At 47.1% G+C, this 72,089-nt stretch overlaps 1 protein-coding gene across 3 annotated transcripts; it reads right to left on the bottom strand.

The window, feature by feature from the left end:
- Positions 1 to 37,358: 37,358 nt before the first annotated feature.
- Pcmtd2 (protein-L-isoaspartate (D-aspartate) O-methyltransferase domain containing 2) lies at positions 37,359 to 60,269 on the bottom strand. 3 transcript variants are annotated; one of them, XM_042672252.1, is made up of 6 exons: positions 60,052 to 60,269; positions 54,430 to 54,760; positions 50,816 to 50,918; positions 50,131 to 50,302; positions 43,216 to 43,339; positions 37,359 to 40,244 (listed from the first exon to the last, which is right to left on the bottom strand). In XM_042672252.1, the coding sequence occupies exons 2-6, from the start codon at positions 54,734 to 54,736 to the stop codon at positions 39,865 to 39,867; spliced, it is 1,086 nt and encodes a 361-aa protein (XP_042528186.1). In that variant the 5' UTR covers positions 54,737 to 54,760; positions 60,052 to 60,269; the 3' UTR covers positions 37,359 to 39,864. The 3 variants fall into 3 exon arrangements, with proteins under 3 accessions (XP_042528186.1, XP_042528185.1, XP_042528187.1); XM_042672251.1 differs by having other exon boundaries at positions 60,098 to 60,269; XM_042672253.1 differs by having other exon boundaries at positions 60,120 to 60,269.
- Between the last annotated feature and the right edge of the window lie 11,820 nt (positions 60,270 to 72,089).

The following is a 72,089-nucleotide window of genomic DNA, read 5'->3' as shown; positions in this document are numbered from 1 at the left end:
GACTCAAACACATACCCTAATATGTGCCATTACTTTAACATGTATGTTAAACCTAACAGATTCCCAATATACTGTAATACACTAAACATGCTCTGGACACGAACCTATATGGTAACAAGTACCCATTCGCATACTCTATAAACTGTACATGTACCCTGAATGTACCCTAACAAACTATAACTTAACATGTACCCTAAACGTAGCACATCCCCTAATAAATACTCTAAATTCTAATACATTGTCTAAACCATACAGGTAACCTTATGTGTATCCCAAATGTGTAACCTGACACAGGCCCAAGTCCTGACACATACATGTACCCTAAAATGTTCCCTAACATAACCCATCACACACCCTAACTCTGGCCCATACTCACACCCTAACATGTACCCTGACTGACATCCATACGCCAGCATGTACCCTAACTCTAACACCCTATGTACCTCAACCCTAAAATTTGTGGTAAACATTAACATGTACCCTAACAAGTACCCTAACGTGTACTCTAAGTGAGCCTTACATGCACCCTAACATGTACCCAAAATGCTCCTGTGCTCTGCTCTTCCACAAGCCCCGCCCATGAACCACTCACTTCCAAGCTCTTGCCTTTCCCTTCTCGTGCTCTGCCCCTCCACAAGCCCCCATTGATCTGCTCTTTTGCACACTTGCCCCATCCCTCTCAAGCTTTGACCCTCCACAAGCTCTGCCTCACTTCCAAGCTCTCGCCCCTCCCTTCTAGTGCTCTGCCAGTCCACAAGCACCGCCCTGGACCACTCACTTCTGGGATCTTGCCCACGTCTCTCGTGCTCTGCTCCGCCCACAAAACCTGAGGGTGCAGCGAGCACTGATTCTGGCCAGAGGGCGCTCTAGGTGTGCACACTGTGCTCTTCTTCTCCAGGCCAGGGGTGCAGTGATCACTGATTCCCAACGGATGGTGCTCTAGGTGTGTGTACTGTTCTCCTCAGGACCCCAGGTCCTCCCACAAGCCCCACCCCTGCACTGCTCACTTCTTGCTCTGCTCCACCCACAAAACCAGAGGATGCAGTGAGCACTGATTCCCACAAGAGGGTGCTCTAGGCTTGCATACTGTCCTCTCCTCAGCACCTAGGGTGCAGTGATAGCTGATTCCCACCGGAGGGCACGCTAGACAGGTGAGCACCTTGCTCCTCAGGACCAGGGGTGCAATGAGGGCTGTTTCCCACCAGAGGGTGCTCTAGGCATGCTCACTGTCCTCAGGACCCTTGGCCTCCCACAAGCCCCGCCCCTGGACCGCTCACTTCCTGCTCCTGCCCCACCCCTGCAGTGCTCCACTCCTCCTAGCCTGTAGCTGCAGCTACTTCTGCCCAGGACACTGTAAAACTTGAAGCCCTGATGAAGTGTCCCAAAGCCTCAGTGCCAAAGACAGACTAGCCTCTGTTTGATCCTGCTGCAAACTGTAGTGTCCGAACCCCAGAGCAGTCTTGTCCCAGTATTACAGGGAAAGGAGTCCACTGCTCAGACAGCCTCACGTAAAAAGATGACTTTATTGGGGAAGTGGAGAGCTAACCGGCCAGGGACACAGCACAGACTCAGGAGCTGAAACTGCGACCCTGAACAACCCACAAGCTAGGGTTTTTAAAGGCAACATCCACATGGTCCAGCCTGGCCATGCACAGGTGGCCAATGGGATTGTAACACCACATAAGGGTTGCATGTTTATGTCCGTGGCCGGTGGGTTACAGTCCGACTCCTAGGAACTGTTGGAACTAACCTATCATTCTGGCTTGAATTGGCGGGCAAATTTGGGGTCTCCACACAAAGCAAGTGGATATTCTTACTCTTGGGGTTTGTATATTCTAGAAACATGATGTCATATAGCCCTGCATCCTTGAAGCTGGGGGCTGTTACAAAGACAGCTACAGGAGCTTTATTACAGAGATAGCTACAGGAGGATACACAATGTGCATACTGAGGCATCGACTCCCTTGAAGCAGGAGGCAATCGATCACGGGGTGGGATGCACAACGTTGCACGGCAGGCACTGCTCTAATTGGGAAGGCTATGACATAGGGCGTAAGTCCGTGTGAAATATGTTTTAAGGTCTCCCTTCATGGTCTCTCTTTGTTTTTAGTAAAGGATCAATTTCTCGGCTTAATTTTCCTCACACAGTCTGGGACCTTAACAGTCTAGGAGACCCTTCGCCCCACACCAGCTCTCACTGAATTATCTCAGTGTCACTCAGGCCAGCAGTCACAGCCAGCAGTGATCTGCTGGGTGCCAGGAAGGAGATGGGGCCCCAGAGGAGTCACGAGGTCAATAGGGAAGTAGAGGCTGCCAGGAGAAGCAGGAACATTGTAATGGGTTGTGTTCCCAAAGTTCATATATGGATGCTCTCATCACCCGGTACCTGGGAATGTGACCTTATATGGAAATGGGCTTTTGGCAGGAGATCAACTCCAGTTCCTGTTGTTATTGTGCCCCTACAAGGGGGAAATTGGGTCCCAGAAATGCACCCAGGGATGATCTTCTGCAGAGATGTCACTCTGCTCTCACAGGGTCAGAAGCTGAGAGAAGACCTAGAACTCACAATGCCTTGTACCTCCTGAGGGAATGTGGCCCAGAAGACACTCATTCCATGCTGCTAAACTTCAGAGCTATGAACACAGATCTCTAAACCACCCAGTCTGCAGTGGTGTGTCAGAGCAACCCTAGGGAAATAACACACAAATGTTCTGCTCTTTCCATGATATATATAGATATACATGGGAAGGGGTCGTGGGTGCTGAACTCTGGGCCTGGGCACTGTCCTTCAGCTCTGCAGCTCAAGGCTAGCACTCAACCATGTGAGCCACAGCATCACTTCCAGCTTTTTCTGCTTATGTGGTGCTGAGGAATCGAACCCAGGGCCTCATGCATGCAAGGCAAGCACTATACCACTAAGCCACCTTCCCAGCCCTCAAACATCACTTTTAACATAAAACATCTTATCTAAACCATTAACAGTATAAAAAATAAACATAAAAAGAGCTGGATCACAAGAATCATGCATACTTTCCTCTATCAGTTCCAGTATTTAGTATTTAATGAGTATCATGACAAAACCACCAGAATTTAGATCCTCTGTATGTGCGAGATTGTTATATACTCTTATTACCATTTTGCTAAAAAAGAAATTTGTTTTCAGATCTTGATGAACAAAATAAAGCAGACGTAATTCATCTCTAGAAGTCTACCTTAGTATATAAAATATCTTTTATTTAGAATAGTAAAAATGGAAAAAGAGAAAATAAATCATGATGAAAAAACAGATGCAGAAAGTTCACTGGACTTTTCTGACCACTTCAACCAACTTGAACTGTTGAAAACACATGGACACCCCATTCCCACTGGTACTCAAAGTCTGGTTAGGCAATTCTGATGAAGATGAGGAACAAGATGAAAAAAGTGAAGAGTGGTATCAATTGCAAGAAAAAAAATGGAGAAGGATCCAAGCAAATTGCTTCTTTGGGCTGCCCAAAATAATCCAGTAAAAAATAAATTAAGAAGCCAAGGACCATTACATAGTAGGAGAGTCATCGGTTTTATAGCTAGAAGATCTTTTCCCCAACCCCCATTTGAACTGTATCTTTAGGCTTACACAATTTTTGAACCTCTAGTTTCTTGTCTTTGAAGCTGCCATCATAATATTTGCCTGCTTATTCAGGTTAATGAGAATCAAATGAAGCAACGTACAAAAAAAGCACATATTAATATTATTTAAGGTTAATTACAAACCTCATAAGCAGTTGTCTTATCATATATTTTTTGGGGGGTTCCGGTCATGGGACCTGAACTCTGGGCCTGGGCGCTGTGTCTCAGCTCTTCAGCTCAAGGCTAGCGCTCTACCATTTGAGCCACAGAGCCACTTCCGGCGTTTTTTCTTTTTGCTTATGTGGTGCTGGGGAATCGAACCCAGGACCTCATGCATGCAAGGCAAGCGCTCTACCACTGAGCCACCTTCCCAGCCCCTTATCATGTATTTTTAAATCCTTTATATTTCAAATCAGTTATAGCTAATCATTATCGTCTAGTTAAGTACCATTTAAGACAGGGAGGATGTTAACACTAAAAACCAGTCCTCACATATCCCTATAAAAGCATTTTACATTTTGTGGAACTTTTCAATGTGCACTGCAATGTACTAGAGGTTAATAGATCAGGGGCTGGGAAGGTGGCTCAGTGGTAAAGCGCTTGCCTTGCATGCCTGAGGCCCTGGGTTCGATTCCTCAGCACCACATAAGCAAAAAGAAAAAAGCTGGAAGTGGCGCTGTGGCTCAAGTAGTAGAGCGCTAGTCTTGAGCTGAAGAGCTGAGGGACAGCGCCCAGGCCCAGAGTTCAGGCCCCACAACTGGACCCCAAAAAAAAAAAAAAAAAAAAGATCAAACTGAAAACCACTTCCTAAAAACATGTTTATAAAGTTGTATTTAAAAGGAATTGAACCCTTAAATCCCTGAATTTTTCTTGTTCTTATTTTATTCTTCTGTTAAGAGAAGTTTCATTTTTTAACTTCTATATGCCATGTATATTGGTATAGTAATCCTTTCATAAAACATGAATCACTTTTTTGCAGATGAAAATTATTAAATATAGTTATAGTCTGCATTATTTCTCTCTGGTCAAAACTTTAGGAAATAGGCCCTAATTGAATCTTAAATAAAAATATGGTTTGATATTAGATAATCACATTCAAAAATAACTAACACATGTTCATTATGAAGTTACTTTCCTCTTCTCCAAATACAGAAATCATAAATTGTTTTTATTCTAAAGTCATCTGATAACAAATTTTGGGGGTTGGTTTGTTTTTACTTGAGTCTAAGGCCACAAGTCAGACTAGGAAAGTGGCTGAGTGGTAGAGCGCTTGCCTTGCATGCATGAGGCCCTGGGTTCGATTCCTCAGCATGACATAAGCAGAAAAAGCTGGAAATGGTGCTGTGACTCAAGTGGTAGAGCGCTAGCCTTGAGCTGAAGAGCTGAGGGACAGCACCCAGGCACCGAGTTCAGGCCCCATGACCAGAAAAAAAAAAGCCACAAGTTAGTTTAATTTTCTTTTTGCTTTGAGTTGAATTATATACGTGTGTGTGTGTGTGTGTGTGTGTGTATGTATCTTTCTTTCTCAGCTTACTACAGTGCGGAGACTACTTTCTGAAAAGGCCGCTCATGTGAATACTAGGGATGACAATGAGCATACCCCTCTTCATCAGGAAGCCTACAGTGGACACTTAGACATTATCCATGAGTTGGTGGCTCAAGCAGCAGATATTCATGCAATAACTGTGGATGGCTGTACGGCCCTGCACAGTGCTTGTAAGTGGAATAACACCAGAGTGGCTTCCTTCTTACTTCAGCATGATGCAGATATCAATGCCCAAACTAAAGGCCTCTTGACCCCCTTGCACCTTGCTGCTGGGAATACAGATAGCAGAGATACTCTGGAATTCCTTCTGATGAACCACTATATCAAACCAGGTCTGAGGAACAACTTGGAAGAAACTGCATTTAATATTGCCAGAAGGACAAGCATTTATCACTACCTCTTTGAAGCTGTACAAACTCTTCTCCAGTCTTAATGGTTCGGTTAATTTTCTTAAATTTCAAAAATACCAGTCCATCCTTTGTGTTAGATACAAAATATTTTCACAATACAAAGTAGATGTCAGTGTCTTAATGTAAAAATTCATGGGTTCTCATGGTATTCTTCCAAATGAATTGCCTGACTTTGATGTCCAAATGTACTCAAGAGTTGTTTGGAAACATCTTCAATGATTTCTGTAGAGTTTGTGATTTTTTAATTAGAATTAATTTTTTTTGGGGGGGGGTCCAGATGTGGGGCCTGAACTCTGGGCCTGGGTGCTATCCCTCAGCTCTTCAGCTCAAAGCTAGCACTCTACCACTTGAGCCACAGCGCCACTTCTGGCTTTTTTCTTTTTGCTTATGTGGTGTTGAGGAACCAAACCCAGGGCCTCAGGCATGCAAGGCAAGCGCTCTACCACTGAGCCACCTTCCCAGCCCCTAGAATTAATTTTAACTTGTCTGTTGAAATGAGTATTACAGAAACTAAAGATATTTCTGGTGTTGGTCTGAAAAAAGTATATTTTAATATTCTATATCTTGGGTCTTCATTGAATATTTAGTGTATTGACATATATATTTTTATTGTGAAAATACTGTACAGAGGAGTTACAATTACATGTGCAAGATAATGAGTACATTTCTTATCAAGCATTGTAGTCTCCTCCTTTGTTTCCCCTTCCAATCCCATCCTCCCCACAACTCCCCACCCAATCCTCCCCGCCCCCCAAAGTTTTTGTTGTTTTTTGTTTGTTTGTTTGTTTGTTTGGTCAGTCATGGGGCTTGAACTCTGGGCTTTGGCACTATCCCTCCACTCTTCGGCTTAAGGCGAGCACTCTACCGTTTGAGCTACAGCACCACTTCCTTGGCATATATTTTTATCAGACAAGATAACTCAGAATTTAAAACCTTTTAAATGTAGTGGTGTAGTTATCTATCTTATTTATGTTGCTTTCATTTTATAACAAAACTAAATATTATTAGTGACTTGAATGTTTACAAGTTTAAAATAATTATCTTTGGTTTTTAGAACATAAAAAGATTTCAGGAAAGCAGTTAGCTAGGTGTTTAACCCATGACTGTGATAGTGTTTTCCCCGCCCCCACCACACCCCCGCCCCCGGCCCCGCCCCCACCACACCCCTCCCCGCAGTGCTCCGCTCCTCCTCCTCCTGTGGGACAGCGCCCAGGCCCTGAGTTCAGGCCCCACGACCAGGCCCCACGACCAGACCAAAAAAAAAAAAAAAAATATATATATATATATATATATATATATATATATATATATATATATATATACTTTTCAATACTAATTCTATTTCAGGTCCTAGTTGTTACTATAATACATCCATGGTATTCATTTCATTTGTGTTTTATTTGAAGCAACCCTAAATCCGACTCTGATCATTTTTCCAGAATGGAGTCAGACAGAACCACTTCACCTGTGCGCTTTCTCAGCTTCAGGGTGCCGGGACTCATAGTCCATAGGACATGGCCTCTTCATGTCTTCTATGCCACAGGTCCAGAGGCCAGGAGGACAGTGCACATGCACCTAGTATGCCCTCTGGTGGTAATCAGGACCCACTGCACCCTGAGTCCTGATGAGGACAGTGCACACGCCTAGAGCGCCCTCTGGTGGGCATCAGTGCTCACCGCACCCTGGGTCCTGATGAGGACAGTGCACACGCCTAGAGCATCCTCTGGTGAGCATTAGTGCTCACCGCACCCCGGGCCCTGATGAGGACAGTGCACAGGCCCAGAGCGCCCTCTGGTGGGCATCAGTGCTCACCGCACCCTGGGTCCTGATGAGGACAGTGCACACGCCTAGAACACTCTCTGGTGAGCATTAGTGCTTACCACATCCCGGGTCCTGAGGAGCGCAACTTCTTGAAAAGACCTAGTGGCCTTTGCTTTCACAGCTATATGTTTATAGCACAAGTCATTAGCATCATATGTGTTTAATTACCTCATTAAGCTGCACACTACACTCCTTTTGAAAGAAATAACTTTATTTCTTTATTGTGCTTCATTCACTAGAGTTATGGTTTGGATAAGAAATTTCCTACACAGGCTCCTGTGTTGAATGCTTACTCTCCAGGCGTGGTGCATATTCAAGGGCTCTGGAAACTTAGGGAGATGGGGGCCTAGCTGAAATAGTTCATGGGCACTACTGGGCCTTGAACTCAGGGCTTAGGTGCAGTCCATCCCTGAGCTTTTTCACTCAAGCTGGCACATTAGCACTTGAGCAATGGCTCCACTTCCAGCTTTTGTTTCAGTTGTCAATGGAAGGTAAGTCTCAAGGCTTTTTCTGCCCTATCTGGATTTGAACTCTCAAAGCCTCCCGAGTAGCCACAGATGCCTTGCACAAGCCTCAGCTCTCAAAAGATTCTGTACCACAACATTGCTAGACAAGGGACCAGGCCTCTGTCACAGGACCTTTGGAGACAAACCACATCCAAACCACACCAGTAATCATTCATGGTTATAACTTAAGATTTAAATTATTACAGTTTTTAAATTATGTTTTTCCTCATTGTAGAATCTCCTAGAAGACTCAGCAGATTCAATGACAGGAAAAGAAATGAATTTGTCAGTCTCTGAAGGTTTAGAGTACATCCATTAACCTCTGATCTTCATGTAAACCAGAAGATATGCGGTTTCCTGCCTATAAAGAGAAATTTATCAGCATAGCAAAATTAAACATTTATAATGAAAGGCCATATGTATTTTTGGGTGGGTTGTGGGACTTGAACTCTGGGCCTGGGCACTGTCCCAGCTCAAGGCGAGGGCTCTACCACTTGAGCCATAAAGCCACTTCTAGTTTTCTTCCAGTTACTTGGAGATAAGAGTCACAAACATTTTCCTGCCCAGGCTGGCTTTGAACCGCAATCCTCAGATCTCAGCCTCCTGAGTAGCTAGGATGACAGGAGTGAGCTACCAGTGCCCAGTTGAGGGGATATATTATTGATTCACAATAGGACCAAACTTCCAGGATAATGGAGCAAACCTTCATCTACCTACCTGTCCATCTCATCAAAGGGAAAGAAAATAGTGACTTAGGAAACTAACCTGTAAGTTCTTATTAGCTAACATACAAATCATGGACAGCCTGGTGCTAATGGCTCATGCCTGTGATCCTAGCTACTCAGGAGGCTGAGATCTGAGGGTCATGGTTCAAAGGCAGCCTAGACAGAAAAGTCTGTGAGACTCTTATCTCCAATAAACTACTCAGAAAAAGCTGTAAGTAGCACTGTGGTTCAAGTGGTAGAGCATTAATCTTGAATACAAAGAGGCTCAGGGATAGCACCCAGGCCCTGAGTTCAAACCCAGGACTAATAGATAGATATATAGATAGACAGACAGACAGATAGATACATAGATACATAGATAGATACATAGATAGAAGGAAAGAAAGAAGGAAGGAAAGGACCAGGGATAGACATATTATGGGACTATAAGCCAACTCCAACCCTGTTTTTTGTAAATAATAATTGGAACATGGCCACTTACATTCATTCATTCACGTGCTGTGTGTGGCACCCTACATGTTGCAAGGGCAAAGCTGAGTAACAGCTACAAAGGCTATGCTCCAAAAACCCTAAGTACTTTCTCTCTAACTTGTACAGAGAAAGTTTGCTAACCCCTATTCTAAATCACAGGGGAATGAATAACCAAAAATTGGCTAAGAACAGGCACTAGATCCCAGTGCCCACACTCCCAAAAACCCAGTGTCCACATTCCTAATATTCCAGTGTCTACACTCCCTAGAGCCCAGTGTCCACACTCCCAAGATCCCCGTATCCACACCCTCCAGATCCCAGGGTTCACATTCCCCTGATCCCAGTGTCCACACTCCCCCATGTAACAGTGTCCAAACTCCCAGATCCCTGTGTACACTCTCTTCTGATCCCAGTGTCCCCACTCCCCAGATCCCATTGACCACATTCCCAAGGTCCCAGTGTCCACACTCCCCAGATCCTAATGACCACACTCCCAAGATCTAGTGACCACACTCCCAAGATCCCAATGTCCATATTCCCCAAATCCCAGTGTTCACACTCTCCCTATACCAGTTTACAAGCTCCCCAGATCCCAGTGTCCACACACCCCAAATCCAGTGTCCACCCTCCAAGATCCCAGTGTGCACATTACCCAGAGTTCAGTGTGAACATTCCTCTATCCCAGGATCCACACTTCTCATATACCAGTGTTCACATCCCAGTATGAAGACTCCATAGATTCCAGTGCCAACCGCCCAAATCCAGGGTCCACACTCCCCCGATCTCAGTGTCCACCCTCCCAAGATCCCAGTGTCCACACTCCCCATGTCTCATGTCCACAGTCCATGGACTCAATAGTCCATATCACCAGATCTTAGTTTCATCAGTAATCACAGTCCGGTGTCCACACTCCTAGATACCAGTGTACACACTCCCCAGAGTGCGGTGTGCAGACTCCCCAGATGCCAGTGGCCATATCCCACAGAAAACAGTGTCCACACTCCACAGATCCAATGTTCTCACTCCCCAGATCCCAGTGTGCACACTGCAGAGAGTCCAGTGTGCATACTCCTCTGATCCCAGAGTCCACAGTCCCCAGATTCCTGGGTAGACATTCCTCAGAACCAGTTTCCACACAACCCAATTCCCAGTGTCCACACCCCACAGAGGACAGTGTAACACTCAGCAGAATGCAATGTCCTTACACCCAAGATCCCAGTGTACAAACTCTCCAGAACCCAGTGTCCACAATTCAAAGAATCTGGTGTCTATACTCCCAACATCCTAGGATCCACATTGCCTAGATCCATGTGACCGCATTCCCAAGATCCCAGTGCCCACACTCCCCAGATCCTAGTGACCAAACTCCCAGATCCCAGGGTGCACACTACTCAGAGTTCAATGTGCCCACTCCTCATATCCCAGGGTCCATACTCCTCATATCTCAATGTCAACACTCCAAAGGTTATAGTGTCCAAACTCCCCAATTCTCAGTATCCAGACTCCATAGACTCCAGTGTGCACACTCCCCAGATCCCAGTGTCCACACTCCCCTATTCCTATTGATCACACTCCAGAGATCCCAGTGTCCACAGTCCCCATTTTCCAGTATCCAAATTTCCATGATCCTAGTGTCCACACTACGCAGATCCCAAAGTGCACACTCCTCTGATAGTAGTGTAAACACTCCCCCTGTACCAGTGTACAAATCCCCAAATTCAAATGTCCACACTCCCAGAACCCCATGTCCACACTCTCCAGATATCAGTGTCCACACTCCTCAGATCCCAGTGTGCACACTACTGACAGTCCAGTGTGTACACGTCTCTGATCCCAGGTTCCACACTCCCCATATCCCAGTGTAAACACTCCAAAGAGTACAGTGTCCAAACTCCAAACATCCCAGTATCCAGACTCCATTGATTCCACTGTCCACACTGCCCAGATCTGGAGTCAACACTCCCCAGAGTGCAGTGTGAAGAATCCCCAGGTGCCAATGTCCACACCCCACAGAGCACAGTGTCCACACCCCACAGGGCAGAGTGTTCACACTCCCCAGATCCAATATACACACTCCCCAGATTCCACTGTACACTGCCTAGATCAAGGTGTCCACACTCCCTTGATCCCAATGTCCATATTCCCCAGATCCCAATGTTCAAATTCACCCGATCCCAGTGTACACAGTCCCCCAATCGCAGTGTCCACACTCCCCATATCCCAGAATACACACACCCAAGATCCCAGTGTACAAACTCCCAGGTCCACGTGTCCACACTCCCCAGTTCTCAGTGTCCACAATACACAGAGTCCAGTGTCTACATTCCCAATATCCCAGGATCCACATTGCCCAGATCGCAGTGTCCACACTCCCAACAACCCAGTGTCCACATTCCTAATATTTTAGTGTCCACACTCCCTAGAACCCAGTGTCCACACTCGCAGATCCCCATATCCACACCCTCCAGATCCCAGTGTTCACATTCCCCTGATCCCAGTGTCCACATTCCCAGTGTCCACACTCCCCAGGTCCCACTGTCCACCCTCGCAGATCCATGTGTACACTTTCCTCTGATCCCAGTGTCCCCATTCCCTAGATCCCATTGACCACACTCCTAAGATCCCTGTGTCCACACTCCCCAGATCCTAGTGACCACACTCCCAAGATCCCAGTGTCCATATTCTCCAGATCCCAGTGTTCACATTTCCCGATCCCAGTGTCCACACTCCCAGTGTCCACACTCGCAGATCCCTGTGTACACTCTCCTCTGATACCACTGTCCCCACATCCAAAATCACATTGCCCACACTCCCAAGATCGCAGTGTCCACTCTCCCCAGATCCAAGTAACCATATTCCCAAGGTCTAGTGCCCACACTCCCCAGATCCCAATGTCCATACTCCCCAGATCCCAGTGTTCACCCTCTCCCTATACCAATGTGCAAACTCCCTAGATCCCAGTGTCCAAATACCCCAAATCCAGTGCCCATCCTCTAAGATCCCTGTGTGCACATTACACAGAGTTCAGTGTGTACACTCCTCTATCCCAGGATACACACTTCTCATATCCCAGTATTCAGACTCCATGGATTCCAGTGTCCACATTGCCCAGATCCAGGATCCACACTCCCCCGATCTCAGTGTCCACCCTCCCAAGATCCCAGTGTTCACACTCCCCATGTCTCAGTGTCCACAGTCCATGGACTCAATAGTCCATATCACCAGATCTTAGTGTCCTCAGTAATCACAGTCCGGTGTCCACACTCCCAGATACCAGTGTCCACAATCCCAGATACCAGTGTACTCACTCCCCAGAGTGCAGTGTGCAAACACCCAAGATGCCAGTGGCCATATCCCACCGAGCACAATGTCCACACTCCCCAGATCCAATGTTCACAATCCCCAGATCAAAGGGTGCACACTACAGAGAGTTCAGTGTGCACACTCCTCTGATCCCAGAGTCCACACTCCCCAGATTCCTGGATGAACATTCCTCCAACCCAGTTTCCACACAACCCAATTTCCAGTGTCCACACCCCACAGAACACAGTGTCCACACTCAGCAGAGTCCAATGTTCTTACTCCCAAGATTCTAGTGTCTACAATTCACAAGGTCCAGTGTCCACACTCCCCAGATACCAGTGTCCAAACTCTCCAGATCCCTGTGTCCACAATTCACAGAGTCTGGTGTCTACACTCCCAACATCCTAGGATCCACATTGCCTAGATCCAAGTGTCCACACTCCCCAGATCTCTGTGTCCACACTTTCCAGAGCACAGTATCCATACTCCTCGGAAAACAGTGTCCACACTACTCAGATCCCACTGTCCACACTCCCAGACCCACGTGTTCACACTATCCCGATCAGTGTCCAGTCTCCCCAGATCCCATTGTAAACCCATTCAGATCCCAGTGTCCATACTACCCAGAGTTCAGTGTGCATACTCCTGTAATCCCAGGTTCCACACTCTTCATATCCGTGTCAACACTCCAAAGAGTACAGTGTCCAAACTGCCCGCATCCCAGTATACAGAATCCATAGATTCCACTGTTCACACTGCCCGGATCCCAGTATCCACACTCCCAAGTATTCATATTCCCCCCATCTAGAGTTAATACTTCCCCTATCTCGGTGTCCACACTGCCCTGATCCCAGTATCCACACTCCCAGATCCCCAAGTCCACACTTTCAAGATCCCAGTATCCACACTCCCCAAATATCAGGGTCCACATTCCCTAGATCCCACTGCCCCTACTCCCGAGATCCCAGAGTCCATACTCCCTAGATCCCAGTGTCCACAATCCCAAGATCCTAGTGTTCACACTCCAAAGATCCCAGTGTCCACATTACCCAATTCCAAGTGTCCACACTCTCCAGATCCCAGTGTCCACACTCCCCAGATCCCAGTGTGCACAATAACCCTATTCCAGTTTCCAAACACCATAGATCCCAGTTGCCACACTCCCAGGTCCCCCTGTCCACCCTCTGCAAATCCCAGTGCCCACCCTCCCACATCCCAGTGTTCACATGACTCAGAGTCCAGTGTGCACCCTCCTCTGATCCCAGGATCCAAACTCCCCATCTCCCAGTGTCAACATTCCAGAGAATACAGTGTCCAAACTCCCCATCTCCCAGTATCAAGACTCCATAGATTCCAGTGTCCACACTGCCCAAATCCCAGTGTCCACCCTCCCAAGATCCCAGTGTCCACCCTTGCCATGCCACCTTCTGCGGAGTCTGCGTGAGAGATCGCATTAGACAAAGAGCTTCAAGGAAGCATGCCTGCAAGAAGGGGGTCTTGGTTCAAGGCTTCCCATACACTTGGCTGCACCTTTATAGCCTCTACCTTTATTCTTACTATATTCTTCTTGGCTGTACATTCGTTGCCTTTATTCTCATTTTGGCTATTTTTCTATTGATCCGCGAACAGAGCATGTTGTATTTTTCCAGTCCAATAGAGACGGCTTCTCTAAGTAATAAAGACTAAGGCCAAAGATTAAATGTGGGCAATGCCCCAATCAATCTATCATCTGATGTGACGCTGCCTCCAGAAACTCCTACAACTTCACAAGCGGTTTTGCAGCTCACGCATAGTAAATATAGAGACTTAAAATTTCCAGATATGTCCAACAGACAAAATCAATGAATTAAACTAAGTTAGAAAGAGTTATCCCAGTAGTCCAGAGAGTTCTAAAAAAGAAGGGACCTCTGATTATAAAAGAAAAAGAAAGATTCTCCCAACAGTTATGATTAAGTTTAGTCCAACTTACGTTATAGGGAATAGATGGTGTTTTCACAAAAAATATAAAGTTAGTAACATATTTCCTGAACCAACCAAGAACCATTTCCTTATACAGGAGCTTATAAAGATGAAAATAGTTGGATAAAAATAAAAAGAGTACAATGTAAGTACAGCCCTGTCTTAGGTTTGTTAATTATTAAACATAAAAAGGCTGAATAGATGACGTATTCTATTAAACAATATGCTAGACTTGTTTCACACCACTTAGCTTAAACAGTTGGTGGGATAGTCATCAATTTTCATGTAATTCATCAATGCTTTGCCTTTAAAAAAAATTGATTACATGCTTAAATAAACAAAGAATCTATGTCACAATCACATACTGTATAAAAATGTTAATTCTCCTCAATAAAGATACACTCAGATGCAGCTCTTTTGAGTCTGTGTCTGTTTGTCACTTCACCAACTCCTTGCCCTGTCCCATCAGTCCCAGTGCTCCAGCGGAGCTGATCCATCACACACCCTCCCCATGCTTCAGTGTCCACAGTGCATGGACTCAAGTGTCCACATTCCCCAGATATTATTGTCCTCACTAATCACAGCGTCTTCACTCCCTTGATACCATTATCCACACTACCCAGAGTTCAGTGTGCAGACTCCCCAGGTTCCGGTGTCCACACGCTACCGAGCACAGTGTCCATACTCCCCAGATCCAATGTTCACACTCCCCATATCCCAGTGACCACACTGCTCAGATACCAGTGTGCACACTACCCAGAGTCCAGTGTGCACACAACCCAATTCTTAGTGTGCATACTACCCACACTCCAGTGTGCACACTCCTCTAACCCCAGATTCCACACTCCCCATATTCCAATGTTAACACCCAAAAGAGTACAGTGTCTAAACTCCCCATATCACAATATCCAGACTCCATAGATTTCAGTGTCCACACTGCCCAGATCACAGTGTCCACACTCCCCAGATGCCAATGTCCCCACACCACAGATCCCAGTGTTCACATTCCCCCAAAACCAGGGTACACACTCCCCAGCTCCCATTGTTCATACTTCCCCTATCCCAGATTCCACACTCCCAGATTCCTGTGTCCACACTCTCCAGATCCCAGTGTCCACACTCCTCAGATCCCAGTTTCCAGCAACCCAGATCCCAGTGTGCACACTACCCAGAGTCCAGTCTGCACACTCCTCTGGTCCCAGGTTCCATACTCCCCGTATCCCCGTGTCAACACTCCAAAGAGTACAGTGTCCAAACTCCCCATATCCCAGTATCCAGACTCTATAGATTCCAGTGTCCACTCTGCCCAGATCCCCATGTCCACACGCTCAGATCACAGTGTGCACATTACCCAGAGACCAGTGTACACACTCCTCAATCCCGTGGTCCACACCCCCCCATATCACAGTGTTCACACTCACAAGAGTAGAGTGTCCAGACTCCTCATATCCCTGTATCCAGACCCTATAGATTCAGAGATCCCAGTGTCCACACTCCTAGATCCCAATGTGCACATTTCTCAGAGTCCAGGGTGCACATTCCTCAGAGTCCAATGTCCTCACTTCCAAGATCCCAGTGTCCACACTCCCCAGATCCTAGTGACCAAACTCCCAGATCCCAGGGTGCACACTACTCAGAGTCCAATGTGCACACTCCTCAGATCCCAGGTTCCATACTCCCCATATCTCAGTGTCAACAGTCCAAATGTTACAGTGTCCAAACTCCCCAATTCCCAGTATCCAGACTCCATAGACTCCAGTGTGCACACTCCCCTGATGCTAGTGTCCAAACTCTCCAGATCCCAGTGTCCACGATTCAGAGTCCAGTGTCTACACTCCCAATATCATAAGATCCGCATTGTCCAGATCTATGTGTCAACACTCCCAAGATCCCAGTGTCCACACTCTCCAGATCCCAGTGTCCACAGTCCATAGATCCCATTGTCCACACTCCAAATATCCCAGTATGCACACTCCCCTATCTCAGTGTCCACACTCCCAAGATTGCAGTATCCGCACTGCAAGATCCCTTAGTCCACACTCTCCAGATGTCAGTGTCCACACTCCCCAGATTCCAGTGTCTATACTCCCCAGAACCCAGTGTCCACACTCCCCAGATATCTGTGTCCACACTCTCCAGAGCCTAGTGTCCATACTCCCCAGAAAACAGTGTCCACATTGTCCATTGTCCAACCACCCAGTTCTTAGTGTCCATACTACCCAGAGTTCAGTGTGCACACTCCTGTAATACCATATTCCACACTCCCGATATCCCACTGTCAACACTCCATAGAGTAATACAGTGTCCAAACTCCTCACATCCCAGTATCTAGAATCCATAGATTCCAGTGTCCATACTGCCCAGATCCCAGTGTCCATATTTCCCACACCCCAGAATCCATAGATTCAATGTGTCCACACTCACCAGATCTCAATGTTCACACTCCCAAGATCCCACTGTTCATACTCCCCCCCTCCAGAGTTAATATCCCCCCTATTCCAGTGTCCACACTACCCAGATCAGAGTATGCACACTCCCCTTATCCCAGTGTCGACACTGCCCTGATACCAGTATCCACACTCCCAGATCCCCAAGTCCACACCTTCCAGATCTCAGTATCCATACTCCCAATATATCAATGTCCACATTCCCAAGATCCCAGTGTCCCTACTCCTGAGATCCCAGTGTCCACACTCCTTAGATCGCACAATCCCAAGATCCTAGTGTTCACAATCCCTAGATCCCAGTGTCCACACTCCCAGATCTCCGTGTTGTCACTCTCCAGATCCCAGTGTCCACACTCCACAGATCCCAGTGTACACAATCCCTTTATTCCAGTTTCCAAACTCCATAGAACCTAGTGTTCACAACCCCAGTTTCCCGTATCCACACTGTCCAGGTCCCAGTTACCACCCCCCAATATACCAGTGTTCACACATCCCAGAGTCCAGTGTGTATCCTCCTCTGATCCCAGGTTCCACACTCCCCATATCCCAGTGTCAACATTTCAAAGACTACAGTGTTCAAACTGCTCACATCCCAGTAACCAGACTCCATAGATTCCAGTGTCTACACTGCCAAAATCCCAGTGTCCACCCTCCCAAGATCCCAGTGATCACACTCCCCCACACTTCAGTGTCCACAGTGCATGGACGCAAGTGTCCACATTCCCCAGATCTTAGTGTCTTCACTAATCACAGTGTCTTTACTCCCCTGATACCATTATGCACATTACCCAGAGTTCTGTTTGCAGGCTCCCCTGATGCCAGTGTCCACACCCCACCGAGCACAGTGTCCATACTCCCCAGATGCAATGTTCACACTCCCCATATCCCAGTGTCCACACTGCTCAGATACCAATGTGCACACTACCCAGAGTCCAGTGTGCACACTCTTCTGAATCCAGGGTCCACACTATCCAGATCCCTGGGTGCACACTCCCCAGATCTCATTGTCCACACAACCCAACTCCCAGTGTGCATACTACACAGACTCCAGTGTGCACACTCCTTTGCTTCCAGGTTCCACAATCCCCATATCCCAATGTTAACACCCAAAAGAGTACAGCGTCCAAACTCCCCATATCCCAATATCCAGATTTCATAAATTCCAATGTCCACACTGCCCAGATCAGTGTCCACACTCCTCAGACACAAATGGCCCCACACCACAGATCCCAGTGTTCACATTCCCCTGATCCCAGGGTACACACCCCCAGTTCCCATTGTTCACACTCCCACTATCCCAGTGTCCATATTCCCAGATTCCTGTGTCCACACTTTCCATATCCCAATGTCCACACTCCTCACATCCCAGTGTCCACCAACACAGATCCTAGTGTGCACACTACCCAGAGTCCAATGTGCACACTCCTCTGATCCCAGGTTCCCCATCCCCATATCCCCATGTCAACACTACAAAGAGTACAGTGTCCAAACTCCCCATATCTCAGTATCCAGACTCCATAGATTCCAATGTGTACAATACCCATATCCCTGTGTCAACACTCCCCAGATCCCAGTGTGCACAATCCCTCTATCCAGTTTCCAACTCTATAGATCCCAATGTCCACACTCCCAGATCCCCATGTCCACACTCTCAAAATCACAGTGTCCAAATGCCCCGGATCCCATTGAGTACCCTCCCAGATCCCTGAATACACACTATCCAGTGTCCCCTGTGCACACTCCAATAATCCCAGGTTCCACACTCCCCATATCCAAGTGTCAACACTCCAAAGAAAACAGTGTGCAAACTCCCCACATCCCAGTATCCAGACTCCAAAGATTCCAGTGCCCAAACTGCCCAGATCCCAGTGTCCAATTCCCCAGATCCCAATGTCCATATTCCCCAGATCCCAGTGTTCATACTCCCCTAGAGTTCACACATCCCCTATACAGTGTCCAAACTCCCCAGGTACCAGTGTCGACTCTCCCCAGATTCCGATGTCCACTCTGCTCAGATTTCAGGATTCAACTCCCTCGATCCCAGTGAGCACATTCCCCCTATCCCAGTGTAACACTCCCCAGATGCCAATGTCCACTCTCCCCAGATGGCAGTGTCCACACTCCCTAGATCCCAATCTTCACATTCCCCTGATCCCAGTGTACACACTCCCAAGATCCCAGTGTACACACTCCACAGATTCTAATGTCCACACTCCCCAGATTCCAGTTTTTAAACTCTTCATATATCAGTGTACAAACTTCCCAGAATCAGTGTCCACACTTCCAGATCCATGTGTCCACACTCCCCAGATCCCAGTGTTCACAATACAGAGTCCAGTATCCACAATCCCAACATCCCAGGATCCACATTGCACAGATCCCAATGTCCACAATCCCAACAACTCAGTGTCCACATTCCTAATATTCCAGTGTCCACATTCCCTAGAACCCAGTGTCCACACTCCCAAGATCCCAGTGTTCAAACTCCCCAGATCCCAGTATCCACACACTCCAGATCCCAGTGTTCACATTCCCCTGATCCCAGTGTCCAAAATCCCAGTGTCCACACGCACCAGGTACCAGTGTCCAAGCTCTCCAGATCCCAGTGTCCATGATTCAGTCAGGTGTCTACACTCCCAACATCTTAAGATCCACATTGCCCAGATCCAAGAGTCCACACTCCCAAGATCCCAGTGTCCACACTCTCCAGATCCCAGTGTCCACAGATCCCAGTGTGCACACTACCCAGCTCCAAGTATCCATACAACCCAATTCCCAGTGTGCATACTACCCAGAATCCAGTGTGCACACTCCTCTGATCCCAGGTTCCACACTCCCCATATCCGAAAGTTAACACCCAAAAGAGTAAAGTGTCCAAATTCGCCAAATCCCAATATCCTTCCTCCATAAATTCCAGTGTCCACACTGGCCAGATCACAGTATCCACACTCCCCAGATGCCAATGTCCCCACTCTACAGATCCCAGTGCTCACATTCCCCAGATCCCAGGATACAAACTCCCAAGTTCCCATTGTTCACATTCCCCCTATGCCAGTGTCCACACTCCAAGATTCCTCTGTCCACACTCTCCAGATCACAGTGTCCAATCTCCCCAGATCTCATTGTCCACCAACCCAGATCCCAGTGTGCCCACTACCCAGAGTTCAGTATGCACACAACTCTGATCCCAGGTTCCACACTCCCCACATCCCCATGCCAACACTCCAAAGAGTACTGTGTCCAAACTCCCCATATCCCAGTATCCAGACACCATAGATTCTAGTGTCCACACTGCCCAGATCCCAGTGTCCATACTCCCTAGATCCCAGTGTGCACAGTCCCCAGACTCTAGTGTCCACACTCCACAGATTATACTCTCTCCACTCCACAAATCATGGTGTCCACACTCCCAGGATCCCAATGTTCGCACTCCCCTGATCCCAGTGTTCACAATCCCCAGATCCTAGTGTCCATACTTCCCATATCCAAGTGTCCAGAGTTCCCTGATCCCAGTGTCCACACTGCCAGATCCCAGTGTCCACACTACCCAGATCCCAGTGTCCACACTACCCCTAACCTAGTGTCCACACTGCCAGATCCCAGTGTCCACATTCCCCAGATCCCACTGTTCACACTGCCAGATCACAGAGTGCACATTACGCAGAAACCAGTGTGCACACTGCTCAAACCCCATCGTCCAAACTCCACATATCACAGTGTCTACACTCTAAAGAGAAGAGTGTCCAAACTCCTCATATCCCAGTAACCAGACTCCATAGATTCAGAGATCCCAGTGTCCACAATCCTAGATCCCAATGTGCACACTCCTCAGTCCAATATCCTCACTCCCGAGATCCCAGTGTCCACACTACCCAGATCCTAGTGTCAAAACTCCCAGATCCCAGGGTGCACACTACTCAGAGTCCAATGTGCACACTCTTCAGTTCCAGCATCCATACTCCTCATATCTCAGTGTCAACACTCCAAAGGTTACAGTGTCCAAACTCCCCACTTCCCAGTATCCAGACTCCATAGACTCCATTGTGCACACTCCCCATATCCCAGTGTCCCCACTCCCCAGGTCCCACTGACCACACTCCCAAGATCCCAGTGTCCAAACTCCCCAGCTCCTAGTAACCACACTCCCAAGATCTAGTTTCCACACTCCCCAGATTCAAATGTCCATACTCCCCAGATCCTAGTGTTCACACTCTCCCTACACCAGTTTACAAACTCCCCAGATCCCAGTGTCCACATACCCCAAATCCAGTATCCACCCTCCAAGATCCCAGTGTGCACATTACCCAGAGTTCAGTGTGTACACTCCTCTATCCCAGGATCCATACTTCTCCTATCCCAGTGTCCACATCCCAGTATCCAAACTCCATAGATTCCAGTGTCCACACTGCCCAGATCCAGGGTCTACACTACCCTGATCTCAGTGTCCACCCTCCCAAGATCCCAGTGTCTACACTCCCCATGTCTCAATGTCCACAGTCCATGGACTCAATAGTCCATATTACCAGATCTTAGTGTCCTCAGTAATCACAGTCTGGTGTCCACACTCCCAGATACCAGTGTACACACTTCCCAGAGTGCAGTGTGTAGACTCCCAGATGCCATTGGCCATATCGCACAGACGACAATGTCCACACTCCCCAAATCTAATGTTCACAATCACCAGATCCCAGTATGCACACTACCCAGAGTCCAGTGTGCAAACTCCTCTGATCCCACAGTCCACACTCACCAGATTTTTGGGTGCACATTCATCAGACCCAGTTTCCACACAACCCAATTCCCAGTGTTCACACCCCACAGAGCACAGTGTCCACACTCAGCAGAGTCCAATGTTCTTACTCCCAAGATCCCAGTGTCCACAATCCACAGGTCCAGTGTCCATACTCCCCAGATACCAGTATCCAAACTCTCCAGATCCCAGTGTCCACGAAGCACAGAGTCCGATGTCTATACGCCCAACAACCTAGGATCCACATTGCCCAGATCCCAGTGTCCACACTCCCGAGATCCCAGTATCCACACTGCTAAATCCGCAAGTCCACACTCTCCAGATCTCAGTATCCACACTCCTCAGATCCCAGTGTCCACACTTTCCAGATATCATTGTTCACACTCCCCAGAGTCCAATGTCCACATTCCCTAGATCCCAGTGTCCATACTCCCCAGATTCCAGTGTCTATACTCCCCAGAACCCAGCGTACAAAATCCTAAGATCCACATTGCCCAGATCCAAGTATCCACACTCCCAAGATCCCAGTGTCCACACTCTCCAGATCCCAATGTGCACACTCCCCTATCCCAGTGCCCACACTCCCAATATCCCAGTATCCACACTGCCAGATCCTCGAGTCCATACTATCCAGATGTCAGTCTCCACACTCCCCAGATCCCAGTGTCCATACTTCCCAGATACCATTGTTCACACTCCCCAGAATCAAGTGTCCACATTCCCTAAATCCCAGTGTCCACACTCTTCAGATTCTAGTGTCTATACTCCCCAGAACCCAGTGTCCACACTCCCCAGATCTCTGTGTCCACACTCTCCAGAGCACAGTGTCCATACTCCATAGAAAACTGTGTCCACACCACCCAGATGCCAGTGTCCAAACTCACCAACCCCAGTGTCCACACTCTCAAGATCATACTGTCCAACGCCCCAGATACCATTGTCCACCCACCCAGATCCCAGTGTCCATACTACCCAGAGTTCAGTGTGCACACTCCTGTAACCTCAGGTTCCATACTCCCCATATACCAGTGTCAACACTCCAATGATTAGTACAGTGTTCAAACTCCCCACATCCATAGATTCCAGTGTTCACACTGCCCAGGTAACAGTGTTCATAGTCCCCACACCCCAGAATTCATAGATTCCAGTGTCCACACTCCCCAGATCTCAATGTCAACCCTACCGAGATTCCAGTGTTCATACTCTCCCCATCCAGATTTAATACTCCCCCTATCCCAGTGTCCACACTCCACAGATCCTAGTGTGCACACTCCCCCTATCCCAGTGTCCACATTGCCTTTATATCAGTATCCACACTCCCAGATCCCCGAGTCCACACTTTTCAGATCCCAGTATCCACACTGACCAGATATCAGTGGCCAAATTCCCAAGATCCCAGTGTCCTGACTCCTGAGATCCCAGTGTCCATACTCCCAGATCCCCATGTCCACACTCTCTAAATCTCAGTGTCCAGACTCCCCGGATCCCATTGTGTACCCTCCCAGATCCCTGTATCCACACTATCCAGAGTCCAATGTGCACACTCCTATAATCCCAGGTTCCACAGTCCCCATATCCAAAGAATACAGTGTGCAAACTCCCCATATCCCAGTATCCAGACTCCAAAGATTCCAGTGCCCACACTGCCCAGATCCTAGTGTCCAATTCCCTAGATCCCAATGTCCACATTCCCCAGATCCCAATGTCCATATTCCCCAGATCCCAATGTCCATATTCCCCAGATCCCAGTGTTCATACTACCCCCTACGCAGAGTTCATACATCCCCTATACCAATGTCCAAATTCCCCAAGTAGCAGTGTCCACTCTCTCTAGATTCCAGTGTCCACACTCCTCAGCTTTCAGGATTCACACTCCCTCAATCCCAGTGAGCACATTCTCCCTATCCCAGTGTACACACTCCCAGATGCCAGTGTCCACACTCCCAAGAGTGCAGTGTGCAGATTCCCCAGATGTCAGTGGCCACAACACACAGAGCACAGTGTCCACATTCCCCAGATCCAATGTGCACAATAACCAGATCCCAGTGGCCACACTGCTCAGATACCAGTGTACACACTAACCAGAGTCCAGTGTGCACACTCCTCTGATCCTAGGGTCCATACTCCCTAGATCCCTGGTGCATTTTCCTCAGACCCACTGTCCACACAACCAAATTCCCAGTGTCCACACCACACAGAGCAGTGTCCACACTCCCCAGGGTCCAGTGTCCTCACTACCAAGATCCCAGTGCTCATAATCCACAGAGTCCATTGTCTACATTCCCCAGATACCAGTGTCCACACTTCCCCATTCCCATTGACCATACTCCCAAGATCCCAGTGTCCACAGTCCTTATTTTCCAGTGTCCAAATTTCCAAGATCCCAGTGTCCACACTCCCCAGATCCCAATGTCCACACACTCCAGATCCCAGTGTCCACACTCCTCAGATCCCAGTGTGCACACTACTGACAGAATTTACCACTTACCCGTTCTTATCTCCCATTTGTACAGCAAGTGAATTAGCAACTTGTGCAAATATGAGCATTCCAAAAATGATACACACTTCTGAGTCCTAAATTTTTTTAATATTTGCCCAACTACTAAAACATTATAGACATAATGGTCTGTGATGTTATTATATAGAGAGATAGATACACACACATATATTTTTATATATGCACTTAGCTAATAGTGTTTAACATTTTTGCACTTGAGTGCATGAGTAATATATCCTGTCATGTTCCTTGGAATATTCTTGTCTCAGTTTGGTATTAACATCATATTGAACTCATAAAATTGGAGGGAGTCTCTGTTCATCACATTTTGTGTGAGAGTTGTAATACTATTCTTTGTTTCTAACTTAAAGAAATGTGAAAGCTGCAATATAGGAGTCTTAGGTACCATTCCCTGGAACTAGATACTTAGAGAAAGCAATAATTGTCATGAAGTTCTTGAGGTTATGTCCTCAGAGAAATCTGTGTGCATGTATGTAGGAAGGTAGGAAGTCAGAAAAGGGAGACAGCCACTCCAGAATGTGATCTCTGGGGTGGGGGGGGGGGGAGAAAAAAAGAAAAAGTGTTCTCTCTGGCAAGGGCCCTCAGCTTAATTCCACATGTGACTTCATGTAGATCCTCAGATTCACGAGGGTCTCAGGCAATACAGCTGAGTCCACGACATCACTCCACTTGGCAAGACCTAGGTTTTTACATTTTCAGAATCTTGAGCAGACAGCATGGCATCTCATGCAGGGAGTTTGGGGGCATCCCTGACTGAGCTCCAGCTCTGTGGACTCTGTAATTAGCTGGCATGGCTGGCAGACAGTCCACTCACTGGACTTTGCAGTCACTTCTGGTCAGGCAGAGCAGTGGAGCCAGGCCCTCACACTGTGCTTAGCCACTGGAGGAAGCTGCAGCCTGGCCTCCACAGTCAGAGAGGACAAAGGTTGTGTCCAACAGCTCTGCAGGGTTGCTGTCTGTCTCTCGTGGTTGGTCAGTAATTAATCCTATTTAGAATTAGCTCACAAGTCCTGGCCTACATTTATTCCAATGAGAATTCAATTTTCAGACACTTTGCTATTCTATTTTGAACTGATTCATGTGGCTCCACTCAATGTCATATTGGTCCCTGCTACACCTTTGTTTGAGTGTATAAAAAGCTTACATAGCTGGAAACTGAGAGCTTACACCCGAATTCCTAATAGCTCCTGCAAGTAGAAGGTAGTAGGATAAGAATGACAAGTAGCTTTCATTATTGGAAGTTATGGGAGGGTTTATGGCTATTGTACTCAGCCACCCATTACCTCCAAGAAATGGGAACCTGAGCTGCAATAGGGTTGGAAATATGCCAGTGACGGTGATTATATCATCCTGGGGCCACCTGCCCCTCGATATCTTGTGGCTGAGGAGGGGGTCTCAGGATCATGAGGGGAGGAAGACCTCAGTTTGGGGTTCTTACAATGCATGGGACGACCAGTCCATTCTTTTTTTTTTTGGGTCTGGTCATGGGGCCTGAACTCTGGGCCTGGGCGCTGTCCCTCAGCCCTTCAGCTCAAGGCTAGCGCTCTACCACTTGAGCCACAGTGCCACTTCCGGCTTTTTTCTTTTTTTGCTTATGTGGTGCTGAGGAATCGAACCCAGGGCCTCATGCATGCAAGGCAAGCGCTCTACCACTGAGCCACCTTCCCAGCCCACGACCAGTCCATTCTTACCTGCTGTGTTTTTGGCACACATGGCATTACTGATGACACTCCCTTTCAGTCTCAGGAAAGGTAACCTATAGAGGTTACCATTGATTGGTATAAAAGACAAGTTTTATACAATTTTGTTTCTATTCTGACTGAAATAGCAGGTGGAATTCAGAGATAAACATTACATTAATGAATACATTGATTTAAATACAGACAGGCATGTTTTCTTAGGCCTTGTCTTGCCTCAAGATGCTGAAACGTAATTTTCTTTTTTTAGATTTTACAATACATTGCATTCGCCAGGAGCTGGTGACTCACACCAGTAATCCTAGCTACTCAGGAGGCTGAGATCTGAGGATCATGGTTCAAAGCCAGCCTGGGCAGAAAAGTCCGAGAGATTCTTTTCTCCAGTAAACCACCAGAAAATTGGAAGTGGCATTGTGGCTCAAGCGGTACAGCGCTTGCTTTGAGCTGAAGAGCTGAGGGACAGTGCCCAAGCCCAGAGTTCAAGCCCCACAACCAACAATAACAACACCAACACCAACAAAAACCCAATACATTGCACTCAGAGCCATGAGATCACAGTAGCCCTAACAACTCTAACCATTAACATCATCTTTGAACACTAACAACCCTAGTCCTTTACCCTATTTCTCAACAACCATAACCCTTTACCCAATTCCTCCCCTAGCACTGGGAGATGGATTAGGGTTGCTGAATGCATTAGGTTAACAGTCATTCTATGGATCTGAGTTGGTAAATGGCTTCAAGTTAGGCCTAAGATTGGTGAGTGGCTTAGAGGACATGTTAAGGGTACAGGTACCCTAAGCAAAACTTGACCCTACCATTAACATGAACATGAACCCAAACCCAAACCCAAACCAGTCCAACCCTAATAACAGTAGCCCTAATAACTCTTGTCCCTATTGTCACCACCCCAGACTCCTAGCAACCAAACTCCTTAACCTAAATCCCAACCCCAACCCACACCCTGATACTTACCAGACTTACCTGCATCCTTGGAGGTAGATGGCCTTCTTTCATCAATCCTGCTTAATCTGGGTCCAATTTCCAAACAGAAATACATAGCACTCAATCCCCACCCATATCCTCACATGTGTACACATGGCAGGTGTGTGAACAGAGTGAAAGCACAGCTGACTACTCATTCCAGTCTCTAGTCTCCCCCAAAGTTAGGCATAGCAGGCCACACCATCAAGCAGGGTAGGGCAAGGACTCTGAGCAGACCAACCCCACCATTGCTGAGGCCATGAGATTGGCCTAACATATACTGTAAAGTACACAGGTTTGGAATCATGAACACTAACATGTGCCTCAAACATGCCTTAACTCTAACCCCAATTATAACCCTTAGTGATATGCTGTATGCTAACTCTCACATGTACCTTAACCCTAACATGTACCCAAACCCTAACAAGTACTTGAACATGTACTGTAAACCACACAAGTATCCTTACATGTATCCTAACATGTACCCCCAAATGCACTCTAACATGTGCCCTAACACATACCTTAACCCTAACACATACTCTAACCCTAATGCATACTCCCAATCACTAACACATTCAGTAACAACTACCCTAACAAATGCTCTAAACCACACGGGCACCCTTACATACATCTGAACTTCAACATCTTTTGTATCTTAACAAAAACCCTAACATGTGCCCTTAATATTTACTATAACACATATCTAAACTCTCACACATACCCTAACTCTAATACAAATCCTGCCACGTACTATAAATTTTACCCTCACCCTACAATGTTTTATAACATACACTCTAAACACTAACATGTATGGTAACAATTACTCTTACATGAACTTTGAACCATACAGATACTCTTACATATACCCTAACATGTACCCCAAACACTCTAATGTATACCTTAACCTAAGATAAAAATTAAGATACTCTAACATGTACCCTACATACATGTACCCTGCCTACTGTCACATACTGTAAGCCTTACATATACCCTAACAAGTACCCTAAACTTATGAAAACACACATTCTAACATGTTGCCTAACCCAAACCATAACTGGAACCCTAATACATACTCAAACATGCACTCTAACACACACTCTAAACATGTTCATGTATCCTAAAAAGTACCCTAACATGTACTTCAAGTCATATATGTACCCTAACGTGCACAAAACATACCATTTCCTAACATGTACTCTAAACACTAACTCATATCCTAACAAGTACCCTAACACTTGTTCAAAACCATGCAACTACCCAAACGTGTACCCCAAAGTAATCTAATATACATCCTAACATGTACCCTAACTTTCACAAGTATTTTAACCCTAACAGATTTCCCAATAGTACTCTAACACATTAAACATACTCTAGATACTAACATATCTGGTAACAAGTACCCTAACAGATACTTTATAAAGCATACAGGTAACCTTACATGTACCCAGAATGTACCCTAACATACTCTAGCCCTGACCTTAACATATACCCTAACATATACTCTAACAAGTACCCTGACATGTACTCTAAAAATACAAGTACCCAAACATGTACCTTAACATGTGGCTCAAATATACCCTAACATGTACCTTAACCCTAACATGTACCCTAACACATACCCTAACATACCCTAACAAGTACTGTAAACCACAATTATCCTTATGTGCACCCTTAACATGTACCCACAATGTTCTCTAAAACACAGTCTAATATATGCCCTAACCTTAACAAATCCGCTATGAAGTACACTAACTCTAACACATACCATCATATGAGCCCTAACACATACTCTAACATGTGCCATAACCCTAACAAATCCCCGATCAAGTACCCTAACTCTTACACATACCCTAACCTGGACCCAAAAATTACCCTAATCTGTGCCATTAACATGTATGTTAAACATAACAGATTTACCAATAGTACTGTAACACATTAAACATGCTCTGGACACTAACCCATATGTTAACAAGTAACGAAACATGTACTCTATAAACTATGTGTACCCTGAATGTACCCCCAACAAACTATAACCCATACTCTACTAACAAATATGGTAACAAGGACCCTAACATGTACTGTAAACCATAGTTATACATGTACCCTAACTCATACCTTCACACAAAAACTAACCCAAACCTTAATACCCTTACACATACCCTGACACATAACTATCTTAATATGTGCCCAACCACTAACACACAGTTACAAGTACCCTAACACATACAGGTACTCACTCTTACAAGCACCTTAACATGTATCCCAAATGTAGCCTAACACTAACCCAAACCCAAACCCTAAGAAATACCCTAACACATGTCCTAAACCAAACACAAACCTTGACATGTGCCCTGACACGTACTCTGAACATTAACCCATAGCCTGAATAGTTCCCTAGCATGTGCTCTTAAGCCTAGGTACCCTTATAAGCACCCTAACATGTACACCAAATGTAACCCAATACATACCCTAACACATGCTTAAAAATAAGCAAAACCATAACCCTAACCAATACTCTAACATACGACCTAGCCCATATCCTAACCCAAACACATACTCTAACACATATTCTAGTAAATACCCTAACCACTAATAATACATTGTCTAAACCATACAGGTAACCTTGCATGTACCCCAAATGTATGTCACATGCCCTAGCACTGGCCCTAGTCCTAACACATACCTTAACCCTAACAAGTACCTAAAATGTTCCCTAATATATACCCCACCATACACCCTAACTCTGGCCCTTACTTGCTTCCTAACATGTACCCTGACCAAAATCTATATGTCAACATGTACCCTAACTCTAACACTTTATGTACCTTAAAATGTACCTAAACCCTAAAATGTATGGTAAACATTAACACATATCCTAACAAGTACCCTAACATGTACTGTAAGTGATCCTTACATGCACCCTAACATGTACCCAAAATGTACCCTTATACATACTCTAATATGTGGCCCCTAACCCTAATACACACCTGAACCCTAACAATCTTGAACACATACCATAACCATACCATGTACCCTAATGTATACCCTAACCACTAATATACACAGAATCAAGTACTCTGAGTACTATAAACCATAAAGGTTTATGTGCACCCTAACAGGTACCCCAAACCTACCCTCAATGCATACCCCAACATGTACCCTAATGTACCTTAAACCCAAACACTATAACATGTTCCCTAACAAGTACCCCACCATACACCCTAACTCTGACCCATACTCACAGCCTAACGTGCTCTAAGCCAAACTCATACCCTAAGACATACCCTAAGCCACTAAGCAATGCTATGCCTCACCCCAAACCAGCTGCTGACCCAAATCCATACGTAACTGCATGATTAACGCTTTCTACAATCCTAACCCCCTCCCCAAACCTACATTACCTCTTTACTAACAAGTTCCCTAATCCCTCTTGCCCCTCCATTCTGGGCTCTGCACCCCCCACACACAATCCCACCCCTGGACCGCTCCGTTCCTCACTCTTGTCCCACCACTCTCCTCCTTCGTCCCTCCCACAAGCTGTGGGTCCCTGGACCGCTCACTTCCGTGTTCTTGCCCATCCCTCTCAGACTCTGCCCTTCCACAAGCCCCACCACTGGATCACTCACTTCCATACCCTTGTCCACCCCTCCCATCCTCCATCCTCCCACAAACCCCACCCCTGGACTGCTCATTTCCTCGCTCTTGTCCCACCCCACATCCTCTATCCTCCCACAAGTCCCACCCCTAGACAACTCCATTCCTTGCACTTGCCCGCCCCTCATGTGTCCCGCCCCTGGACCTCTCACTTCCATGCTCTGCTCCTCCCACAGAACCAGAGGGTGCAGTGAGCACTGGTTCCTGCCAGAGAGTGCTCTAGGCTTGTGCACTGTTCTCCTCTCCTCAGGACCTGGGGTGCAGTGAGTACTGATTCCCACCAGAGGGTGCTCTAGGCAGGCACACCATCCTCAGCAGGACCCGGGGTACAATGAGGGCTGTTTCCCACCAGAGGGCACTCTAGGCATGCTCACCATCCTCTCCTCAAGAACAGAGAGTATGCAGTGACCACTGATTCCCACCAGATGGCGCTCTAGGTGTGTACACTGTCCTCCTCAGGACCCCTGGGCCTCCCACAAGCTCCGCTCCTGGACCTCTCACTTCCATGCTCTTGCCCCTCCCTTCTCCTACTCTGCCACCCCACAAGTCCTGCCCCTGGACTGCTCACTTCTGTGTTCATTCCCTGCCCCTCCTGTGCTCTGCTCTCCCACAAGCCCCACCTCTGGGGTTCTCACTTCCCTGCTTTGCTCCTCCCACAGAACCAGGGGTGCAGGGAGCACTGATTCCCACCAGTGGGCGCTCTAGGCTTGTCCACTGTCCCCCTCCCCTCAGGACCTGGAGTGCAGTGAGTGCTGATTCCCACCAGAGGGTGCTCTAGGCATGCACAATGTCCTCAGGACCTGGGGTACAATGAGAGCTGCTTCCCACCACAGGGCAATCTAGGCATGCCCGCCATCCTCTCCTCAGGACTATGAGGTGCAATGAGTGCTGATTCCAGGCAGAGGGCATTCTAAGTGTGCACACCGTGCTCTTCTCCTCAGGACCAGAGGTGCAGTGACCACGGATTCCCACCAGAGGGTGCTCTAGGTGTGCACCATCTTCCTCAGGACCCTGGCTCCTCCCACAAACCCCACCCCTGCACCACTCCCTCTCTCTTGCCTCACCTCTGTAGTGCTGTGCCCCCTACAAGCCCCAGTGAGTGCTGCTTGCCACCAGATGGTGCTCTAGGTGTGCGCACTGTCCTCCTCAGGCCCCAGGGTCCTCGCACAAGCCCACCCCTGCACTGCTCACTTCCTAGTTCTTGCTCCACTCCCCAAGTGCTCCACCCCTCAAGTGCTGTGCCCCCCCCCCACAAGCCACACACCTGAACCACTCACTTCCATGTCATGGCTCCTCCCTTCTCGTGCTCTGCCACCCCACAAGCCCCGCCTCTTGGGCGCTCACTTTTGTGATCTTGCCCCACCTCTCTTGTGCTCTGCTCCACACACAAAACGAGAGGGTGCAGTGAGCACTGATGGCCACCAGAGTGCGTTCTAGGCTTGTGCACTGTCCTCTCCTCAGGATCCGGGGTGCAGTGAGTGCTGATTCCCACCAGAGGGTGCTCTAGGCATGCACAACGTCCTCAGCGGGACCCCGGGGTGCAATGAGGGCTGCTTCCCACCAGAGGGCACTCTCATGCCCTTCATTCTCTCTTCTAGACTAGGGAGGGTGCAGTAACCACTGATTCCCACCAGAGGGCACTCTAGGCATGCGCACCATCCTCTCTTCTAGACTAGGGAGGGTGCAGTAACCACTGATTCCCACCAGAGGGCACTCGCATGCTCTTCAGCCTCTCCTCAAGACCAGGGAGGGTGCAGTAACCACTGATTCCCACCAGAGGGCACTCTAGGCATGCGCACCAGCTTCTCTTCTAGACTAGGGAAGGTGCAGTAACCACTGATTCCCACCAGAGGGCACTCGCATGCTCCTCATCCTCTCCTCAAGACCAGGGAGGGTGCAGTAACCACTGATTCCCACCAGAGGACACTCTAGGTGTCCACACCATCCTCTTCTCAGGTCCAGGGGATGCAGTGACCACTGATTCCCACCAGGTGGTGCTCTAGGTGTGTGCACTGTCCTCAGGACCCCCGGGCTTCCCACAAGCCCCGCCCCTGCACCACTCACTTCCTCGGGTTTGCTCCACCCCACCCCTCCCAGCTTCTCATTGGCTTGCTCTTGCCCCTCCTCTCTTGTGTTGTGTCCCGCCCACAACCCCTCCCTTCTCGAGCGGCAGGACAGGAGCGTGCCCCGCGCCTTGGCCTCTCACCGGAGGCTGGGTTCTCGCTCCTCCGGGGCAGCGCTGGGTTCTCGCTCCTCCGGGGCAGGCCTCGCCCGAGGCCCCCCGGGCAGCGCTGGGTTCTCGCTCCTCCGGGGCAGGCCTCGGTTGGAGGCCCCCTGGGCAGCGCTGGGTTCTCGCTCCTCCGGGGCAGGCCTCGGTTGGAGGCCCCCGGGGCAGCGCTGGGTTCTCGCTCCTCCGGGGCAGGCCTCGCCCGAGGCCACCCGGGCAGCGCTGGGTTCTCGCTCCTCCGGGGCAGGCCTCGCCCGAGGCCACCCGGGCAGCGCTGCCGCCAGGCCCCGGGCGGAGGGCGCTCTCTCCCAGGTCAGAACCCGGACCTGCCGGAGCCCCGTTTATCCGGGCTGGTCAGCGCCGAATCTTCCGAATCTTCCTTCAGAGGCGCCATGCCCGTGTCACAAGGCAGCCTGGGCAGGCGTGAGGGGCTGGGAAGGGGCGCGGGGGGCGGCGCCTGCCGCGAGCGCGAGGCCCCGGGTTCGCGGCCGCAGCGCCCCAGACGCAGGAAAAGCCGGCGCCCAGGCCCACGACCCACAACAACCACGATGACAGATGTGAGTGTAAAGAAGCTATTTTTCTGAGCCCATATAATTGACAGGATAAGTTTCATTGTCTTACTACAGAGTCTTGATGATCGAAGCTTTTGTGTCCTGAGCCATTTATACCAGGTAAAAATGTCTATTCCAGTCTTTTACCAGCTTAGTTTGGTTATTTCCCTTCTGAGTTAGTTTTTTTAACTGTAACTTACATACCATCCAGTTCACCCATCGAAACTGCAACTTCGTTTGTATATTGCACATTCATTTTTAACAACTACAGTGAAACACATGAACTAAGATTTATAGAGGGCTGGGAAGGTGGCTCAGTGGTAGAGCACTTGCCTTGCATGCATGAGGCCCTGGGTTCGATTCCTCAGCACCACATAAGCAGAAAAAAAAGCCGGAAGTGGCGCTGTGGCTCAAGTGGTAGAGCGCTAGCTTTCCTTGAGCTGAAGAGCTGAGGGACAGCGCCCAGGCCCAGAGTTCAGGCCCCACGACTGGATCCAAAAAAAAAAAAAAAAAAAAAAAATTTATAGGAAGTCATTCCATTTTCATTAAATCATTTTGTTTCAGGAGCATGAGCCCTGAAAAGGCCCCAAAAGAGCAGGTAGGCAAGAATGGCATCACTCATGCTAGTTTTGCAAACAGGAAGCTGTTAATTACCCACCAAGGGGGCAACCAGCCAAGAGAATCCCATGAACTGGCTTGTGTCACCACTCAGCTTTCAGTAATGCTGCCCTGAGGCGTAGCCCGGCCACCACCCAGGGGCTGACCACTGAGCCAACCCATCTCTTAGAAGGCCTGCTGCTGGGTCCACAAAAGTCACGCCGTTCTCTCAACTTCATTTTTTGACATTTTATCCCTTGACAGATATAACTAAGTATTCGATCTTAACCACTTTTAGGTTTGCAATTGTGTCAACTACATGGATCCTAAGGAATGGCTTTCATACTGACCTACTAGGCATCAAGCCCCAGGCTGCACTCCTAAGATAAGGAACAACTCTAGATGTGGGCTCAGCAGCAGAAAACAGAAATGAAGCTGGGCAGCAGTGGGCTCACGCCTGTAATCCTAGCCACTCAAGAGGCTGAGATATGAGGATCACAGTTCAAAGCCAGGGCACGGAAGTCCATGAGACTCTTATTCCCAATCAAACACCAAAAAGCTGAAAGTGGAGTTGTGGCTTAAGTGGTAGAGTGCTGTTTCTTGAACAAAAAGCCCAGGGACAGCATCCAGGCCCTGAGTTCAAGCCTAGCATGAACACAACAAAAGAAAAACGGAAACACATCCGTCTGCTTCATTTTCCCTGAAAGGCAATGTCAGAGCCACTGGCAGTGGACATGATCTTAGCAAAGACAGTTGATTTCAGTAAGACCTACCAAGCTTCTAGAACTCTAGGTAATTATCTAAAGCTTCTTCATCTGTTACTAAAGAGGACTTGCAGGTTCCCTGATGAGTCAATGGCCACCTCACTCCCTCTACCAGTGCAGTTATGTCTGAAACCTCCCCACTGAGCTAACCAAGGGGGAGGAAACAGGATATCTGCGCAGTGCTGCAGCTCCCTGGCTGGACTGTCATCCTGTGGACAGTCACAATGGCCAGGTCAATTTCCTGTAATCCTAGCTCCCTCCAGAAGTAGCAGCAGGGGCCCAGATCCTGGGGATCTGAACAGGAGCATGTTCAAACAGTTGCTGAAGTTTGTGGTCCACAGCCTGCAGAGAGGCAGTGTGGTCCCAGCACCCATGTGCCCATAGAGCATCTCCTCACCCTCCTCCTGGGTGCACAAGCCCTGCTCCAGCCTGCCCTGCCAGGGCAAAGCCAGACACCTTCAGGAACCAGCTCTAGGAGCTCAGCATCCCTCAAGATCTGGTCAGGGACTTGGCCAGCATGGCATTCATGGGCCAGTGGTTCCTCTTCCTCTCCATGGCTTAGCAGCAGTGGGCCTCGCTGCCCCACACTCCCAGCTTCGAGGCAGATGGACATGGCCACCTCCATCAGCACCCTGGTCCACTCTTTATGCCTACGCATTCTAATGCGGCTGGAGATCTCAGATGGCCTCATACACTACTTTGAGCTCCCCACAGCCAGGTTTCAGGATGTGAGCTACAACGTGGCCCTCACCCTGAGGGCAGGCTCCTGAGTGGGGGTCTGAATGTAAGGCTGTAACCTTCTCTTTAAGTGAAAAGCACAGTTGTGCCTTTTTTTTTTCTTTTTGTCGGTCACGGGGCTTGAGCTCTGGGCCTGGGCGCTGTCCCTCAGCTCTTCAGCTCAAGGTGAGTCCTCTACCACTTGAGCCACTGTGCCACTTCTGGTTTTCTGGTGGTTTATTGGAGATAAGAGTCTCACAGACTTTCCTGCCCAGACTGGCTTTGAACTGTGATCCTCAGATCTCAGCCTCCTGAGTAGCTAGGAAGACAGGTGTGAGCCACCAGCACCCAGCGTGCCTCCTTTTAAAACAATGGCTGGGCATGATGGTGCATACCTATAATCCTAGTACATGGGAAGTTAAGGCAGAAGGATAGGAAATTCAGGGCCAGTCTCACAATGACTCTTCATAAAAACTATAGAAATAACTGGGTGCCGGTGGCAAACACTTATAAGGCTAGCTACTTGGGAGGCTGATATCTGAGGATCACAGTTTGAAGCAGCCTGGGCAGAAAAGTCCTTGACACTCTCATCTCTAATTAACCACCCAAAAGCAAGAAGTAGAGCTGTGACTCAAGTGATAGAGTGTTATTCTTGAACAAAAAGCCCAGGCACAGTACCCAGGTTCAAGCCCCAGGACAGGCACACATACACACCAGAAAGTAAAATGACCACTCAAAGCATGCTGATTAGATGTTAAACTGCACACTTTCCACAGCTGTTGAGCCTTTGCTCCTGGGCGTGGCCATGCACACACAGTGGAGGTCCAGGGTCCAGGGGAGGTCAGTCTGCAGACACCCTGACCCAATGGCCTCTAAGCCATCTGCTCAGCTGTTTTCTCAAACTCTGTACTTTGGCATGGATGTGCCCCTTCTATTTTCAACCCCTGATCTCATGGAACTGGTATCTTAGCAGATGAGGAGAAACCATTACTCAGTGCAAATTAAACTTGAGCACAGACTTTTGGAGAGTGGTGACCCCATGGAGAGCAGGGCCACATGAGAAGAAGCAGGTGGGGGCAGGAGGCCACCACAGTGAGATGGGGGGCTCCTTGAGAGCACGATGTCGGAGCAGAGGCGTGAAGCAGCCAGGGAGCACCGCGCAAGGGGCAAGGAGCAGCTGCTGCGTAGGCTGTGGATGGACATCACAAGCAGAGCTCCCCTGTGGCTGACGGGGAGTGGGGGCAACTCCTTGGAGGGTGTTAGGTTGGGAAGAGTACCTTCAGAGGACACCGACTCCGTTCAGAGATTTCAGTGGAAGCCATTGAAGATGCTCTGGAGATTATTGTAGAAGGGTATCACTGGCCGTAGTATTGAGAATAGCATGGGGGGGGGGGGTTGAGGAGGAGGTGGCTGGAGAGGGCAGCCCTCTTTCATGGGCCTATTGCACGAACCTCCTCTACCGCCGCCTCTTTTCTGCACCTCCCCCAACCCCCACTGCTCAATAGCTTTCAGCGAATTTTCTTACACCATCTTCACACACAGACACATTTTATTTTGCTATTATTCACCCTCCATAATTCTTTACATTTCCCTCCTTCTCCTCATCCCCCCACAGTTACAATCATGTTGCATTCTACACCTGATAGTAAGCTGTTTTTAAGAATAGGACATAACTCTGAGTTATGGCATATAGGTGCACAATAGCCATAAAGACTAGATGTTCCAAGAGGGTTTGCTTCAGGACAAGAGAAGCCAGCCACAGGGCTCCAGGACTTAGGACTCTCTTTGGTTCTTCTCTCTCTCTCTCTCTCTCACACACACACACACACACACACACATACACACACACACACACACACACACACATCTTTTTACCCCTTTTCTGGAGCTACTCATTTTTGATGCTCCCTACCATTTCGTTTTTCTAGGTTAACTAGTTTCTGAAATCTGATTTGATCTTCCTTACAGCATAGACTGAAATATTTATATAAGAACTATGCTAACTGAAGCCAATAATAAAGTATTTTCTGCATCTTGAGGTGGGTTCCTTTCTTTTAGCATTCTCAAAATATGGGGAAATTGTATTAAAATATCAAACAAAGTTACTCTTCAAGGTACTTTTTAATTTGCCTATCCAATTTCACATTTATTAATTAGAAACAATGACTGAACTTTCTACTTTGAATGTTAAAGAATTAAGCAACACAAATAACTAGTAAAAGAACACGTGTGTTAATAAGGAAGGCCAAGGTATATTTCCTTAATAATTTTTAAAGAATATACTCAAGAACTTAAATCTCATACAAAACACAGAAGCAGTGCTAAAAATAAAATGCCTTAATTTTACCCATTTTTTTATCCACCTGTATCAGCTCATTAAAATCACTGTTTCAAATTTCTACCAATTTTCCTTTGTAAGTTCTAGACTTGCAAAAGTACTTTTATGAACATTTGATTCTTACATTTCATACTTAATATTTATAAATTTGAAATTTATTTTGCACAGATCTATGCCTTTACTACTTTCAGACAAGAGTCACATGGAAAAATATTAACTGCTCAACACATAAACAGCTGTTTACAATAAAAATCTTGCCAACAATATAGACTACATTATGACTGATCTATTTGAAAACAGAAAGTAGTGTATTACACTGAATTATGGTTGCAAAGTGCTTGCTCACAGGAAAACATATTTTCCTTTCTTTTTATAAAATAAATACCAACCTATTTCTTACATATATTACAACTATATTAACCGAACTCTGGTTTAAAAATCACCCTATAAAATGTTAAGAAAGTTTAACATAAAGGGAAGACTTGTCTTATTTATTATAATCCATAATACTTATGTTATTTTTAATCTACCATAAAGGCAAATGCATTTTAAAAATGCAATCCATATTCAATTATAGGAAAAAATTTAGTTAACCCACATACTATAACAAATTTCACATATATCATTCATTTAATATTACATCCAAAAAATTCAATATAACATAGCAATTGGAATAATTTCAACAAGAATCTGAAAATTACAAAAATATTAGCAAATAAACTTAACTCATGCATTTTTCTCTGAGAGACAGAAGCCTGACTTTAAGAAGCAGGTAAAAGAAAGTATGAGCTAGCTTCCCGTTATATCACCCATCTAGGGATAAATATATACACACACACACACACACACACACACACGTGTGTGTGTGTGTGTGTGTGTGTGTGTGTGTGTGTGCATACAGACTGCCTTGTGTGATAAAACGATTCTGCTAGCTAAAAAAGCAAAAAAGAGACAAAATAACCATTTAAGCTGGCCAAACCAAAGCGATATTGAATCCCTGGAGGTTAAGGTGAATCATAAAATCTCATAACTTAATCCTATATCAGGGAATTACTTACAAGTTGCACTACTCTTTTCTTTGGGCTAAGAAAGAGAAATATTTAAAAAGAGACAATGTTTCACATCAGCAACATAACTTAAAATCTGCTGACTACTAGATTGTTTTTTTTCCTAGACCCACAAATTCATGAAAAGCTATTGACACAAAGGCATGGAGAAAATGGATTTTTTTCACAAGCCACTGAGTTACAACGTCTAATATAATGGAGCTACTAAAATACATATATTATTCTTAAGAAAATTTACAAAACTAACAAATCTTTTTCTCCAGAATTATAAAAGATAAAATCTATGAATCAGTACTCTAATGCAATCACAGAAAGATAGCAAACTGAAGTCAAAGCACAGGATGTCTGTCACATTCTGTATTTCCTGCAGTCTTTTAGAGAACACATGGTCAACGTCTTAGAAATCATCTGTTATGGTCTTTAAAGCTGGGCATTAATCATCCCTATGGATAGGGGAAGAGTAATTGAGCTTTTTACACAATTTTTATAAAAAACTTGTCTCCTTTTCAGGAGGTTATTTGACAGTGGTTCTTTTAAAGGTAAGGAGAGCTGGGGGGGGGGGGCCAGGGACTGCTTGGAAGTTGTGGAATTCCAGCAAGACTTCCTGCAGTTTGATACTTTTACTCCTCCTTTAATCCCATTTTTTTCTTTTAAAAATTACAATTGGCAATTTTCATATAATTATTTGAATTAAAATAAGGGAGAGTTTTTCAACAGCATTTATTTCACTCTCTAGAATATTTAAAAAAAAAAAGTTCAGTGGAACTCAGAGCCAATAATTAAGAGGTTGATATCATAAAATTCAAACCTGGAGGGGAGTATGTCACACATTTGCGCATGTGTGCTTTGCGGCACACAGTGCGGTCAGACTCAGGTGCGTTTGAGATATGTAGGCTGTTCCTGGCATCAGGGACAGTTTTGACAAGAAGGCTCTAGCTTTCAAGAGAGTTTCATCAGAGAGGGACAAGCTATTGCCTACTGAAGTAAAACATTCTTCTCTGCAGTATGTGTCTTGTCAGATTGCTTACATAATCTGTCACACCACTGGATCAGTTTTAAAGGACAATCAGGAGCCAGAAATGGGAAACCACACGTGGATGAAGCCAGTGGCCCTCAGAGGCATCTGTTTCAAAACACCTAGCAGCAGGGAGTGGCAGACTAGACTGGCTTTGCCTCTCCCTCACTTCCCTTTTTAAACAAAACTTACTTTTCTCTGTAATAAAGCAAGTAATACTTCAGGGGGTCTGGCAGCGGGAGGCCTAGGACCCTCTGTCGCAGGGAGTTGACCGGAGGCTCAGGTTTGACTTCCCGGGGGGTCCTCTCTGCTGCCTCCTGCTGCTCTTCTTCCAAGTCCTCACAGCTGGTGTCATCAGAGGGATTGGAAATACGACTAGCAAAGACCTCCTTGTCCAAAAAGACGATGGTCTCCATCCGTCGACAGCGGACCCTCCTTCGCTTAAGCCTGGGTGTGCTCTTCAGCCCATTTCCACCTTTGTTCACTGCTTCCTGGCAGATGACCTTCTTGATTGTGCTTCGGATGGCAATGCGGGCCAAGTCTTGTAGGCTTCGAACAGCTGGTGGTGCTGTAGCCGAGTGAGGGGCAAAGGCCTGTGAGTGAGGGCCCCACGGATTCAAAACCCTATGGCTATTCTGATTTGCTGGAACAGTGATGGACCCTGACCAAGAGCACAACAGCTTATTTCTAAGCAAATGTTAGTAAGCGCTCTAATTTATATGTATATGTTATCTTTCAAGAGGTATTTTTAGACACACTAATTCGAAATAAAGCATTCTTAGTAGCAGAATTAAAACCTTACAGTTTCCAACAGCTTCATTCATGCATTAATACCCATGTAGTAGCAATAACTATCGCCAATATTCTTTTATCTATTTTACTACTGCCATAGCAATTTATAAATTGAACATCGGTTCTCTTTTTTTATTACAGTCAGGAAAATGCAAAACTTTTTTTAAGAAACACAAAACTTCACAGGACACCAAAGAAAAAAAACACTGGCAATTAAAATTCACTATGTAATGCAGGCAACATACACCTATAAGGGCTTGTCTCAGTCAGAAGGGAACTGATGGCCATTTTTTAAATATACTAAACAAAAAAATCTGTATCACTTTCCCCATCCGGTACCTAATTTGTCTAGATAGCAGTCCACACTATAGGAAGTCTCTAGTGCTGTCTACATTTGTCTAGAGAGCAGTCCACACTGTAGGAAGTCTCTAGTGCCGTCTATATTGACTGAGACCAAGAAGCTTGTGCACCAAACCCCACAATCCCTTCTGTCCTACAAGAGGCTTGCAACTGAGGCGCTCACCAGAAAACAGGGAGCAACTGTTCCCACTTTTGTCAATGCCAACCTTCCTCTCCTGCTTTTCTGTCTCTGAGGACAAGGGACTCCACCCTCCTCTCTAGGATGGCTCTCACACTGAAGTCTAGACACTTCTTTTTTTTTTGGGGGGTCCGGTCGTGAGGCCTGAACTCTGGGCCTGGGTGCTGTCCCTCAGCTCTTCAGCTCAAGGCTAGTGCTCTACCACTGAGCCACAGCGCCACTTCTGGCTTTTTGCTTTTTGCTTATGTGGTGCTGAGGAATCGAACCCAGGGCCTCTGGCTTGCAATGCAAGCACTCTACCACTGAGCCACCTTCCCAGCCCCAAGTCCAGACACTTCACTGAGCACCTATGCCATGTCCCTCACCATTCACAACCTGTTGACTAGCCTGGCCTTACCAATTCACTTCAAGGAAGGTGAGCTCCTGCCAGCCAGCTGTCCCCTAGAGATGCTGAAATGGCCCTTCACAAGCCAACCGCTTTGGCTTCTCCAGTCCTCCCTGGGATGTTGCAGGAAACGCCCTCCCCTAGGAGGCTTCTTTCTGGCCCTTCCTCTTCTACCCAGCCCTGCAATGCTCCCGAGGCTCCCGTGTTCACCTTCATCCTTTCTCAGCATACCTAGTGGATCTTGGTTGCACACCCACTTTGTGGCTTTAGGGGCACAGGCCAACTTCCCAGGTGTCTATCGAGTCCTGACCAGATCCTGAACCTCCCCTAGAGCCATGTCTATGAAAGACACAGACACCTCAGGCTCTCACACCCTTCCAGAAAGGCCACTTGTCCCTGAACCTTTCCCATCATCAAGACCAGTGTTCCCATAGAGTGCATTCCCATAAGGCATATGGCCTTACTGTACACATTACTCATGCAGCTTCTCTATTCCACTGTCTTCATCAACTTTCTTACTCTAGGAAAATCTGGCCTAGGAAAATGAAAGTTGCAAACAACCTGAATTTCAGGAACCCTAACTAGCACTCATGAAAGTTTATCACCCAACAATGGCTTTAAAAGCTTCACCTCCAAGAAGGCATCATGGGGGCCAACTATAAATGGTTCTTATCCAGGCCTAACCAAGCCCTCACAGAGAGTCATTCCTTTCCAACTCAAAAGGTCTCATAAACACCCTGACACACCCCTTCCTTCTGACTCTGCAGTGTTTGCTTACAGAACTTTCTTTGTGCTATTTTCAGAGCTCTCTGACTGACCTCTAAGATAATACAGAGTACAGGTGTACTGAGTCTTCTTTTAAAACATCTGTAGCTCTCATAGCCCAGTGACAAATTGGAACCTACATTCCCATCTAGTTTTGCCCACAAACCCTAATTCTGACCACAGTGGGGGACTCTGTACCCTTGAGCATGCCCTGCTTCTGCTCACACTTTTTCTCCACATCCCTATTCTCTTTTTAGGGAATTACTTTTCACACTGATAAATGAAAACAAACATCATCCTCCAGCTAACCAACTTTTCAGGGTCCTTCCAAGACTGTCTGCATGCTCCAATGCTGCCTGCCGTCCAAGTTCACATGACTTATACTGAGGAAAGTGTTTCTATTTGATAAATGATTCCTTGCAAATTAAGAAACTTCAAAGGAATTCAACAAAATGTATTATCTTTGGGTGCTGGAACCATGTATGGTAGTTTTTATTTTTTCCAAACTTTCACAAATAATCAAGAGTGCATGCAGGGTATTTGTATTTTGAATCAACAGAATTCTCATTTCCATGTAAATGGTTCAGATGATAAAACATTAAGATGGATGCTGCCTTGAGGGAATAAACAACAGGGCACAGACAGGGAGGCAGCACCGTCTCCCATCTACACACAGCAGATAAAGAAAGCAGGGTCTCAACCCTTACTCTCCCTGAGCAGCAGCGAGAGACAGGTGTTTGAGAGCAAAGCGGACCCCGGTGCCATCACATTCTCCTAGCAGAGTCTCTCACACAGGAGCACTAGGCCTTTTTTGGTGAATCTACTATTCTTGAAGGTGTGAATAGTAACAGCTCTTTCTAGACCTAAAAGATGACTAAAATAACTTAAGATGGTCTAAAAAGAGATAATTTTTAAATGTTTACAAATCCCTTGTACAATTTTAAGGTTTTAATGGAGTGTAAGCATTCTTTAATATCAAAATGTATCTTGTAATTTCATTTCTTTCTAACTTTAGTGAGATTAAAAGGTCTAAAAGGCAAGTGTGGTACATGTACTCACGTAGTTGGACAAGTCTAGACTTTCCCGACTCAGAGTGGCAAGGCTGGACCAGAGGGGCAAAGGAGACTGCCAGAATCTTCTTGGTTTCCCAAGCAGAAGGACCTATGCGTGTTATCTTGGTCAACTATCACACAGAAAAAAATGAAAATAGTACAATAATCCCTATATAAAATAGAAAAATGTACAAATACAATAAAATGAAATAGTCTGACAATATGGCCCCCAAACGTGAGGGGCATGAAGTACAGCTGACTTACAAACAGTTCTGCAAAAATGCCTAGCCTGAAGATATTCAAACTTCTAGACCTACCATTTTTTTTCTATTTACAAGAAATACATATGATAAACCAGTTAAAGGACTACAAGAAGTAGCAAGCAAATCAAGAAAGTACAAATTCCTATCACAGCAGTTTTTTGGTTTTCAAAATAAGCGAGTAGTTGCGGGTAAATGTGAGGAAGGGCTTAGATAAACAATACTCTAAACATACAGAATCTGCCAACATGTGCACTGCTTCTGGGAACACTACACAGACATCCATGCAACCAATGGGACTGTGGGAGAAGCCTGAACACTGCTTCAGTTCTACTGAGACTTTCTTGACTGCAAACCACTGTCCTAACTCTCCCAGGAAGAGTATACCTGAGGAGCACCAGGCGATTTTTTGGCTAACGCACAACAATGGAAGTCATCAAAAAGAACTTGTGTACGTGTGTGCACGCGCGTGTGCGTGTGTGTGTGTGCGTGCATGCGTGCGTGCGTGCGTGTGTGTGTGTGTGTGTATGCGCGCATATGCACGTACACTCCAATCCTTAGGTTTGAACTCAAGGCCTGTGTGCTGTCCCTGAGCTTTTTTGCTCAAGGCTAGCACTCTACCACTTCAGCCACAGCTCCACTTTTGTTTTTTTTGGTGGTTAACTGGAAATAAAGAGTTTCACGAACTTTCCTACTCAGGCTGGCTTTCAACCACAATCCTTGGCTCTTAGCCTCCTGAGTACCTAGGATTATAGGCATGAGCCACCAGTGCCTAGTCAGTATTTTTTACTACAGTATTAGCACTGAAGAATCCAATTAGACAACATAGCCTCCATGTTTTTGGTTTGACTAAGCCAGTCTCCAGTGTAATTAGGTCATAGCACTGCTAAGATTATATACTAGGTCTTTTCTAAAAATACCCAATCCAGAAAATCCTCTGAAACTGATTCTTTAAAAGGCTTACATACCCATATTCTAGGTAAATATAAACAAGTCTACACACATTACTGCATATCAACAAAGAATTGTAATGAAGACCAAATATAATCATTTAATGACATGTGAGACCTAAAATGAAACTATAAACTTACTTTATATTCTAGAGAAGCCTATGAAATATTGTAAGAATGTTCATAATCCTCAATTAATCTAGAGAAGAAATGATTGCTATCAAAAGTCTAATTCAATATAGAATACAAAGATTTCTAGTACCATTTGTTTAAGTAAAAACAAACTCAAAATAATGATCTGAGAATGAAAACCAAAAATGGGACTGCTCAGTGCCATCACACTCTACAGTCCAGGCAAATAGCAGGGGTCATACAGCAGTCAGAAACACTTGTACCAGCTCCTTTTTATTCTGCTAATGATGGTATTACCTTTGAAAGTGTGGTTTTAAAATGTGTAGCCTTTGACAACGCACTTCTGCTCTTACATGGTGGTTATACTTGGAGATAATGAATACAGAGAATAAGATACAAGAATAGCCAGGTGACAGTGGCTCACACCTGTAATTCTAGCTACTCAGGAGGCTGAGATCTGAAGATCATGGTTCAAAGCCAGCCTGGGCAGGAAAATCTGTGAAACTCTTATCTCCAATAAACTACCAGAACACTGGAAGTAGTACTGTGGCTCAAGTGGTAGAGCGCTCACCTTGAGCTGAAGAGCTGAGGGACAACACTCAGGCCCCATGACTGACCAAAAAAAAGATACAAGAATATTGACAAAAATGACACACAAAAGGCTCTCCCTGAGAGGGCTATTTATTACAGTAAAAAAAGGTAATAAAAAAGACTATAAGGAGATAAATCACCCATCATTAAAACCTGTTTTTATTCACCAACAACTAAACAGCAAAAGACCAGAAGACCCAAGAACACAAGGCTCTCAATTCAAGCCCCAATTCCAGGGGGGAAAAATTGGTGAGGGGGGGCAACATGGGGGAATTTTTTTTATAAACATACTAAATATCCAGTATTAGAAAACCAAAAAATACAAGATCTATAAGAAAACTATAAACATTTATGTCATATAAAGAGGTATATTTTCTTTTATATTTATTTATTTATTTTTGGTCGTGGGGCTTGAACTCTGGGCCTAGGCACTGTCCCTCAGCTCTTCAGCTGAAGGCAAGTGCTCTACCACTTAAGCCATAGCATCACTTCTAGTTTTCTGGTAGTTTATTTGAGATTAGAGTCTCATGGACTTTCCTGCCCAGGTTGGCAGGATCTCAGATCTCAGCCTCCTGAGTAGCTAGAATTATGGGTGTGAGCCACCGGCATCTGGCTCTGCTATATAGTTTTAAATAATGATAAACCAAAAGCAAATAAAAACAGTCACCTACTTGATAACTGAATTCAACAAGTAGTCAAAAAAAAATCATCAAATTATTTTCATCCTAAGGATGGTTCAATACAGATAAAGCAGTAAGCATAGTACAGTACATTAACAGAACCAAAGACAGTAATGAAATAATCATCTCAATAGATGCAGAAAAAGCCCTTGGCAAAATTAATATCCTTTTATAATAAAAGCCCTAGAGAAGCTAGGAACAAAAGAAACATACCTCAACATAAGAAATGCTATTTATAGGGCTAGGAAGGTGGCTCAGTGGTAGAGCGCTTGCCTTGCATGCATGAGGCCCTGGGTTCAATTCCTCAGCACCACATAAGCAAAAAGAAAAAAGCCAGAAGTGGTACTGTGGCTCAAGTGGTAGAGTGCTAGCCTTGAGCTGAAGAGCTGAGGGACAGCGTCCAGTCCCAGAGTTCAGGCCCATAACTGGACCCAAAAAAAAAAAAAAAAGGAAATGCTATTTATGAAAATCTACAGCCAACACCATAGTAAATGGTTAAGGACTACAATAATTTCCTCCAAAATCAAGAACAAGGATGTCTATTTCTCTCCACTCCATTTCAATACAGCACTGGAATTCCTAGCCAGAGCAATAAGGTAAGAAGAAGACGTGCTGGACGCCTGGTGGCTCACGCCTGTCATCCTACTCAGGAGGGTGAGATCTGAGGATCGCGGTTCAAAGCCAGCCCCGGCAGTAAAGTCTGTGAAACTCTTATCTCCAATAAGCCACCAGAAAACCGGAAGTGGCGCTGTAGCTCAAGTGGTAGAACACTCACCTTGAGCTGAAGAGCACAGGAACTGCGCTCAGGCCCAGAGTTCAAGCCCCATGACCAACAAAAAAAGAAGAAAGAAGAAAGAAGGAAAAGGAAGAAGAAGGAGGAGGAGGAGGAGGAGAAGGAAGAGGAGGAGGAGGAGGAGGAGGGGGGAGGAGGAGGAGGAGGAGAAAGAAGGGGGAGGAGGAATAAGAAGGGGGGAGGAGGAGGAGGAGGAGGAGGAGGAGGAGGAGGAGGAGGAGGAGGAGGAGGAGGAGGAGGTGGAGGTGGTAAGAGTGATCCAAATAGGGAAGAAGTTAAAGTATCCCTATTTCAAGATGATATGATCTTGTATCCAAAGGACCCCAGAGAGTCCACCCCTAAGCTCACAGAGCTAAACAATGAATTTGGTAAATCAACAGGATATAAAATCAATAAAAAAAAATACTTTTCTGTATACCTACAATGAAAAAATATAGAGAGAAATCAGGAAAACAATTCCATTTGTAAAAGCCTCAAGAAACATACGGAGGAATAAACCTAACCAAAGAAGTGAATGGACCTCTACATGAAAAACTATAAAACTTTGAAGAAAGAAATCAAAGAAGACACCAGGAAGTAGAAAGACCTTCCATGTTTGTGGATTAGCAGAAATAATATCATGAAAATGGCCATCCTGCCAAAGGCAATCTACAAAATCAATGCATTACCCATCAAAATCCCAATGCCATTCTTCACAAAGATAGAGAAAACAATGCAAAACTTTATCTATAATCACAAAAGGCCTTGAATAGCCAAAGCAATCCTGTGTGAACAACAAGCAATTCTGGAGGTATCACAATTCCAGACCTCAAACTTTATTACAGAACTACAGTAACAAAAACAACTTGGTACCGACATAAAAACAGACTTAAAGACCAATGGAATGGACTAGAAGATCTAGAAATAAACCTATACGCTTAGATCTATCTGATATTGACAAGGGAGCCAAAAATATATGTTGAAAAGAAGACAGCCTCTTCAACAAATGATGGTGGGAAAATTTGATAACCATATGCAGCAGACTGAAAATGGATCCCTGTCAGCTTTTACTAAATACCAATTCAAAGTGAATCAAAGACATCAATATAAGACTTGAAACTTGGAACTACTACAGGAAGGAGAAATATTAAAACTTCTTGGTATAGGCAAGAATTTCCGAATAGAATCCCAGGGCCCAGCTAATAGGAAAGAGAATTGACAAGTAGGATTCTATTAAGCTAAAAAGTTTCTGCACAACAAATGACTTAGTTAATAAGCTAAAATGACACCCTATAGAATGAGAGATTTTTGCCAGCTATACATCTGATAAGGGCCTAAAGAAACTAAACCCTAAAGAATCAATAAATCAATTAAAAATGGACAAAAGAGCTAAAGAGAGACTTATTCAAAGAAGTAAAAATGGCCAATAAACACATGAAAAACACTCAACATCTCCAGCCATAAAGGAAATGCAAATCAAGGCAGGCAATGGTGGCTCAAGCTTGTAATCCTATCTACTCAGGAGGCTGAGATCTGGGGATCATGGTTCAAAAACAGCTCAGAAGGAAGCCTGTGAAACTAATCTCCAATTAATCACAGAAAAAGTTAGAAGTGGAGCTTCAGCTAAAGTGGTAGAGTACTAAGCTTTGAGCAAAATGAGCTGAGGAACAGTGCCTAGGCCCAGAGTTCAAGCCCCAGTAATGGCAAAAAAAGGAATTGCAAGCTGGGTACCGGTGGCTCACGCCTATAATCCTAGCTACTCAGTAGGCTGAGATCTGAGGATCACAGTTCAAAGCCAGCCCAGGCAGGAAAGTCTGTGAGACTCTTATCTCCAATTAACCACCAGAAAAAAAACAGAAGTGGCGCTGTGGCTCAAGGAGTAGTGCACTCACCTCTAGCTAAAGACCTGAGGGGCAGCGCCCAGGCCCAGAGTTCAAGCCCCACAACAGACCCAAAAAAAAAAAAGGAACTGCAAATCAAAACAACATTAAGATTTCATCTCACCCCAATAAGATTGGCCACCATCAAGAATACAAACAGCAGCCAGGCACTAGTGGCTCACACCTGTAATTTTAGCTACTCAGGAAACTGAGACCTGAGGATCACAGTTGGAAGCCAGCCCAGGCACGAAAGTTTGTGAGACTCTTATCTCCAATTAACCACCAGAAAACTGGAAGTAGAGCTGTGGCTCAAAGTGGTTAAGTGCTAGCCTTTAGCACAGAAGCAAAAGCTCAGGGACACTGAATTTAAGCCCTATTTTAAAAAAAAAAAAAAAAAGGAATAAGAAAAACAAATGCTGGTGGGGAAATGGAGAGAAAGGAACCCTATTACACTATTGGTGGCAATGTAAACTAATGCAACCACTTTGGAAAGCAGTCTTTTTGAGATTACTCAAGAAAGAAAGAAAAAAAAAGAACAGAACTACCCTATGATCCAGCAATACCATTCTTGGATATCTATTCAGAATATTACAAGTCAGGATACTGTAAAGACACAATCATGTACAGTGCTGTACTATTCATGATATCCAAGCTATAGAAGCAGCCCCGATGCCCTACCATGGATGAATAGTTCAAAAAAATGAGAGATATATGTACACACACACACACACACACACACACACACACACACACACATATACATATATGGACACACACAATGTGTTTTTATTCATTTACTCATTTTTACTCATTTGGAAATCATGTTAAGAAGTAAGGTCAGAGAGACAAAGCAAGCACATTTTCTCTCATATGTGGAATCTAGATCTAAATTATAAACATATATGAGCACATACACAGGGTCATACATACACACACACACACACACACACACACACACAAATCAAGTAAAGTATGGTACACGTAGGGGAGGATTCCGATGGTGTAACACTGAACACCAAACTTACAGTTTAGCAAAATGAGTAGCAAGAAGCTGAGACATGTTTTGTCAGGGGAGGGGGAGAGACAAATTAGAGAGTATGGGTGGGTGAATACAGTCATAATATTCAATGTACCTATGTGAAAATGGTATCAGGTAATTTGAGGGAATGGATAGAATTCTGAATATATATATACATATTTCTGATTTATTCATATACAACAATTCTGATAAGCCAGGTGTGGTAGCACATGCCTGTAATTTCAGCACTGCAAAACCTGGGACAAGAGGACCATGGATTTATAGATAGCCTGGACTACATAGCAAGTTCTAGACAACCCTGGGCTACATATTGAGACCCTGTCTCAAAAAGTAGAATAGCTGAGTAAAGAAAAGGATGAAGGGAAAAAGAATGGCAGGGAAAAAAAGAGAAGGAAGAAGAGAACAGGAGTTAGAATAAAGGTGAGGGAACATAACACTTGAGCCAGGTTCTCTCTTCACCTAGAGTCTGTGTAACCCAGGCACACTCCACTCCTACTCCCCGTCTCCTTCTTGTAATACATCACGTGGGTGTGGGTGTCACAAGCATAAATACACGCAAACTGCCTGGAACACACCATGGTAGAAAGTAAGACCTGTCAGTTACGAAGAGAATCTTACCTTCTCCTCCAAGGGCATGACAAGGATCCCTCCAACTTTGAGAAGATTCTTCATGTACTCTTCATGTTCTTTCTGCACACCAGCCCCACAATACACACGATCATACTGACAACAATCTGGAGAAATTTCCAGGCAATTGCCAGTAACAAAGGAAGGTTCACAGAAGTCAAACCTGAAAGGAAAAAAAAAAAAATCTCTAACTAAATGCATTGTTGCAACAAGTCCATCCAGCAAATTTTCAAAATCCCAGAACAACCTAATAGTTTCCAGAGATAGGAGCTAAATCCACACTTGTATATTACATAAAGAGAACCCTAGAAATTCCTAGCAGAATGGGAATGAGTGCTATACGCACGATCCGAAGTTAAAGTAGTCTCTAGCTGTTCTTTACTGTTTTTATAGCACTCATACTCAAGATGTTTTCCAACAAGTGAGAGGAAGAAAGACCCCATTTTGTTGTTCTAAAATTTTGAACCCCCTTATTTTAAAATGGCAACACTTTAAAATCACAGAATATTAAAATAGCAATCAGCATAAGCACACAGATAACCAATGATCATTGACCACAGTTCAACCAAGTTAACTAGGCATATGAACACTAATTAGCCGATGTCCTTATATTTGCTCAAGTTTGTAATAAATTATAATTTACATCTCTGACTTAATGGCCAGCATCTGATCGTACTTGTCAAAGCTGTCACTTGTTCTGATGAAGAAGTCCAGTTTCTGCTTTGCATACTCTATCACATCTGAATGAAGCTCCACCCCATGGTTCACACCAAAAGGACCTGAAAGTTTTGAGAATAACAAAGCTTTTAGAACTCTTGCTCGTTTTGTTTTACTGCTTCTTTAACTGCACAACTGACTTGGCAGAAACTCAGAGGGCTATGAAATCTTAGCATATCTAAACTACTGAAGAGAACATTTTCAATACACATAATAACCACTGCTCAAAATACAATACTCGTTTGGATGCCTGGATATCTATGCTATTAAATGTGTAAAGTATCATTTTATGGAAAAGAAAAAAAAAAGCCAAGAGTTTGGGGTGTTACTGATAAAAAAGAAACACATATTTGCAACAGTACTACTGTTAAAATGTCATCGAGACAAAGCCTCCCTGAGAAATCCTATACTCACTAGTTATAACACCAAGTCCAAAGTTATTCTGAACTTCCAAGACCTGCTACCAACTTGCTTACTTAAATCCTCATTACTCTGGTTTAAAACAGCCCATGGTTCTCATTCTCCTGAGCCCTGCCCCTCTTATTTTCATTAACACCTCACTTCACTGTCAAACATCAACTGAGAAATAACAATACTAAAAAAAAAAAAAAAAAAAACCAGCCTGCTGCCGGTGTCTCACGTCTGTAACCCTAGCTACTCAGGATCACGGTTCAAAGCCAGCCAGGCAGGAAAGTCTGTGAGACTCTTATCTCTAATTAATCAGCAGAAAATTGGAAGTGGCGTTGTGGCTCAAGTGGTAAAGTACTTGCCTTGAGCTGAAGACCTGAGGGGCAGTGCCCAGGCCCAGAGTTCAAGCCCCAGACTGACAAGGGAAAAAAAGTCACTAACTAGTTACTTCTAATGACAAGTATAAAACATGGTCCCTATTTGGAGCTGTATTGAGGCACAGCAACAAGGTGCACTGAAGCCAGACCTCAAGGCCCCCTCCCACCTCTCTTTTAGGCATGAATCTCCACTCCCTGGCCATCACTCATAAGACCAAAGGAAGAGAGCCTAGGAAAAAGGAAAGAATCCCAAAGAAAACACAGAGATAGAGCTAACATGAGATAAAGCAGAGACTTGATAAAGGCAGGCTCAGAGGATATCTCTGTGTTAGTAGAAACTTTCAATCTCACTTGTATAGGCCCTAAAAGGCCAATGAAGTTTTCATTCTGTAGTGATGTTTTTAAGTTGGCAATAAGGTGGAATAAACTGTAGCATCTAGAAACAGACCACAGTCCCACCAAGACACTCATGCGAGGGAGCACATCCCAAAGTGTCTTCCTCCAAATACACCACAGACATGACAGGGCTTTCTTCTTGTACATTTCTCCTCTCCTACAGCGAACACAATTCCCAGTAAGCAGAAGGTTCAGAAAGGCAAAGCAGCGGCAGTAATCATAAGCCCTTTCTCCATCACCACTCACGCCAAGCGCAACAGGACACTCCAACTTCTCCCAGGCATCAGAATTCCTAACCTAGTCAGTTTTGTTATCTATTCCTCCCCCTCCACACACACAAATGCCCTATCACTAAGCCTCTTCCAACTCTTCAAGTACAATCAACAGAAACGCACTACTATCTAGACACTTGTCAAAGCATGGCAACCATGACAGTCTAAATCAAAGACAAACTAACTTAAAAAACATACCTTTTCTTAGAAAGAAAAGCATACAAATTAAAATTTTAAAGCCTAGAGTTAAGTAATGAGTCTCAAAAATTAATCAAACTTTGAAGGACACAAAACTCAATTGAAACCAAAATCTTCCTTTTTATATCAACAAAAATCAATGTGACTGTTAGGATTTTCTGAAGTCATCATAATAACTACAAAACAAGAAGATGATGATATACACACCAATGAATTCTGCATACAACACATAAACCATAAAAAAGAAAACTCAATACTCAGAATTTCATACTGAAAATGCTTAAACTCACCATGAACATTCTTGTTAATATTACTGTTTTGCTTCATTGTGTTGTGTTGTGCTTATACCAGGGCTTAAACTTGGGGCTTTGGTCTCTCCCTGGCTTTTTTACTCACAGCTAAAGCTGTACCACTTGAGACTCACCTCCTATATGGCTTTTTTCTAAAGATGGAATCTCTCAAACTTTTCTGCCCATGCTGGCTTCAAACCACAATCCATAGATCTCAAACTAGTGGGTAGCTAGTATTACAGGCGTGAGCCAACCACACCTGGCTTTTTTTTTTGAGACAGGCCCAGGTTGGGCTGCTCTCAAACTCTTGGGCTCAAAGGGTTCTCCCACCTCAGCCTCTGAGTAGCTGGAAATCCTGTGTACCCTGGCACACAACACCCTTTGGCTGTTTGGGGGTGGTGAGTGCGCCTGAAAATGTGCTCATGTGTGTATGTGCACATGCTGCTTCTGGGCGCTGTCCCTCAGCTCTTTTGCTCAAGTATGGCACTCTACCACTTGAGCCACAGCTCCACTTTTGGCTTTTTTTTTTTTTTTGGTGGCTAATTGGAGATAAGAGTCTCATGGGCTTCCCTGCTCAGTATGGCTTCAAATTGCAATCCTCAGATCTCATCCTCCTAAGTAGCCCTGCATCTTAGACAATTTTTTATATTTCTGCACAACCAGATCCAATCCATCAGTAATGTTACAAATTCCAATGCCAAAAGATACTAAAGTCACACAAGCTGATTCAAACCCACCCAGCCCGCCTGACTCCTCCTCCAAAGGGCTGCTCTAACACCACAGATGTGTTCACTCCTCTGCAAGTCCCTTTCACACCTCACTAAGAGCAAAAGCAGATTTCACTCTCCCACTTAACACAAAGCTGAAAATCAATAAACCCTCATTTCTCTGATATTGCTGTTGTTACATCCATTCTTACCATTTCTTTGTTGTGAAAAATAGCTTACATGATTCCTTTCCATCCCTGAAATTTATTTGAAAATACATAAACTTACACGTGTCACTCTTTTTTTTTTTTTGGTTAGTCGTGGGGCTTCACTAGCCATGAACTCTGGGCCTGGGCGCTGTCCCTCAGCACTTCAGCTCAAGGCGAGCACTCTACCACTTGAGCTACAGCAGGAGTCTCACGGTCTTTCCTGCCCGGACTGGCTTTGAACTGCGATCCTCAGATCTCAGCCTCCGAGTAGCTAGGATTACAGGTGTGAGCCACCTACGCCCAGCCTATATCACTCTTTTAGTATTAAACAAAAAACAGAAACTGCTTGGAAGAAATCAACTACCAAAGGACTTTAATAACCTTCAGTGGAGAGAAAGAATGAAGGGACGATGTTGCTTAGATTAAAAAGAGAAATTACATGAGGTCAAGATTTACACATCTCTGCTGGTCCCATTCAGCTATAACAGACTGTAGTGGAGCTAGACTAGAGGAGGCAGGAAACAGGGGAGGCACCCACTATCTGGAAGTCAGGGCCCACAAGTATACGTAATCCAGCCACCCACAAACCAGTGACTTTGCTTCAAGCAAATTGTAGGAGGTCATGGTCTCTTCTAGAGTATGCAACCAGCAAACTGTAGTTTCTGTCCAAGAAGACATTTCATGCACTGACCTTCAGATTCTCCTTTCACACTCACCTAAAATTAGACCCACCATAGAGCTGAGGTAGCCAGTGCCACTGCCCAGGTTCAGAAATGAGAGCCCAGGCTGCAGATCAAGAGCCTCCATCACCTCCGAGTAGATGCATGGAGCCGAGAGATGAATGTTTCCATGTTTCCACGCCAAATCCTTGTATGCATTTTCCTTAAACTCTTCCAGATAATAATCTGCACGGTCAATCGCACGGAAGGCCTGCTCCACCAGGTCGGTCCGGATATACTGCGCTTCTTTCAAGTTATCAATCAGTTCATCATTGTCCTCACCCGCACTCACAGCACCGCCCATGTTCAAGATTACACTCAGGCAACACTATAATTAAAATTTAAAGAACTAGTTTAGTTATGAGTAAGAGAATAATAATAAAACCCCAAAATATACACCAATGTTAAGTTCTGAACTCTAAAAATAATACAGAAGCTGCAAATTTTAGAAGAACCAAGTATCAGTTCGGCCGGGCACGGGTGGTTCATGCCTGTAATCCTAGCTACTCAGGAAGCTGAGATCTGAGGATCATGGTTCGAAGCCGGCCACACAAGAAAGTCCATGAGACTCTTATCTACAATTAATTACCCAAAAAGCCAGAAATGGCACTGTGGCTCAAGTGGTTGAGCACTAACCATGAACAAAAGAAGCTCAGGGACAGTATGTAAGTCCAAAGTTCAAGCCCCAGGAACAAGAAACTAATTAAATAAAAAAATGTCCAGTTCGAAATTCAAGACAAGTACTAGACTTTATTTGGTGCTTATCTGTAATTCAAATTTAACTGGTGTCCTAAATTTAATTGGAACTCTACACCAAACACATACATAAATTCTTACCCAAGTTCAGCAAGCCATCCAATTCTTGATTTGGGTACTTTGATATTCAATTATTAGGCAAAAACAACATCAACAAAAAAATTAACAAATAGACCACATTGTGACAAAATCTTATTGCAACAAACATTACATCAGCTTTAAGACTACAGTTTAGCAGAAGGAGCTATCCAGCCTTTTCAAGTACATTTCTTTCCTTCTTCCAAACTGCCTTTAAGGAGGAAACATGCAACCCCACTACTACAACCCAATTTGGCTTTATCTAGTGCACAGGGAAATGCTCTTTTGCCTGGAGAGTTCTTACACTGAAACTATAAAAAACATCCTTCTTAATGTAATACTAACTCCAATAACTTTTCCAAAATAATGGCTTTACTTCACACAAGATGATGATGATGATGATGATGATGATGATGTAAACTGCTGGAGGAAAGATCACTTAGTCTACATGAAGACTAGCACACTTCATCAATTAAGATAGCCTCCTGACAATGTATTACAATGCTATTGTTACAGTTACACTAGGCTCTCTCTCCTTCTCTCTCTCCTTCACAGTCCTTTGACTCTCTAGCTGCAGAGTAAGGATAATGAGGAAACACTAGGGGAGAGATGCCAGTGCACAACTGGCCACAGTGGTGGAAGCAGCCTAGGGAAGGGAACAAACCACCACCTGTGTGTCTTCTGCTTTATAGAAACAGGAAACTAAAGGTGTGCAGGGATGTCTTGACACAAATTACCTCTCACTTTATGGTAGAATCTCAATTCTCATGATCAACATGTGAAGATTTAGAATTAGAATTTTTAAATCATGGTTCAATTATTACAGTTTTATCTTCTTTTTAAGCTGTTCTAAAGCCCTTGTTAGATGACAGAACCAGCTCTGGCCCTTCAAGGGATGGAATTAAGTGCTAATGAGGTTAGGTTTAATCTTGGGCAAGCCACTTAGTTCAGGGGCTATACTGCTAGCCTAGCACAGTCAACTTAAGACTTGGGTCACGGGTTGAAAGTGGAGTCATGTGTTTGGATGTTTAATGATCTATTTTAGGAAAAGAACTTACAATCGTATATCCTCCTGGGTTCAGATCAAGAGGGACACCTATTACTCCAGAAGCCTGGATAGAGTCTTGTCATGCTACCTCAATTCCTAAATTTAAAAATCTATAGAAGGAAGCTCATTGGGTATATTTCATTTTCTACTAATATCTACCATTTATTTCCATTTTTCCTCACTTTGAAAGCATCTCCCAGATCAAAAGGACAGCATTTTAGTAAAAATAGTTACAAGTGCCAGCCAAGACCTCACTCAAACTTCACAATGGGCAACAAATTAGTGCCAGAAAGTTAATTCGCTCAGGATCACATAGTCAGTGTGAAGAATGGCTGGACTCAAAAACCCCAAACTTATGTCAAAGGCCTGTGTCTTATACACATTGACGTAGCTTAAAAAAAAAAAATTCTCAAGGGATCAATGTGTGTGTGTGTGTGTGTGTGTGTGTGTGTGTGTGTGTGTGTGTGTGTACAAGCACACGCCAGTCCTGGATCTTAAACTCAGGACCTAGGTGCTGTCCCTGAGCTGTTGTACTCAAGACTAGCACTCTACCACTTGAGCCACAGTTCCACTTCCAGCTTTGTGGTGGTTTGCTGGAGATAAAGAGTTTCATGGACTTTTTTTTCTTTTTTCTTTTTGTCAGTCGTGGGTCTTGACCTCTGGGCCTGGGCGCTGTCCCTCAGCTCTTCAGCTCAAGACTAGGGCTCTACCACTTGAGCCACAGTGCCACTTCAGGTTTTCTGAATGGTTTATTGGAGATAAGAGTTTCATGGCCTTGGCTTTGAACCGTGATCCTCAGATCTCCTGAGTAGCTAGGATGACAAGCGTGAGCTACTGGCGCCCGGCTCAATATTCTTTATATGTAACATATTGTTAATCTTTTGGCAATCAGAGTACCCTGTTGCCACTGTTAGGGTGTAAACATGTAGGGTATGATACACACTATTAGCTGCCAATCTAACACCAGGTCATAAAAAAAAAAAATCACTGCTTACTGATGACATGTGAGATCATGCTATCCAAAACACCCAGAACCCCTAGCCTCGCCAATCCACATCCTCTCACTGGCCCAGACTCTGCAATCCAGTTAAATCCAATTTCTCAAAGCAACAGTGAAGTAAGTAGCACCCTGCAGGTGTGGCCCCTGATTACATGCTGCTCTTGACTACTGTCTGTAATGCTAAACAGAGTTCCTACCCAAGAGTAGCCACTGCAAGACACTGAAAAAAGAGGTACTGAGCCACAGCGGTGGCAGTATCACCATAAACACAAGAAGAGGTACTGAGCCACGGGGCGGGCAGTATCACCAGGAACATAAGAAGAGGTACTGAGGGGCTGGGAAGGTGGCTCAGTGGTAGAGCGCATGCCTTGCATGCCAGAGGCCCTGGGTTCGATTCCTCAGCACCACATAAGCAAAAAAAGAAGCCGGAAGTGGCGCTGTGGCTCAAGTGGTAGAGCACTAGCCTTGAGCTGAAGAGCTGAAGGACAGCGCCCAGGCCCAGAGTTCCGGCCCCAGGACCGGACCCAAAAACAAAAAAAGAAGAAGTACTGAGCCACGGGGCAGCAGTATCACCATGAACACAAGAAGAGGTACTGAGCCACGGGGCGGCAGGCAGTATCACCATGAACACAAGAGAGGTACTGAGCCACGGGGCAGCAGTATCACCATGAACACAAGAGAGGTACTGAGCCACGGGGCAGCAGTATCACCATGAACACAAGAAGAGGTACTGAGCCACGGGGCAGCAGTATCACCATGAACACAAGAGAGGTACTGAGCCACGGGGCAGCAGTATCACCATGAACACAAGGGCTTAACTGTGGTTGTGTAAACAAACACCAAGCCAAGTGTTGGGAATGAGGGGCCCAACTCTGGTCTGTTCTGGTTGGCAGACTGCATTAGGGGGTGACTATCCAGCCCTATGTCACAACTTACACGGAATGTAGTGCAGAGAATGAACTGGGAAAAGAGACCTAAACGCAGCGTCCTGGGGGCGGAATGATGTGAACGATGAGGGAGAGGGAGAGAGAGAGAGACAGAGACAGAGAGACAGACAGACAGAGACCAAAGGGCAGAAAGGGCCACCCGGCCCAGCGCCACGGCCAAGGTCCGCACAGAGACACTGCAGTGCGGAGAGGAGGGTCCCGGAGTGCGCGCTGGGCGGGGGCTGCAGGGGGCCGGGGAGGGGGCTGCAGGGGGCCGGGGAGGGGGCTGCAGGGGGCCGGGGAGGGGGCTGCAGGGGGCCGGGGAGGGGGCTGCAGGGGGCCGGGGAGGGGGCTGCAGGGGGCCAGGGGAGGGGGCTGCAGGGGGCCGGGGAGGGGGCTGCAGGGGGCCAGGGGAGGGGGCTGCAGGGGGCCGGGGAGGGGGCTGCAGGGGGCCAGGGGAGGGGGCTGCAGGGGGCCGGGGAGGGGGCTGCAGGGGGCCAGGGGAGGGGGCTGCAGGGGGCCGGGGAGGGGGCTGCAGGGAGCCGGGGAGGGGGGCTGGCAGGGGGCCAGGGGAGGGGGCTGCAGGGGGCCGGGGAGGGGGCTGCAGGGGGCCGGGGAGGGGGCTGCAGGGGGCCGGGGGAGGGGGCTGCAGGGGGCCGGGGAGGGGGCTGCAGGGGGCCAGGGGAGGGGGCTGCAGGGGGCCGGGGGAGGGGGCTGCAGGGGGCCGGGCGGGGGCTGCAGGGGGCCGGGGGAGGGGGCTGCAGGGGGCCGGGGGAGGGGGCTGCAGGGGGCCGGGGGAGGGGGCTGCAGGGGGCGGGGGGGAGGGGGCTGCAGGGGGCCGGGGGAGGGGGCTGCAGGGGGCGGGGGGGAGGGGGCTGCAGGGGGCGGGGGGAGGAGGGGGCTGCGGGGGGCCGGCGGGAGGAGGGGAGAGGGGGCAGAGGGGGGAGGGGTTGCAGGGGGGGCCCGCGGGAGGGGGCCGGGCCTTGGCGGGGACTCCGGCGGGAACTCGGGAGGGGACAGAGGCTGGAGCAGTGCACTGACTGCTGGGGTGCCGGAGGGGGCCGCCGGGGGAGGGGGCCGCCGGGAGAGGGGGAGGGGGCCGCCGGGGGAGGGGGCCGGTGGGGGAGGGGGAGGGGGCCGCCGGGGGAGGGTGCCACCGGGGGAGGGGGAGGGGGCCGCCGGGGGAGGGGGCCGGTGGGGGAGGGGGAGGGGGCCGCCGGGGGAGGGGGCCGGTGGGGGAGGGGCCGCCGGGGGAGGGGGCCGGTGGGGGAGGGGCCACCGGGGGAGGGGCCGCCGGGGGAGGGGCCGCCGGAGGGGGCCGCCAGGGGAGGGGCCGCCGGGGGAGGGGTGCCGGGGGAGGGGGCCGCCGGGGGAGGGGCCGCCGGGGGGGGAGGGATTCGCCGGGGGGGGGGGGGGGGGGGGGGGAGAGGGCCGCCGGGGGAGGGGGGGAGTTCGCCGGGGGGAGGGGTTCGCCGGGGGAGGGGCCGCCGGGGGAGGGGGCCGCCGGGGGAGGGGGAGGGGGCCGCCGGGGGAGGGGGCCGGTGGGGGAGGGAGAGGGGTTCGCCGGGGGAGGGGCCGCCGGGGGAGGGGCCGCCGGGGGAGGGGGCCGGTGGGGGAGGGGGAGGGGCCGCCGGGGGAGGGGGCCGCCGGGGGAGGGGGAGGGGTTCGCCGGGGGGAGGGGTTCGCCGGGGGAGGGGCTCGCCGGGGGAGGGGCCGCCGGGGGAGGGGGAGGGGGCCGGCGGGGGAGGCGGACGCCGCGGGGACGCCCTGCGAAGGCGCCCCGGCGCTCGCGAGACCGGGGAGGGTCAGGCCTGCCCGAGGGAAGGGGCCGAGGGGCGGCCGCAAGCGCAGCTCTACCTCCGCGCTCCAGCCCACCGACCTGGGCCGCGACGGCAGCTCCAAGGGCGCCTCCCTTACGGGCGCGTCCCTCGCGTCCGCGGCCCCGGCACCGCTCGGACCTCCGCCGCGGTAAACATCCGCCACCGCCTCTGCGCCTGCGCGCCCAACGGCAGGACTGCGCGTGCGCCCCGGCGGGGCTGCTTAAAGGCCTAGGCAGCGGCGCCGCTACCCGTGCGCTTGTTTCTCCCCGCAGGGCCCGTCGCCGTCCGCGCACCGGCCGCCACCTTGGGTCGGCAACTGACCCCACTCGCCTCCCAGTGAAGCCGCCCCACCCCTCATTTGTTTCTCCCTCGGGCCCGTCGCAGTCCGCGCACTTGCCCCACGTGGCTCCGCCTCTATCCGTGTACTGGTCCCCACCATAGGCCCGCCCCTTCGGATCGCCCCAAGGAATACTTATCCCTCGCATAGGCCCGCCCCTGTCATAGCGCTCGGCCCCAAAGGCCCGCCCCTTCGGGTCGCCCCGAGCGCGTACTTGTCCTTCACATAGGCCCGTCCCTATCACAGCACTCGCCCCCCCCGTAGGCCCGCCCCTTCGGGTCGCCCCGAGCGCGTACTGATCCCTCGCATAGGCCCGTCCCTGTCAGAGCATTCGCCCTCCATAGGCACGCCCCTTTGGCCCGCCCCTATCAGAGCCCTCCCTCCCCAGTAGGCCCGCCTCTACACGCACTGATCCCTCGCTTAGGCCAGCTCCTATCAGAGCCCTTGCCCCCCGTTGGCCCGCCCCTTTGGCCCGCTCCTATCAGAGCCCTCCCCCCCCGCACCCCCCCCCCCGCACCCCCCCCCGTAGGCCCTCCGCTTTTGCGTACTCATCCCTCTCATAGGCCCGCTCCTATCAGAGCCCTGGCCCCCCCGTTGGCCCGCCCCTTTGGCCCACCCCTCTCCGCGCACTGGCGGAGCGCTCACGCCGGTCCCGGCTCTCCAGGGGCCGGACGGGAAGGGTTAGGGTGCCGGTGTCTCGGCTGGCGAAGGGTCTGTTGGCTGGGGGCGCTGAGGGCGCGGGACCTAAAGGGGACGGGTGTCTGACGAGTGTCTGCTGCAGGACAGCACAGCCCAGGCTAGTGACGGGAAGGAGGGCAAGGCCGAAGAGAGCAAGCTGTTGGGGGAGGACCCCGTCAGGCCGGAAGGACCGACGGCGCGAGGCCCCGGGCCTACCAGCCGCGCGCCGGGTGCGGTGGGGTGCGGTGGGCTGGGCGGCCATCTCCGAAATACGGTTGGGCGCTGTTTTCCGGCCTGGACTCCGACCCACCTGCGGAGTGCTGTGGGTTAGTTCTTCCCGTCTGAGCGGGAAGAAGCCATCCATGACGGTTCTCGCTCGGTGGTGCGACCGCACGCTCCACCTCCCGCCGTTCCTGCGCCTGTGTGGCGGGAGCTTGCACTCTGCCAGAGCGCCGCTCCGCCTGCAGGGGATCGGACCGGAACGAGACGCCCGAGACCCGCATGGGAAGACAGACACTGACTCCAGGAATTGGTAGGCCTACTCAAATCTAGTTAACGCTTTGATAAGCAGAAACAATTTAGGGACAAAAGGTGGTATTTGAAGTGAATGACACTGAAACAACTAGATGTTTTTTTAAATAATAAGCCAGGCGCCATGGCTCACACCCATATTCCTAGCTACCCAGGAGACTGAGATCTGAGGATTGCAAATAGGAGATAGGAGAGATGAGGGTTCAAAGCCAGCCAGGGCAGGCAGCCTATGAGACTTGTATCTCTAATTAATCATAGAAAAAGCCAGAAGTGGCGCTGTGGCTCCAGTGGTAGAGCACTAACCTTGAACAAAAGGCCCTGAGTTTACGCCCAAGGACTGGCAAAAAAAAAAAGTAAGAGGTAAATAATTTTTTTTTTTTTTTGTCGGTAGTGGGGCCTGAACTCTGGATCTGGGCGCTGTCCCTCAGCAATTCAGCTCAAGGCTAGTGCCCTACCACTTGAGCCACAACACCACTTCGAGCTTTTTTCCGCTCCATGTGGTGCTGAGGAATCGAACTCAGGGCCTCATGCATGGGAAGCAAGCACTGTACCAGAGCCAACTTCCCAGCCCCAATAAAATAATTTTTAAAAGTCCTAACGCTTTCCACATAAAACTTTTAGACCATAACAGGAGACAACCTAGATGACCCTAGGGTTTTGTGATGAGTCTTTACATGTATCAATCCATGAAAGAAAAAGAATAGTAATAAGTTGATTTTTATTATAAACTTCTGCTCTGTAAAAGACACTGAAAAAATGAAAAGAGAAGCCTCCAACAGAAAGTAGTCACAAAACATGTATCTTACAAAGGATTCTTTAAGAACTCAAAATTCAACAATAAAACAAACAGGTGGAAATGGACAAAAGCTCTCAACTGATGCTCAGTAAAGAAATATACAAATGGAAAACGAGCGTGGATGAATAGATGCTCAGGATCATGTGTCATTATGGAATTATATCCATACACATCTATTACAAAACCAAAATCTAAGATTCTGGAAACACCAAATGCTGGTGAGGATGTGGACCAAACAGCATCCTTGTGCATTGTTAGAGGGAATGCAAAGTGTTACCTCCACTTGGAAAGACAGTTTGGGCAGTTTCCTGCTGAGCTAAACATAGTCTGATACTATCTAGCACTTGTGCTGCTAGGAATTACCCAAATGACCACTATGGGTACACACTTACATATGTGCACCACACACACACACACACACACACACACACACACACGAGGCACATAGATCTTTATAACAAATTCATAATTGTCAAAAACTGGAAGTGACAAGGATATACTTCATTTACATAGATGAATGATAAACAATTGTGGTATTAAATCAATAGGATATTAATCAGTGATTTTAAAAATAGTAAGATATTCTGCCAAGAAAAGACATAGGGGAAACTTAAAATGTCTTTTGCTAAATGAAAGAGCCCAGTGTGAAGATTGTAATATCTCAAGGATATGACATTATGTAAAAATAAAAACTATAGAAATAGTAAAAAGTTTAGTAATTGCCAAAGATGGGGAGGGTAAACAGGTAGACTCAGAAGATTTTTAGGGCAGTGAAATGATTATATTATTACACATTTATCAAACCCCACAGGAACAGGTGTGTAGCTCGGTGGTAGAGCATTTGTATAGGTTCCATACCTAACACACACACACACACACACACACACACACACACACACACACGTACATGTTCAGCACCAAGAAGGAACTGTATGCTAAACTGCGATTTAGTGAAATGTAATATATCAATATCATACATCAATTGTAACAATGTATATTAATGCAAACAAATGAGGGAAAAGATAAGGGAAGGTCATAGAACTATACTATATGCTCAAGTTTTCTGAAAGTTTATTATGCTGTATGTGTGTGTGTGTATGTGCATGTACACACTAGTACTGGGGCTTGAACTCAGGACTTGGGTGATGTCCCTTAGGTTTTGTGCTGAAGGCTGGTTTTCTGGTGGTGAATTGGAGATAAGAGTGTCATGGACTTTCCTGCTCAGGCTGGCTTCGAACCTCCGTCCTCAGACGTCAGCCTCCTGAGTAGCTAGGATGACAGGCGTGGGCCACCGGGACCTAACAGCGTATTACTTTTTGAAAAGGTGAAAGGTTTTGTTTTGTTTTGTTTGCCAGAAATATAAGCTCTGCAGAAGACTTACAGTGTAATATGTTAAAGACAGAAAGCAAATGATACCAGATGGAAATATAGATCTGCACAAAAAAATGAATGGCACTGGGGCTACGTAAATATAACTATGTAAGACAATTTTCTTAGTGCATCTTAGGCCTGGGTTAGGGACACTACTTCTTACCTTGGTGACCTTTGTATTGTGGTTGTTGTATAATGGGCAAGTGTTGCTTTTGTCCTCCAAGAATTTTTCATTCTTCTTTAGGAAGAGCTCCTTATCCTCACACTAGTAGTTGCCATGGCTTTGATGGGCACCAAAGAAGATGCAACAAGGTTGGGAACAGAGAGCCATGAGAACGAGTCCAATAGATGATGCACCAGGGGAGTGCCCCTTTTACAGAGGAAGGTGACCCTTTGGTAGCCACTGCACAGTCTCAGCCCCTCCCCTGCACCGTTCATCTGACATCTTCCCTGGGTACTTTGGGCCTCAGCCCTCAGGATACAGGGCCTCTGAGAAACTTGCTCGCATATATAAAACACTGCTCAGCCTGGCACTGGTGGCTCATACCTGTAATCCTAGCTATTCAGAAGGCTGAGATATGAAGATCATGGTTCAAAGCCCAGGCAGGAAAGTCCGTGTGCCTTTTCTCTCCAACTAACCAACAGAAAACCAGAAGTGGCACTGTGGCTCAAGTGGTAGAGTGCTAGCCTTGAGCAAAAAAAGCTCAGCAACAGAGCCCAGGTTTTGAATTCAAGCCCCATGACAGAACAACAACAATAATAACAAGCCCACTGCTCAGCTTTGTTAGTGGTACTGTGGTGGAACTGTGCAATTGACCCTAAGGGAGGACCTCACACCTGGTCCAGGGTCAATACTGGGCAGAGGGATGACAGATGTTGACCTTGGCCACAAGGTGTCAGCATTACACAGCTGCTGTGTTAGGAGAAAGTGCTAAACTAGGTCAGAAAGGAAGAAAAGTAGCTCTTCTTAAAGAGAAAAATAGAAGTTCTTCCTCCTTTTATGCTAGAAGAGAGATTAAGTCTTTAGACAGGTGCCACATCTCCTCTGCCACCACACAGTAGCATGGTGATGCTTAGCAGGAAATATTGGTGAGCTCAAATGCACTCATTGAAGTATACAGTTGGAAAGGATTTCTCTCAAACTATTTTAATAAAACATTAGCAATACTTGGACACAAGAAAGGCATCAGCAAATATCAATTTCATGTCACTTTGAATAAAAGCTACATATGTTTGACTCTGGAGAACCTGCTGACCCAGGGTAGAAGTGGTATCAGAAGGCGGTCCAGGTCCCCTGGGGTAGATTTGCCCTGATACATTTCTATCTCACTGACACTGTTGCCAATGACAGAAGCTCAGGATACTCCCAACACACCACACGCACACACACACACACACACACACCAACTCCTCTGCTACTGCCCACTCACTCCTCACTGTTTTTGTGAACTGTAAGAACCTCAAGGCAAGTGTTGCCTAGCAGAATTAGGGTCCATACCAGGAAATGCTACCTTAAAGCAGGAGCAGACCTGGCTAAAAGGAAGTGATTGTCTCAGATCAATCCTTCTCTAGGCACCAGGCAAGTGGCAGTCAGACTTGTGACTGCAGACAAGACTGCTTTGACTGGTCCTCTAAACCCAGGGAAGCTGTGCTCAGTCATCAGGTGATTGGCACCCAACGGGGTGGGCCTCCGCTGACTGGCAGAGGCGCAGATGAGAAGTGCAGAGAGGGCAGAGTTAGGCAGATGTCGGAGGTGCTGAGTGACTTTGGGCTACTGTCTTTATGTGGTGAGCAGGAGAAAGGAACTGGGAGAGGTGCCCAGCGGTCAGATCTCATGAATCCAGCTCCCACTGGGCTGGCCTGAGGCAACCCAGTGTGCTGAATGTGTGGGAGCAGGTGTGCTGTGTGGGCCCTCTCCCCTCTCCAATGGCGTCCCCAGCCACTCAAAGCTGGACCAGGAACTGCCCTCCTGCCCACACACCCCCTTGGTCCTGCCATTCACTCAGCACCCTGTGCTATTTCCTACAAGGAAGATCTGGTTATAGGTCCTACCGTCCAGTGATAATGTCATGGGACCTTAGTACTTTAGGCCAACAATAAGCCAGAAAATAAGTTGGCAACGCCACTTCACTGCTCATTCCCCAGCATTTTTGTATCTCATACAAAGTCAGGTTATAATGACATCCTATTCACCCCTCACTCCGCCATGCTGCAATGGCCAGCCCTATGAGTTACACATACTTCCTTACATCAGAGCTCCTGCTCCTGCCCTAGACAGCTATGAAACTTGCCTTCACTTCCCTCTGGCAGAGCGAGCATTCACCGACCACCTCCATACCCTCCCTGCTGTCTCGGTAGTTCCTCTTACCACGTACTTCATTCTCGGATGAACAGAGAGTTAGGACTCACATCAAAGAGGCTCCAGTGTCTCTGGCCAGCCCAGCCTGCTCTGGGGCCTCGGCCTGCCCCTCCCCTCTGCTACCTGAGGGTCATGGCAGCTACTTCTCTAATCTTGGAGTCACCCACTGTGTCTGGGAGACACAGTGACTGCTCTGTAGGGATCCATCTGATCCGGTACCACCCCCTCTCCTCTTTCTGGAGAGACACATCCCAGAGGGTTGTCATCATGTGGGATCTGAGGAATCAGCCCTGGGGCTTGATGGAGAAGTGCATGTACAAGGGCTCAGGTCAGATGGCCCATCCTCACCACCATCAGACTTGACATACTGGTTTTGACAACTTCTACAAAGATAGCTATGGTAGAATTAAAGATGAAGAAGACACATTTAGCACGATGTGAAATAAACAGGCAAGAGAGGACACCCCTGGAGCAGAGGGGACTGTGTACAACGAGGGTGGCAAATGCTGGGGGAGTGGCAACACTTTCCTGCTCAACCTGTTCTTCCTGGTTCCATGAGGAGGCTGCCCAAGCCCCTCCCTCCCCTGTAAGGCAAGACCTCTGAACCACAGCAGCTCCTCAGGACTGAGGCTCCTCCCCTTCGGAGGCACGGAGATGGACAGGATCTCCGTATGAGACTTTTCAGTTGGGAGTGTAAGGACTGGACCTGATGAGCTCACAGGGGCCAGCCTGGCTGCAGCCACTAGGCTACTCTGATCACCAGGACACATGTCTTGCTGTCAAAGTAGAGTTCCAGAAGGTGCCAGGGCTAAGAAATGTAGGCATGGAAACAGTATAGTATTCTCCATACACAGCAAACATCAGCCTCAGAGATGAGTGAAAGAGGGCCAGAATGTAGGCTAGGGAAACTACCCAGGAGTACCAAGGGACAGCTGCCAGGAGGCAGAAATAAAAAAGGAAGCGAGGTCAAGCTTCACACTGTAGATACTGAGAAGAAAGCAATGAGGCAAGGTAGCCACCAGCAGGCTAGAGAACAGTTCTGCAAAGTCAGCAGCCCAGTGTTGGCCCCAGGTCCTATAATAATAGAAAAAGGGCCCCCGTGTGCTCTACGGTTCTATCTTTAAACTGGGGCTCTTGTCAAAGTCCAAATTCCTTACAGCCAAACTCATGGAGGAGCAAAGGAACATGGTGCAGAACTTCTAACTCCCAGGGAGTGTTGCCAGCCTGTGCTGCAGGGTCCACAGCCAGCTGACAGAAATGGCTCCACACCTGTGCCTGCAGCAGTCTACGGGGCACTCACTCTCATCTAAGCTTGAGCTTCCAATCAGTCATGGGACAATGCTGACCTGGCCCTGAACTGCTTCCTTCTGTAAAGGGAGGTCTTGTATTTGTGAAATTGGAGCACATATATCTGGTTTTGTTCCCTCCCAAAACCCAGCTAAAAGGACAGCTTTTAAAGCATAAATTGTTAGGAACAGGGAGATAGATTAGGCCACACAGATGTAAGATAAATGGCCCAAGAGACCCAGAACACTGAATTCTAGCCAAAGTACAGGAAGCTCAGAACCAACACAGCCCACCGCCCCCCCCCCCCACACACACCCTGAACCCCTAAGAACTGTCAATACAAGATTCTGCTGGAGATGCAAAGTTTAAAAAAAAAAAAAGACATCAAGTAAAAAGTATTTTCAGAAGCCAGAAGATACCCCCCCTACCCTGATCTAGGTGCTGGTGGAGATGACAGAAGCCATCCCTTCTGTCTCTGGAGGACACCTCCATTCTCTGGAAAGGATCAGAGAGAGGGTCTTCAGGCTTGGAGAGAAGGCCCTGCCATGGGAGGAGTTCCTATACAAATACAGAAGTAAGTCCTGAGGCACTGACACCTGTGACATCAGGACAGTGCTAGCCCAGCACCCAGCAGGCCAGTGGCCCAGACAGTCCCCCTGAGAAGAAGAGAGCATCTTCTCAGGGGTGACCAGCTCATGCCACTATCACCTATGGAGCTAACATCATAGGAATAGCCTTGGTCCCACCGTCTTGAGGCTGGATGAGCTGTTGTGCTCTCTCTGTTCTGCCACATATAAGTGAGTCCTACCAAGTCCTGTGGGCTTACGCTAAGAATCCCAGGGTATTATGATAAATGAAGAGTGAGTATTTATCTGAAGGGGCTAAGGACTTGGGACCCTAAATCCAGGCTCCCAGAACCTCTCAGAATCCTGAAGCTGGAGGAACAGAGCTTGGATAACCTAAAAGTCCTGAAGGTCAAAGTAGTCTCCTTAAACTTGAGGTTCTTTAAAAATCAAGGGTTCTCTAGGGCTGGGAAGGTGGCTCAGTGGTAGAGCGCTTGCCTTGCATGCTTGAGGCCCTGGATTCGATTCCTTAGCACCACATAAGCAGAAAAAAAAGCCGGAAATGGCACTGTGGCTCAAGTGGTAGAGCACTAGCTTTGAGCTGAAGAGCTGAGGGACAGCGCCCAGGCCCAGAGTTCAGGCCCCATGACCGGACCCAAAAAAAAAAAGTTCTCCACCCCGGCATTCCTTGTACCTGCTGCTCCTCTCCAGGAACTATCCCCATGCTATGCTGCCGGCCATGCCTCAAACACTGTCTCTCTTAGAAGTCTTGGTAGAGCCCACATTGGTCAACTCTCTTCAGGTCACCATGGTCACAGTAGTGCAGCCCTCACCTGTTGAGGGGTTCCACCATGGCCAGCCCTGGGCCTGAGCCACCAAAGGTGACACTCCTACTGGCTGGAGACCCTGAGCAAGGCAAACCAGGACTCAATTTGGAGCCTACCTGGTCTCTGCTCTTGTTTTCAGCTGACCAACAGTCTTCTGCTTATGAGTAGACATCTTATCTGGGCTGTGGCCCCACATCCCTGTCCCAACTTCCATAGCCCTCCATGCTTTCTGACTACACCCCAGCTGCAGCTGGAGACCAAATCCCCAGCGTCTTTCTCCCACCCACATCATGTTTGCAGTTCTTTAGACCACTTAGGAATTTCCCAGAGACTATAGGCAGACCAATATGTTGTCAGACCCCAGCAGAGCTCACTGATTATGAAGACCAACACACCGCTTTCACATGCCACTGTGGTTCTTCATTACTATCCTTTGGAATTGTGTGGAAGCCTCTTTTTTGGGGCAGTGCTGGGGATTGAACTCAGGGCCTCACATTTGTTAGGCAGGTACTCTACCACTTGAGCCATGCCCCCAACACATGGAATCTGTTTAAGTAAACCCTACACCCATGCCCTTGTGCCATTGGGAAGAAACTCTGATCTGAGGGGCCTGAGGTGGTTGACTTCTCTGATGTGTAGTGTTTCAAGGTCTGGATGGACAAGGGGAAAAGAAGCAACGACTGTGGGCAGGACTAAGGAGCCAAGCCCCCACTGGAGCTGGGTAGTGGCCCTTCACTCCGAGGGCATCTCACATCTACAGTCCTGCCCTTGGTTACTTACCGTCAGCAGGCAGCCACAGAGGGTCTAGGCAGGTCTCCTTCCACTTCTTGCTCCCAGGAAGGACTGTGACAACCCCTACCTCTCTGGCCAGCAGCCCTGCCACTAGAATGATTCTCCTCTGCTAATCAGCCTTCCCTGGACATGGCCCCCATCTTAGTACCTACTAGGCCAGCATGAGAGATTACAACTCCTGGCCATTAGCTCTGTCTCCAGTGGGGCCTCAGCAAAAGGCCCTTCTTCATGGATGACCCACCAGTTTGGGCTAACACTAGGCCCAGCCACGCTCGACAGTGAGTGCCCCAGTGGCCTAGGCTCTGTCTGACAGAAGCAGAAGTGAGAAACACAGCCCAGATTTTCTAAGAATTGATCAGGGAAGATTGATCATTTGTCTTCAGACCAGAGGAGACGCCAACCTGCCTCCGGGTCCAGACTCACAAGGAAAACACATGACTGAGGTTCAGGAGGATGTGATTTGAAGACTCACATGCAAATCTGACTCTGTCCACCTGACATAAAAGTGTGGTGCACCTGACATAAAAGTGCTTCTGCAAGACAAGAAACTAACACGGGTGAGCTCAAAGATAAAAGGGAGTCATTACCTCACACTGGGGAATCCAAGTGTAGACTACCTTCAGACATGGGTGGGTCCAGGAGCTCTGAGGAAGTCATCAGAGATCTCAGTCTTTCTCTATTCCACTTTGTTTCCCAGCTCCACATCCCTCCATAATATCTGAATTCTTATCTATTCACGACTAGGAGAGATGGCATGGCCAGACCAATTGTGTAATACTTTTTCCCCAACCCTAAAGAAAACTCCTAGGAAGAATCCTGATTTGCGCATGCCTGGCTTTATGGAAAGGGCTAAGATACAATGTCTTAGACCTAACAGAACCACACCTGGGGGTAGGTAGCTCCAGAAGAAATGTTAGGTGAACCAGTCCAGGAGGTCCCACATATAGAATCAGGGACAGAAGAACCCTACCCACAATGACCACCCACCCACCACTCCCAGTGGGCAAGGAACAGAGTAGCATCCTCCCTACAGACCACAGCACCAATTCACAGTCAGACTTTTATTAGGAAATCACCCTTTCCAAACACACCACAAAGTGCTGTGGGTCCAACGCATTTCCTGAGGAAAGAGGGTCACAGTATTGGAGCGTCAGGGGACCGGACAGCGGCGCAGTCTGTGAGTCTTAACAACTCCGTGGGGCTGACTGTGGCCAGCACTCTCTCACAGCAACATGACTCAGCCAGAAGAACTGCCACAAACGCGACACAAGAAGCACACCAGAGCACACACGTCTGCTCTACAATTAAATAATAATAAATACAGAATTCTGCTTGCTGTTATTGGCCTGAAATAACGGAACCCAAAAGGGAAAAGAAAATCAGAACATCTTTCTCTCCATTTGACCAAGGGGGAAAAAAAAAATCCCCAAATTATCAAAATTCCTCAGTTACAAAATACTTTTTTTAAAAATTCCATTATTAAAAGAATAAATAACAAAATATATAAAAAATAACTCGATTGCATCAAAATTATAACTAGAGGTTATCAAGATTTTTTTGTGGCCTATCTTATAGTCAAATAGTTGGTTTTGCCTTGATTTTACTTATTTTGCTCTTATGGTACCCTAGTGTGGAGTCGATTTGAGATAATATAAAATTAATAAATAAAAATGTTAAATAAATAGCAAATGTTAACATAAGAAGGTGTGAATATAAATACTTACATCCCGACAAAATTAAATAATTTACAGAATAATTAAGCTAACTACTTTCAGTGTTTTCCAGGAAGTGCAACTTCTCTACTTTTAAATACTAATTTGAAATTGCTGTCACAATCGACTTGGACTCTATTTACACAGTAGGAACATTGTGTTTTTAACATTTTAAATTAAATTTACCTTTTTTCTTCATCTTGAATGGATCTTAAAAGAAGTGAAACCTTGGCGATCTCCCACTAGGAATTTACTTCCTGACATTACTGTCTCCACCTTGATCCCCTTGGACACAGAGATGGACCTCAGCCATGACCCAAGTAAGGTGGCAGTAATGGGCCAGGGGCCTAGGTAGAGGGAAGGAAGCCAAAGTCCTGGCCTGGAGCCAAACTCAGGGACTTAAACACTGAAGTCAGGAGAAATCTGTGCAGTCTCTGGGCACTAGCTGCCTGCATAGGAGACTTTTTAGGGACCTCTGGTTTAAAATCCCTTGAACTGACTGGGCCATAATGCTCTTCAACTGTCTGGACCATTTGGAAGGCCTGTTCCTAGCTTCACCTCTTAAGCAGAGTGTTGCCCACCCTTTACACAAAGCTGAATTAAATAAAAAGAGAAAAAAACATGCCACAAGGACCTTGCTGAGCACAGACACATGGCCCAGGTATGTCTTCCAGATGAGACTCCCACCCACTGAGCCAGTGGCTACCCTCCCAGCCTCGACAGACAAAGGAATACTGTGGCTGCAAACTCCAAAACTTCCCTGAGAACCTTGTCCG

Source organism: Dipodomys spectabilis, unplaced genomic scaffold (genome assembly GCF_019054845.1).
Source record: "Dipodomys spectabilis isolate Male_0828 unplaced genomic scaffold, ASM1905484v1 ptg000692l, whole genome shotgun sequence".
NCBI lineage: Eukaryota > Metazoa > Chordata > Mammalia > Rodentia > Heteromyidae > Dipodomys > Dipodomys spectabilis.
The sequence above is the reverse complement of the archived record's forward strand: the minus strand, read 5'-3'. Positions and strand labels throughout refer to the sequence as shown.

Coding starts and splice junctions, on each gene's coding strand:
- Pcmtd2 (XM_042672252.1), bottom strand. CDS start 54,736: ATGGGCGGTGCTGTGAGTGCGGGTGAGGACAATGATGAACTGATTGAT. Junction 50,303..50,815: donor ACAAGTGACAGCTTTGACAA/GTACGATCAGAT, acceptor TTTTCCTTTCAG/GTTTGACTTCTGTGAACCTT. Junction 43,340..50,130: donor TCATGCCCTTGGAGGAGAAG/GTAAGATTCTCT, acceptor TCTGTGTGATAG/TTGACCAAGATAACACGCAT.